General features: G+C 39.3%; 2 protein-coding genes across 5 annotated transcripts; both read left to right on the top strand.

The window, feature by feature from the left end:
* The first annotated feature begins 16,960 nt into the window (after nucleotides 1–16,960).
* Nucleotides 16,961–56,690, top strand: LOC109399858 (RNA-binding protein 24). 4 transcript variants are annotated; one of them, XM_062855906.1, is made up of 4 exons: nucleotides 16,961–18,019; nucleotides 52,843–53,005; nucleotides 53,080–53,170; nucleotides 53,237–56,690. In XM_062855906.1, exons 2-4 carry the CDS (start codon nucleotides 52,931–52,933, stop codon nucleotides 53,407–53,409), a joined length of 339 nt encoding a protein of 112 aa, XP_062711890.1. In that variant the 5' UTR covers nucleotides 16,961–18,019; nucleotides 52,843–52,930; the 3' UTR covers nucleotides 53,410–56,690. The 4 variants fall into 4 exon arrangements, with proteins under 4 accessions (XP_062711890.1, XP_062711889.1, XP_062711891.1 ...); XM_062855905.1 differs by lacking the exon at nucleotides 16,961–18,019 and adding an exon at nucleotides 51,862–52,226; XM_062855907.1 differs by lacking the exon at nucleotides 16,961–18,019 and adding an exon at nucleotides 52,268–52,645.
* An 8,393-nt stretch (nucleotides 56,691–65,083) lies between these two features.
* LOC109403727 (regulator of microtubule dynamics protein 1) lies at nucleotides 65,084–66,221 on the top strand. Its single transcript, XM_019676627.3, has 3 exons — nucleotides 65,084–65,365; nucleotides 65,416–65,966; nucleotides 66,066–66,221. Exons 1-3 carry the CDS (start codon nucleotides 65,273–65,275, stop codon nucleotides 66,121–66,123), a joined length of 702 nt encoding a protein of 233 aa, XP_019532172.3. The 5' UTR covers nucleotides 65,084–65,272; the 3' UTR covers nucleotides 66,124–66,221.
* Nucleotides 66,222–72,089: the final 5,868 nt, after the last annotated feature.

Below are 72,089 nucleotides of genomic sequence, written 5' to 3'. Positions count from 1 at the left end.
TTAGTACCAAAATTAGAAGGTTTTATGAGTGGATGGGAATCTTACCGAGATTTTGTATGATTTGTCGATGAAAGACTCGCTAGGTTAACCCTCTAATACCCAATCCCGCCTTTAGACGGGGTATAGTTTGAGCATTTTTGTAATTTTTGTTTCGTGGAAAATCATTTTTTTTATATTTTTGGCTGATATTTCTGTTTTTGTTCTGTATATCTCAAAATGTTTTTTTGGTGTATTTTAAAGCGTATTTACATTTTTTTTAAATCATTGAAAAATTGATGTTTTAGTCACCTCTTAGAAGTCATTGTTTATTTTGTATTGAATCGCCACAATTAACATATTTTAAATTTTTCCCAAATCATTCTATCCTAGTTCAATAGTTTAAGAGAGTCGAATACATTCTAAAATTATTTTCCTTAAAATTACACGGAAAATAAAATTTTGCGTGAAAAATTTTAAAATAAAAATATTTTATCAATAATCATAAAATCTCAAAATGTTTTTGTCTCAAAAAATCCGTAACCCAAATAGGCTTCCAGGTAAAATATAAAGGTGTGGGGATGTTCAAAAAAAAATAAAAGAAATCAAAAACCGAAATTCATGAAATCGAAAATTTAAAAAAATCATCCTCCAAAACATGTTAAATCGATTTTAGATGACAAAAAATTATATTTAGATCAAAATCAAAAATTTGGGTATTAGAAGGTTAAATGTTTTAAGTTTTCTTATTTTCTGTACACTCTTTACAAATCACAAACTATCCGGTGTATCATACCTCTAGACAAATATTTCAATACGGCAATACGGCTTAGAAAATCGTTCAAAGACAAAACGTCGAATACGACATGTCTCTAAGTAAAGTTATGGATGAAATTGATTGAGACGAACATTATGATGAGAAATTGGTCACTATTTTTTTACTGTGAAACTTCTCTATATCATATCAGTTCTCCATATCTGTTATATTTCATAAAACTCCATCAAACATCCGCCAGTTTCAAAGTTCAAACAGCCACCATGATTAATAAAAAAAATCCCGTAAAACTTATCGATACTTATTATTTTCAAGAACCTAGATTGGATTCAAATCAATCTTTAAAAACCCAGATTAATCCACCTAGTGGTGATAGTGCCTTTCTCGTCGAATATGTACTCATGAACTTTTCATCGACATTAGCCAAAATGTTCCTGAATCTTGAGAGCACTTCATATAGAAAAGCAACAATTTTAACAAAGCCATCATCGATTTTCGAAACTAATTGATGATACATATTCCGATGTTATGCTCAACAGCAAAACAGAGCTGAAAAATATCAGACCTCTCAGTTGACTGCTTGTCCACCTTAACCCTAGTCGTGTATTGGGGTCATTATGACCCCATTCCATCCACTACAGCAGCGGGATGAGCGTCAGCTAATGCATGAAGGAGGTTAACTTTATTCACAATCACAGATCACTTTGGGATCTTCGCCAATGTTTATTTCAGCACACTTTAGGCTATATTTTATTATCATTGGTAACATGATTCATGTAAAATTTGACCATCCTACGAGAAAAATGCTGAAAATGTAAATTTTCCATTCAAATTTCAATCGCAATGAGAAGAGTGAGGGCTCAGAGCAGTAATTTTAGAAGCTTAAGGAGATTGAAGATTGAAAAACTGTATAAGGTGTTGATGCGATTAAATTATATTTTTTCCATAAAACGTTGATCCATCCTACTATACATTTACACCGCAGGAATTTGAAATGGTGCTTTGGTCACGATTTTGTTCTCTTGCATATATGAAGACTTTGACCATTTCTTCACTTATAATCTTACCCAACGTTTACATGCTATCAAAAAAGCCATGAATTTGATTTATCGCTTGGACATTTATTTTGTTCACCCTTATAATTCCGCTATTTGATGTGCAGCTGGCATGGCCTTTGTTAAATTTTACGTTTGACCACTTCCGGTGGGACACCTGGAACCGATTCCGGATGTCTCAAATATGGTCTGAGACTATGTTTTTGTGAACTGTTCATCGAGTTACCTGAAAAACCGAAAATTAATGTGATCTGAGGCTATTTTCTTGCTAACCGTTCGGCAAATTTTTGAAAAAGCCGCGATTTTATGTATCGCATGCATGATTTTGGTTCACTTCTATTAAATCACTTCCGATGGAACACCCGCAACCGATTCCGATATATTATTACAAATTCTAGATGTGGCCTGTGACTATTTTCTTGTTGACCGTTGATCAGATAATCAAAAACTCCGCTATGGTTTAGTTCCCTTCTATATTTAACCACGTCCGACGCGTTACTCGTCTTGTCACTAGTTCTGGAGCACTACCGGTTCTCCCAAATAAGGTCTGAGATTATTTGTTGATTAACCGTTAATCTTGTTACTGAATAAGTCATTGATATGTCGCATGTATTGTTTTTTTTTACATTTGACCATTTCTGGCGGGTCACCCGTAATCGGTTCCGTAACACACTGATATGGCTTGCGTCTATTATCTTGCAACTGTTCATTATTAAAAGTCACCATCCCCTAAATAGCCGTGATTTGAGCTATCGCATGCATAGGTTTGGTGTCACTTCCGGCCCGGAACCGGTTACGGAACACTACCGATAGTATCCTAAATAGTCTGAGCCTATTTGCTTGCTAAAGTTTATTTGGTTATCAAAAAAGCCATGGGTTTGGTTCATTTATATTTAGCCGCTTTCGGAGGGAAACCCGGAACTAGTTTCGACACTACTGACAGCCCATAAGGTGGTCTTAGATTACTTCCTCAACAACCGGTCATCAAGTTATCGAAAAAGCCGTAATTTGATGTGCCGCATGCTAAAGTTTTGTCAACTTTTATATACGGCCACTTCCGGCGGAACACCCGGTACCGGTTCCACAACACTACCGGTTCAGATATGGTCTGAGACTGTTTTCTTGATAACTGCTCATCAGGTTATTGAAAATGCCGCAGTTTGATTTGTCGCAAGCATGGATTTGGTTCACTTTTATATTTGGCCACTTCCGGCGGGACACCCGGTACCGGTTCCGGAATACTACCGGTTCAGATATGGTCTGAGACTTTTTTCTTGCTAACTGCTCAGGAAATCCAAAATGCCGCAGTTTGATGTGTCGCATGTATGTGTTTGTTACATTTTTATGTATGGCCCCTTCCAAGGGTACTGGTCCGGAACACGTAAATGGCCATAAATCCGGAACGGTTGGACCGACCTGAACCATTTTCAATAAGAAACAATGGGACCAGATTCAGCGTCGAATGAACCGTCGGTCATGCCAAAAAGTGATGTGAGTTCTTTGTACACATACACACATACACACACACATACACACACACATACACACACACATACACACACACACATACATACCCACACATAGACATCACCTCAATCCGTCGAGCTGAGCTGAGTTGATTGGTATATGTGACTTGACTATCCAGGCCTTCTATCAAAAAGTCGTTTTTGGAGTAAACATATAATCTTTCCATTACACTTAGTGTACGAGAAAGGCAAAAACATAAAAATATGGGGTTTGCCACTTTTCTACGGTATATTTTTACAATAATAGCGAAACTTGTCATTTTTTGGAAATTTCGTCGGGGTGCCACCAGGATCTTTGACTATATGTAATTTTGGGACACCCTAAGAATTGGAATCTTACCAGAATGTCGGCGAAAGATATGTCGAGGGAAGACTTCTTTGAGATGTTAGCTGTTAGATGATTTTTTTTGCTGTACAACAATTAAAATATATTCAGTGTGCCCAATGCACATCCAGTCTGAAAATCCGAGAAAACTGGAAAAAATCTAGAGGAAAAATCCAGGAAATACACGGGAAATTGTGGAACGCACCGAGAACAGACTGTAGATAAAAAAAAATCACAGAATAAATGGAGCACCAGGCAGACAAACTTTGGAGCAGATTATTTTCAAAATTTTGAATTTTAATTTGAATTTGAATTTGTATTGATATATTTGTATAATACCGTAATATGCGGGGTAGTTGATCAGTGGGTCGAAGTTGATTACTATGGGATCCACGTCCTTTAAACACTGAGGACGCTACAGTTCTGCTTCGATGGAAGAACTTTTGACGTAAATCAATTGTGTGTGAATATGTTTGAAAATTCTCGGAAAGAATTCCTGGAAGATTTGCAAAGAAAGTCCTAGAGAATTCCCGGATGGAAGTCCTGAAAATGTTTGGAGGGAACTCACGGAAGAATTCCAGAAAGATCTTTTGGAGGATTACTTGAAGAAACTCCTGGAAGAATGCCAGTAGTCTTTTTTATCTCTTTATTCGGGGATTTTCTGCCGCAGGCACCCGAGCAGACGGGAATAGCAACAGCATAATAAAATGTGTTATTTTGGAAAAATAACTGAGTAGCGGAAAGAGTTATTTTCATGTTATTTACATAACATATCCTGTTATAAACTTGTCTGTCATAAGCGGCAAAATAACAAATATTATAACAAAAAAATGTTCCTGGAAGCCTGTTTAATAACATGTTTTGTTAGTTTCAATAACAACTTAATAACAGCGAATATTGAAAATATTTTAATAACAAATTTTGATATGAATACGTTATTGATAACAATCTGAAAACAAAATTTGCTTTTTTTCTGTTGCGGATAGGAACTCCTCCAAAGTCCCATATGCATTCAATGGGATACGCAACAATAGGATCTATTGTTAAATGTTTCATTCATAATTGGGACGCTTTTTTTTTTTTATATCTGTATTAACGAGATTTTTAGCCCTAGGCTAGTTCATCTCGGGACCCACGTTTTACTTCCCTTCCGAAGGAAGAACTCACATTTTATGAGTTTGTCGGGAGTGGGATTCGATCCCAGGTCCTCGGCGTGATAGTCAATTGTTCTAACCATCCAACCAGGTCCGCTCCACGGACGCTTTTTTTTTGTCACAAGCGATTTCTTATCGAAAACAGAGAGAAACAATAGTTCTCGTTTATTTTCCAAACAGCTTACGATGAAAAACTACCGTCGTTTTGAAACCCTTTATTAGGTGGTTTATTGTTTATAAGATTAATTTACATTATTACCTCATTGATTGACACATTTATCCTAGTTAATCTAAGTGGGCTCGATGCAGTGAAATCAATAAAAATAAAATGTCTAAAAATAATCAATGGAGTTCTTGATGACTTATTTTTTTACATTTTTGTCGAAAATGTGTTGTTCGTCGTTGAATTCCACCAGTTGATCCAGAATGTTTCATAAAATGGCTAACACTCTATTACACTATCTATTTTCGTATTCATACCTAACTGAAACTGGGACAAAAAAAACAGGTATACTTTTCAAAGTGCTTATAAAACAAAAGGCTCATAAGTTGGCTCTGTAACGTAATGTCAGTAAGAAGATGAACTGATGACAAAATAATATTTTCTCTTACAGTTCCTCACGGAATGCTGTGAACAACGAAAATCTCGAATGGTGTAGTTTTGATTGCAAAGCTAGTTATGTTGTAATATTAATGATCAAATATTTGTACTAGTCTCAATGACACAATAATAACTGAACTTGTGCTACAACAAAACAAGTTATTGAAATGTAATTTAAAGAAAATATACCAAGAGCACGATCATAACAAAATAAGATTGCCCAACAGAACATGATATGGAACGGTGATGACTTAATAAGTTAATAATAACAAACCGAGATATAAAAACAGGTTTTGTGATTCCGTTGTTATTATTTTGATATTTTCCTCTGCTCGGGCAGGTTCATCGCTGAATAATGCCAGTAGTAAATCCTGCATAAATTATAATCACGATGTTAGAGAAAATGTAGTAGAAGCTTGTGATGGAATCCAAGCACGAATTTCTTTTAAAAAAATATTACAAAAGAATCGTGCAGCAAATCTTGAACGAAGCTTAGAAGGATTTCCCACAATAATTCCAGAAGAAACGCCTCTGAGTTATCCGTAAAGCAACCACTGAAGAAGTCTCGGGGAAAAAACGTTTGGTCAAATTTCAGAATTAATCCAAAGCTCTCGAAACCTGTTACCATCTTTTCAATTCAACCTATTTTGCCGGAATTCCAGAAGGAAATTATCACCTGAACGAAAAAGGACCTTTTGAGTTCACCATAAAATCCTGAACTAAGTGGATTGAAGAGTCAAAAATTGTCTGCTGAATAGTCTTGTTTATTTCTCCCTCTATAATTTGAAAAACTTTTAACGGAGTTCGTGGAAGAATTGGAAGATTGTTTGCTTAATTTGGAAGATGTTTTGATATTCTATGCTTCGGTTTGGCTCAGAATACGTACCATCTATTCAGTCTATTCTTCTTCTTCTTTTTTGTGGCTCTACGTTCCCACTGGAACTTCACCTGCATCTATTCAACTTACTGATCGTTGAGCACTTCCACAGTTATTAATTGAAGGGCTTTCTTTGCCTGCCAATGATTGAATTTGTATTTTCTGTGGCAAGTACAATGATACATTATGCCCAGGGAGTCAAGAAAATTCTTCCGACTGGAACGGAAGTCGAACCCGCCGTCTCCGGATTGGCGATCAATAGCCATAACCACTAGGCTGGTGACCCCAATTTCCTATTTTGCCAATATTTTTCACTAGTAACAGAACTGACGGAGTTATAGCAATAAAAAACAACCCGTTCAAAAAACAAACGGGTCTACTTTCATTGGTGTTCAATATCCCATCACTGCATAGACTGTTTCAATGAAACTCCATTCTCTCTTCAGCTATAGAATTCATCGAGTCAGTCATTAACTATTCCCAACAAAAGCACTGTTGTTATTATTTCAGAACCTAGTAACTCACCTCTGGCCACATAAAACCTACCGTTAATAAACTAGATTGATTACAAGTGCACTGCTGGAATGAGATATCACATCGAAAACCAGCTTCCAATCCGTCCCAGAGCCTCTGCTGCCACCGGTAATAGAAACCCAGAAAAGCTAAGAGAAACTTCTAGCCAATTCAACCCTAAATCAGATTGGCAAAGTAATTACCCCAAAATTAAATTTTCTCAATGTGGGTGGATTTTTGGATTTTTTTTAGTTTTTTTGTCGCTTTCTCTTTGATTTTGTTCGTTTTCTTGTTGAGTTTATCCACTTTCTTCACGCGTTTATGAGTTTTGTATTTCATTTGAAGTGTGTCTCTATTTTCCCTCATCTGTTTGGCTTTGGTTTCTTTTTTTTCTATTAATTTCATGTAAACGACACATGGCTTGCAAAACAATTCCTAATTGAACGAAACAACGAAACATCGGATGATTTAATATCTAAAGTAAATCCTGGCATCTACTGTTTGAATCATTGTTTCTCGCCTTCATATTTCGGTTCGGGTGCCCGGGTCATTGTGGCTTACTTTCACAAAATGTGTACGCCACAGAAGGAAACAAAGAAAGAAAGATAACTTTTATTCGAACTGATCGAAGTTTAATTATTTCGGGGGAGGAGTCGAGGTCGTGATGCTTCTCCGTCATTATCACCTTCTTCATTGTAGATGGTTTATATAACTCTACACCGCTTGATTTTTGCGAAAGCTGATCTTGCTGTTATCACTTACCTACCTCTGCACTTAGCGGACAGCCAAAAACAAAATATGGCGCTTTTCTACAGGCTTTCGCTAAAATCTTATAAAAATGTCGTCTTTAAGCATCCGTGCTAGCAAATTGATGCTCGACTTGAAATTAGGAAAATTTCCATAACGAAAAGTTCCAATGGGAATCAAACCCAAACATCGTATGAAGCATGGTCTATTTGAATACCCGCGCATTCACCACTTCGGTTATATGGACCCTTTAACCTTAGTAACTATTTCTGCCCTTAGACAGTGTTTATTGCGGTTTTGTCATAAATTTGGTAAAGCCTTTCAAGTCCAATGAAGCATTATGTATAGTAAACCAGTTTTAACGACGTATGCAACTTCAGCGCAGTTTGAAGGCATATGGAAGTCTATTCAAAAAAACTTATCTGCTTGACGTTTTGACGAACAAAAATATCGTTGTTAGCAAGCTGTTAAGTACGTATTAAAACTTGATGCAAAATCTTCTTTGAAAGTCGGATACATGACACATCACTTTCATAATGTCGCTATAAGTAATCCTCAAATCAAGTAGCGTGTATAATATTTTAAGAAATGGTTTGAACAACCTCATGTAGGATGAGCCCTTCCGGGCTTTACAGGGTGTTATCACAAGTTTATTGAAGACCGGCTTAGCGATCGCTTTTTAGACCACTGCGCTTGAGATAAATTGAAAGTCGAAAGTACAAACTTTATAATTTATGAACGCTTGTTTTCATTAACCCTGTATCCGTTTGTCACGGGTGAGCGAGGGACAACCGAAAACAAAAAACCCCCCGAAAAAAAAACTGTACTAAACAATTCACACATGGGCACTTTCGAGGTTCGTCGATTACATTTCACGCGGTCGTTCGAATCACCCACCAGCACTGACCAAATTGACCACACTTTGCTCTCTCGCTAATTCTGCCTCTGATTACGATGGTTGGGGTTAGTAAGTGGGGAGCGAGCGGCCAACGGGAGACACACATCACCTTTTTGCGGTCTATTTAGTGCGGCCGATGGACGAAGCTCGGCCGCCGATTAGATATGCGGGCGGTCGGTCGGTCGGTCGAGTGCGGTAACGAGTGTAATTTTTAACGGATCTCCGGGGCACTGGAACCGTACCCGCTGCGTTTGTATTCTGCCATAAATACATTTTTTTACTCATTTTGGGCCACAAAAATTGGGCACCGTAATGTGGGGTTGTTTTGGTTAGTTTTATTCTTTCTTCTCTCCTAGTTTTTTTTTTCAGGTAACATTTTGATGACCAACTAGTTTTAAAGAGGCTTTGAAAACCGCTATTAAACCCAATATCTTTTATTTTAGATTTATGATAGTTCTGAGAACCTATTCTAGTCTATTTGACTAAAAAATGTGGCTTGGGTTAAGATCAGTCGTATAAGCTCCTTTTTTCATATTTAACGTAATTTTTCTTTAAAAAAGGTGTAATTATTGGAAATTCTTTTAGTACAGTGACCCCACACCGATGAATCACCTTAACTTTTGTACACTATTTATGAATCACCATGTTGATCAAATGGAGTGATCCATAAACTGTGGTCATTTTTGCCGATTCATAAATTGTGGGGTCACTGTAATTAATGAAAATTTTTATGTGTTCGACACCGCTTCTATTTTTATTCATTTATTTTCTAAGCGGAAACTTCCTCGCATCTTCTCGAGCATAAACCTGATGATCCAGGAGAAACATCGGTCGGTAAATGCATCCCGACCATCTCGTTTCATAGATTCGAGCTAATTTTAGGGCTTCCATTTGTGGCGGTCATCTTCGTACTCTATCAACAGTGTCCTTAAAAAGTTGATGAAACACTGATCCGAGTTACCCCTTCACACGGTACCAATAAATTGTGCACGCGCTCTTGACTTTCAGTTCTGTGTGGATGAACGGCGGCGCATCAGCGGTGGTGCCATGGAGGAACGGTAATCGGACACCACATCCATGATCACATGATTTCGGTGCGGTACTCTAGACAGACGATACTGATGATGATGATGAACAACAACATATGATGACGCTGCTGGGGTATTATTGGAGGTATGATTGTACTGTTGACCACAGAGAACAACAAAGTTTGGCTGGTTGCATTCGCTGATGGCGTATCGCCTAGAAATGTAGCATTTGAAATTGACCTTATGCGGGCCAGTGATTTCAATTAGTTTGGGCAATGGAATTTCAATGAGCTTTCGCGACAATGAAATGCCATCACGTGGGTGCTGCGAGTAAAGCCTCCTCTATTGTGAATAGTGATGTGTTCAATGTCAACTAGTATAAAAGTGCAACTTAGTGCATTACTTGTGGATGCTATATTATCTTCAAGTTCATCATGGAGTTATATTTAATTGATTGAAACCTGCTCTTTCTGAAGTGATCCGTAAGGATTAAAACAGCTCATACAAGTGAAATCTTAGATAGCAAACTTTCACCTCTGTTAGGTGTTATGGTCTATTTAATCGTCGAACGATTTTTGATACACGGAAATAGCTCTCACCCCGAGATTGAATTCTGCCTGAAATCGTAAATAGATTATTGGCTTTCGAAAGTGAAACATGTTCTAACCATGACGCATGGTTTAGTTTTACGGTGATCCTCAGCTGATTTCTAGCAAATATCTTAGGGACTGCTTATTTCGAAGATCCTTATCAGGCTTCCAGTATGATTTGTGTATAGACCATGTATGCATTGTAGCGTTGGGCAATTTTGAATCGATGTTCGCAACATCGATGTTTTTGTTCCGATTAATCGATTTTTTGAATCGATTGTGAAGCCCCACAAAATCGACCGAATTGATTTTTACATTCGATTTTTCTTTCCATTCAAAAATATTAAATTTCTTTTTTTTTCAGAATGCAGTGTAGAATTTTACCATTAAAAATGTACATAAAATCGAGGGACTATATAATCTATGGTCCACTAAATCGAGGTTTACCAGTAAATATCAGGTTCCCTGGGAAATTCCTACCAGGAGTCTAAGTGAATCTTTCTCAGGATTCTGAAGGAATGCTTCTTATGGTCTAGAGAGTCCCTTTCAGGGTCCTAGGGCATCCTTCTCAGGATTGGAGGTCAGTCCATCTCTGAGTTCTGAACTTTTTTTTTTTGAGAATCCCCTCTCAGGATTTTAGATATTTTTTTCTTAATCATGTGGAAAATCCCCTCTTAGGGTCCCTCTCAGGGTTCTGGGGCAATCTATTTCAGGATTCTAACGAGATGTCTTTCTATACTACAGGAGAATTTCTCTCAGGAATCTATGAGAATCTTCCAGGGAGTACTGGGGATATCCGTCTAAGCATTCTGGGAGAATCCCGAAAAAAAAAACTTCTCTCCGGATTCTGAGACAAATCATCACAGATTCTGAGACAATCTATTACAGGATTCAAGGAGAATCCATCTCGGAAACCTGAGGAAATCCCTCAGAATTCTGGAACAATTCCTCTAAAGATTCTGAGAGAATCCAACTCAGAAAACTGGAGTGATCTCTCCCAGGATTTTAGGGAAATCCTTAATAGAATTCAGTTAGAATTCCTATTGGAAGAATCTTTCTTTTTTTTGGGGATATGGTTTGCAGGATGCTGGTATGATAATTTACGGCATTTTGAAGGAATCTCTCACAGGATTTTAGAGGAATCCTCAGTGTTATGGAAGAGCCCTTTTAAAAAGTCTGGCGGAATTTTTCTCAGCTGTATTATATTGGGAATACCTATTAGAATTCTAGTGAATCTCTGGATTCTAAGGGAATTCATTTCAGGATTTTGGGGTATTCTCTACCAGGGTTCCCTATCAAAGATAAAATCCCTTTCAGGATTCCAAGAAATTTCTGGATGATGTGAGTTGATTCCTCTAAGGATTCTGGGAGACCCTCACTTAGGATCCCACTGATGAAATCTTTCTCAGCATTCTCAGGAAGTCCTCTCAGACTTCCTGGAGAATCATACGCAGTATTCTCAGAATTGTGGCGAAAATCCTCTCAAGATTCTGGAATCCCATACAAGATTCAAGAGGCATCCTTCTCAGGATTATGCGTAAGATCCTTTTAAGATTCTGGGGGAATATCACTATATATTCTGCGGGTACACTTCCCAAGATCATCTGAAAAATCGGCTTTCTGGCTCCCTTCCAGGGAGAATCTTTATCAGATTTTCGAGAAAACCCCTCTTAGGTTTCTAACTGCATTTCTCTCAAGAATCTGGAAGAGCCCCTCTTATGATGCCTCTCAGAACTCTGGGAGAATCACTCGTTAAATTCTGAGGAATACCTTTCGGGATTCTGGCAGAATTATTCTCAGTATTCTAAAGGAATCCATTCAGGATATTAAAGAAATTCTGAGAGAATATTTAGAAGGATTGTGGAGGAATTCTTCTCAGGATTCCTGGGGAATCCTATCTCTCAGAATTCTGTAAGAGTATATCACAGGTGTCTTTGGCAATCCCGCCCAGTATTTTGTGGGAACCTTTCTCAGGGTTCTGAAGCAATCCTTCTTAGGGTTCTACGCTACTTTATTCAGGATTCTGGGTCATTTCTTTTAAGTTTCTTGGGGAATTCATCTTAGAATTTCGAAAATCTTTTTTTTTTGTGAGAATCTCTCTCAGTATTCTGGAGGAATTTATTTCAAGAATGTGAAAGAAACGCTCTTGGAATTCCTCTCAGGATTCTGGGATAATCTCTCTTAGGATTCTGGAACATTTTAGGAGAATTCAAAGGGAAAGCTTCTCTTAGAATTTTAGACACATGATTCTGGAAGAAATCATATCGGGGCTCTGAGATAATCCTTTTCATAGATATGGAGATATCTCTCTTAGGATTCTAGGAAAACCCTTAAAAGATTTCAGTGCTTAGTACAAGAGAACTCCTACCAAGATACCGGAAGAGTCTTGCGTTCTTTTCTAGATAATGTCGCTCAGGATTCTGTTGTAATAATTTTCAGCTTTCTGAAGAAATCTCTGTCATAATTCTAGAGGAACTCCTTTCAGAATTCTGGAGGAACACGGTGTCCAAATTTTGATTATTATCGAACTTTCAAGTACCTCGGGTTTTTCTTCATAGAATGTTAGAATAAATGCAAAATTTGGAAATATTCTATCGGGGAAAATTTTAGTTAGCTGAGTTTTTGGATATTTTCCATACTAAAAATCAATAATTACTATTTTAGCCCAAAAAACGTCCCATACAAAATGTATGGAAAAATTTTCGCCGATGAAATATTTTCTAGTTTTCCGATTATGAATATATAGCCCAAATACTGATCATTTTCGAAGAAAATGTTACATGAATGTTCGCTAATAATCGAAATTTTGACACCGTGAGGACTCCTCACTGAGGAGTCTCTTTAAAGATCCTGGGGGAGTTTCTATCAGCCATCTGCGGGAATTTATCTTAGTGCTATATTGGAATACTTCTCAGAGTTCTGGGGAATCTCAGGATCTCAGGATTTTTCTTTCGATTCAAAAATATTAAATTTCTTTTTTTTCAGAATGCATTTACATTTTCGAATCAGAGTCGCGAAATGTTCGATGTGCAATCTTAAATTTTGATATTAAATTTATTAAGACAAATAAAACATATCATGAACTTGAGCTACATACAGTAAACGAATCATTTCAAAGTTTTGTAATATTTTATAATAAATATCGAATCGATGTGAACACATCGATTCAAATTATTCGATTAAATCGGTGAATCGATTCTGCTGATCCGATTCAAATCGATTCACAAAAATCGATTTCACAGCCAGATTTGCCCAATGCTAGTCTAGAAAGTAGAAGAGAATGTGAAGAATGTTGATTGTGGAACTCCTTCAGAAATGTCTGACCACATGGCCAGAACAGATGCTGATTGAATTAAAGAAGAAATTTGATAGCTTCTGAAAAAAATTGACGAAATCACAAGAAAATAAAGCGTCTATAGAATTTAATAATAAGGATGGAAACCTGATAAAACTATGTGTTCTTTGACAAGTTTGCTTGCGGAATTCATGTGAAAAGTTCAGGTATTTCAGCAACAATCGTGAATATATTAATAGTCAATAAATATCTCAAAAGGTTATTCTAAAAATATCCACTTCACGTGATTTCCTTGAAGCTCATGTATGCATGAAATTACGTGAAGTGGATATTTTCTTGTAAAATTCGTTAATAATTTTTTGCCATAATCCATTCGCTTTAGAAGAAATTTCAATCTGAAAGCGTGCTTTTTTTAAATTGCACTTGAAATTCTTTCAAATTTTTTGTTCAAAAGATTCTTCTCTAGGATTTCTACTACAAATTCTAACAGATATTTCTTTCGAATTTGTGCAATCAATCAGAAATCATCTCAAGAGTTTCACTAAGGGTGTCGTCAGAATTTGAACATAAACTACTACAATTGTCTGTTATGAGTTACACACGATATTGTGCATAACTGACACTGAGGAAGATTACAAGTGGTAGTCGAAATACGCGTACCTGTCAAAGGATAAGCAAAATAGAGCAGAATTAAAAGGTACAAAACTGATTACACTCATTCGAAGAGGGTATTCTGCTTAGAGAGTTCGAAAAGTCGGTACGAGATCATGATATTGTACTAAACAGATATTCAATCAGAATTCTTTTAAAAATCTTCTGACATCTGGAAATTTTTCTAAATTTCGACCACAATTTTGCACCTACTCAGATCAGAAATGATTTCATGGACGACAACTTTAGATAAATTCATGAATACAGTCGAAAATCCCTCAGAGATTTATGTAACAGTGCTTCCTGGAAGTCCTTCAAAATTTCTTCCAACAATGCGGAAAGTTAGTTCGTAACTCTGTTAGGAATTACTCATCTTATATTTCGACCAACAACTTTTCTCGTGAATCTGCTAAACCCAAGTGTAGGTGTTTTGCAATGTATTTCTCCGAAACTTGCAAGCAATCAGAATTAATGGAAATAAAAATAGTAAATAAAACTACTAAACCTCAGATATAGACATAGGATTATCAAACACATTTTTCCTTGCAACTTCTTATAAGTAAAGAACAATTGAAACGGCTAGTTTGTCATAGCCCGACGTTTCGATCCCGTGTATTGGACCTTTTACAAGGGATGAGCAGTCAATTGCTCTTAGACTGAGAAAGCCACAAAAGTTCAACAAATTTAAAAAAAAACTATTTGAACCTTGTAGCAACTGTCACAAAGTCATAGAATGATTTTTCAAAGAAAAAGGATAAAGAACTCACTATTTCCATAGATTACTCGTTTTCGACGTTTTGTCCCTTTCTACGTTTAAGCATTCGACCTTTTGGCATTTGACCTTTTGGCATTGGACGTTTCGTCCCTAAACCGTTTCCCATATACTGCCATAACTACAATATGAATCCCTGGCCATTTGGCTATTTGACCGTATGCCGTTTGGCCGAATGTCGTGAACGTCATTTTGCCGAATGCCATCTGGCCTAATGGGTCGTTTGGCTGAATGCAGTTGGGCCGAATTATGATTCAAGGAAAGCAAAGGGACTTTTTAACAGGCTAGCTGCCAACATGATCATCAGAAATATGTCCTTTTTTAATCAGACTAAAAAAGAGGATTGTAGCACAACTGAATGGCAAATTGGCGTAAAAATACTTTTTTTAAGCATATGTTAAGAAAGTCGAGGAAACATCCCAAGCGGACGGGAGTTAAACGCGCCATCTCCAGCATTACAGATCCAAAGCGATATTCACTAGGCTAACTGAAGACCCTAGATTCTAGATTTTGGACTAGATTTTTCTATGTACCTAATCTTTAATAGTTCCTCCAGAAGTTGTTCAATCATTAGTTCCTTCAGGGTTCACCCAAAGAATTATTTTGGTATTCTTCGGGGAAATTCTTCTTGGATTCTTCTGGGAATCCCTCCAGAAATTTCTTCCGGGGTTCCAAATTGGAATTATAGTCCTTGACATAATTCTTGGATTCCACTAGAAACTGCTTCTCCATTCCCTCAAGAATCGTCTTTCGAATTTCTCCAAGATTTCCTACCGGAATTTGTCCAAGAGTTCTGTAAAAAAAAAACAAAATTTCGGTAAAATGTTATCGTTTATCTGTCAAACTCTAACGAAGCTCGGTAAAAGTTGCCAGTTTTACCGAATTTTTCAGGTAAACAGAACATAACGGTTGAGATTTCGGTTAAATATTACCGAAGCCGGTGTTTTTCTCTAAAGTTGTATTCAATAATTCCTTTTGGAAATCATTAAGAAATTTGTTCTGGGTTTACAGGAGTTCTTTCTGAATATCTTTTAGAAGTTCCTTTAGATAAATCTATAGACATTACTTCTAAAACTCCTACAGAGTTGCCTTCCGAAAGTCCTCCTGAGTTCTTTATGGAAAAATCCTCCAGGAGTTACTTGTAGGATTCCTTCTGAAAATTCTTTTGGGAATTCTCTGGGAGTTCTTCCTGGTTTTTCTATTTTTTTTCTTGTAATTCGTGAATTTTAACTACGGCTCTCGAGCTAATTCTTCACACAGCTCATTCAAGGAATCCTCCTGGATTTCCTCGTGGGAATGTTCAAAGACTTCATTTTGAAACTCCTCAGAGACCTAAGAGTTTCTTAACAAGACAGTCTTCCAGAAATTTGGTCAAAGGTACAATTTGTGAGCTTAATATAAAATTGTGATAGTGTCGGATTGCAATTTGTAACCATTTCACTCTAGCTTCACTCTGCTTACCTAGATATTTAGTATTATCTTACTGACCACACGTTAGACACACGGTTACTTTTGGCATAAAGCTTAAGCTTAATAACTGATATATTTAGAACTAGCTGTCCCGGCAGACGTTGTACTGCCATTTTGGTTGTGATTGTTTGACAACCGTTGTGTGCTTATTTTGGCACCGCACTCTAGATTGGTGTTATTTCGTTTTCTTCTCCGCTCATATGAATTTCAGTAATTTCACAATAGCAATTATTGCTCTCCTTTCAAGTTGATTTTCGTAAGTTTTTTTTACATAGTGGTTTCTGCTTTTAGTGGTGTTGCGTGTACGTACACGCTGCATTACACGAACACCATCTGAGTTACTGGTTGAAAATAGTAAACAAAGATCAGCTGTTCCCAGCAAAATCAAATGGGCATATTTTCAACCAGTAGATTTGCATTAGTGTTCGTGACACCGCGCTGCGAAACCACTATATAAACACAGCCATCATGAATACGAATCAAACCATGCAAGAGTCATGCTGATCGGTTCAGCCGTTCGCGAGTTTTGTTGCCTCAAAGGGACTTCAAACTCATTTTTATATATATAGATTGGAAACGACGAAGAAAACTATTGACGTGCAGTTCTTTCGACAAAACCCATTAGAGTGATGCAGGCGTCGGTAGTGCTCAGCTACAATATTAATGCTATTTTTCGGGGGCTTCATGATAGGTTTCATTAATGGTTTCAAAACAAACCATCTTTGCGCGATCATTGACTCCATTTTCTGCTTTTCGAATATATTTACATAGTGTGATTGCACACCGAATGCAGTTTTACGTAATTGGGTACCGAAAGTGAAACGCACAAGCAGAGGCGAGATGAAAATGGAGATGAGGGGTTACTGCTGCAACACCCGCCTATCAATTATCATTTCATCCGAGTGATGAAAGTGTTTTTGGATGAAACTTCTTCCATATATATATATTTTTTGGGAAATGATTGTACATTAATTAGATTTCACTTCAGCACTAGGCAGGCGAGGTCGACGAAACAATGATTCCATATGCCACCACCAACAAAGTTACGTCGAAATCCTATGAAAATGGTGATCATTTCCCCTTCACTTCCTTACTAGTTTGTTGGTTTTATTGATTCTGTTGCTCTCAAAATTCACTCTTTCTATTCATTTGCGAGTCATTTTTTTACATTAGATATAGTCCTGTAGATGGGTTAGAAAACAGTCGTGTGAGACTACATTTAGAATAGATTAGAAAACAATGTTTAGGCAAGAAAGAGGAATTCGTAATCAACCATAAAACCTCAAATTTTCAGTTGTCCACAATAAATTTTATCCGAGATTACATTACTCAATCCGTCGCCATGTTCACATAGTGATTTATAGTTAATTCTTCATACTGTCGTCGCAGACGAAAGTTATTTACATTACGTATCCATTAAATGTATGCCAACCGACCAAAACCAACGACGACGTGATAGAACAGCGCCAACCATCGCCATCCGAAACAGTTGCCTATTTTTAGCTAATAGTTGTTTGTTTCTTATATTTTCTCCTTTAAATTCATCGAACGTCAACAACACCCGGTTGAACTATGCCATACTATTCGCTCGGGGTTTTAGGTGTAAGTGTTGCTCTGTGGTGTCGTATCGGGTAGAGACGACGACCATGGCAAAAGCAGTAGTTCGTCTCGTCAAACGCATCATCGTAAGCAGACGATATGGAAGATGACAGCCACTTTGAACGTTGAACACAAAAAAAAACTGATGAGAAACAAAACTGAACAATGTGAGAGGGAACATACCGGGCTTTTGCCGGAATGTCGTTTGCGCATTTCGTTGTCCAAGTTTTCCTTTTTTTGATATTTTTTTTTTTTGAACCACTAACTTACGATTTACATAGAGACAGTTTAGGTGTATTTTTGTTTTCCCTAGAGCGAGCGTTTTGTTTTTTGAGAAACCTTATTTTAGCCGTGAACAAACCACTACTAAGAGTTGAACAAAAGTGTATAACTGCTTCTAGCGTCCGACCAGATCTTTGGTACTTTGACATATCCATAGAGTGTGTGTGTATTTTCTCTCTGTGTGTGTGAGTTTGGAGTGAGTTTTGAAGCAAAACGGTACAACTTCTGGATTTTATGTTACGTCACATGTTGACAAAGATGTTTTAACAATTTAATTGATTTGTTTTGTTTAATAAGCAAGATCTTGATTTATGTCGTTTTCGATGTTTAGTTTCGTTTAGATGTTCAATTAACACCAACAACTCGCGTTAGTTCATACTAAACTCCAACTGTCAATCAAGCGAATCAAAAAGGTGCTGTTTCTTAATTCTTAATAACAAGAGGCGTGAAATAACCATCGACAGCTCATCATTTTATCCGAAACGTGACTTTTCATCGATGACTCAAGAGGCCGATCGGTTCTCGATGAAGTTCACCTCTTGAAATTCTGCGCCACCATACCACAAGAGCCGAGCTGCAGCTCTTGATCAAGAGGGTCATCTCTACTGAAAAGAATGGCAGCCTTTTTCTTATCTCCCTAGAATACATCAAACTTCGGAATAAAAAAGAATGTTTTATTTGGAAAACTGCTACGATATCATGACATCACCCAAGCAACACTTTTTTAGTTAAATGGACCAGAATAAAGATATTAGGTCTTATGACGTTTCTCAAAACCTTAATAAGACTAATTGATCATCAAAATGTGAGCAGAGATATTGTTTTAAATTAATTCACGGCGCTGATCATTTTTTCAATTGTCAAGCTATACTTCCCACACTTCCCAGATCCATCTGCGTCCACCTAGAATTTGCAGCATAGATTAAATTACTTTTGCAGCCTCCTATTCACATAGTCTTGTGAACCTTTTGTCTGTTAATAGAACATGTGATACTAGGTGGCGAAGTCAAACCCACGAATAGGCGAACAGCAAAGCCCCCTGACAAACATCTTCTAGAGCCACTTGATATCCCCGCGAAGAAAAGACCTGACACGATTTTAAACTGAACAGTCAGCTAGTGGCGCTTCCGGAATGAATAGGAGGACACGTCGTCGTCGGCTGCTGTCCCATTCAAATCCCAACTTCGAAAGCACTTTCGAGTAGGATGTTTTGAGCTGAAAAGGGGAAAAAGGCTGACTTGACAGAAAAGAGCACATCCTTTCATTAGGTAGACACACGGGGATGTCTCTTTCGGCGAAAGTGCGCGGATCATCGCTTTTCTTCAGCGAACAAATGAGTGCAATCGAGTGGCGGCCACTTGATACGAGCTCTTTTATTCTGCGTTGTCACCGAACCGCAACGCCCACTACTGCTGAGCATTTTGATGAGGTATCATCATGGCGGGTCCGTATGAGTGATTACGCGGTTACTGTTGAACGGTGGACGGATACGGTTCCACCCCGTTTACCGAATTTTATCAGAAGCTCGGCTTAATACCGGTACGGTGGTGGTGCGGTGGAGTTGCCTGTAGCTTCTGTTTGTTGATTCAATCAAAACAGTTATACCTACGTCCATTTTTGCAATTCTAATTCGACTGGTGAAACCGTCCGAAAGTCGAGTAACAGGTCCGCCGCGTGCCTCATACGAACACATGGCGGCACGCCGCCGTCCGCTCACTGTCGATGCAACGCCACCAGCGTCGTGTGTTGGTGGCCTTTGCCCATAGGTATGGTAACGGTTATCAATCAGCGGAGGTCATGCGATTTGTTGTTGCTGGAGGGCTGCTGGTCGTGTTAACGGACATCGATGATGTGGTGACTGAAAAACTTGTTGGTACCGTTTACATTTAAACCCTCTTTGTTTTTTTTTATTGGAATAAATTTGATGTATAGTTCCTTTTTTGGTAGAGTGAATTATGTATAGGAGATGGTTGCTGAAATCGGTGCTTCTCACTAACTCAGCATACCGTACCGAGGGTAGGTTCTATTCCTGGTTGATCAGGACATTTTCTTGACATTCTTCATCATGAGCATGAGTATAGATTGCCTTACAACTTATCCGCCCTCGTACACTTCCTTTAACAATGTTGTCCGAAGTGATATCTCTACCGCATATCTCTTGTATACTCGACCTTTGCTCCACGAAGCATTCAAAGTGCACATGCTCCGCGGTCTCGTCGCAATTCGCGCACTCCGGACATACGGGGGAGACTGCATGTCCGAATCTGTGTAAATACCACCTAAAGCACCCATGGCTCGATAGAAATTGTGTCAAGTGAAAGTTCACCTCGCCATGGGGCCTGCTCGTCCATCTACCCTTGCTGGAGGAATCCCATTCCCTTTGCTACTTACACATAGACGATGTTCTGACGATCCATCTCGCGCCTGTTGTGCCGCGTCGCTCGAAGCACTCTTCATCCTCTGCCACCACTACCGGTGGAAGTATTGGCCTCGATACGCATTCATACACCGTGTTCCATAGTACCGCTCCCAGGATGGACCCCTGAGGTACTCCCGCGGTGATGTTGTAGCTCCTTTCTCCTTCCTCGGTGTCATAGATTAGCACCCTATTCTGAAAGTAGCTTCTCAGTATCCAGCATTGACGATCCGGAACTCCAAGGTGGTGTATGGCTCACTCGATGGCGGCCCAGCTGACGCTGTTGAACGCGTTCTTCACGTCCAGTGTGACGACCGCGCAGTAGCGGATTTGCCTTCGCTTTTTTAACGCCTTCTCGGCCGTTTTGGTTACAAACGTACAAAACGACCGTAGATCGACACTTCCGGATGCCAAACTAATTATCCGAGCGCCAAAAGTCATCGGATTTCTCGGTATAGACCGTCAGTCTTGACAGAATGACCCTCTCCAACAATTTTCCGGCGGTGTCCAGTAGACAGATAGGTCTATATGGCGACGGGTCACCAGGTGGCTTTTAGGCAGTCTTTGTCTCCACTTCTCCGGAAATTCGCCTCTGTCCAAGCACATCTGCATAGCCATTCTGAACATGTCCGGGCTAGCTTAGATGTCCGTCTTTATGGCTACTTTCGGAATACCATCCGGACTCGAAGCCTTGATCAACTTAAGCGACTTCGCTATTGCGATAAGTTCGTCATTCGTCACTGGGGCAACCCCGCTATGGCTGGTTTGGCCGTAGGGTACGGGGGCTCATGGTTTTGTGTCGCGGCGCGGGAACAACGTTTCCATGATCTTTTGCAGCATCTCGGGGGAACGCTCAGGGGGGTGCTGACGCACCTTTCGTTTTGGCCATGACTACTCTGTGGCATCACCCCAAGGGGTCGTGTTGACAGAGATTATCGTAGCACGTTCGCTTGGGCGGCCTAATCTCTTTGTTCAGTGCCATAAGTTTAGCCACCCTGTAGGCCTCACTTCACTTCAATCTTCAGTATACCGGTTTGCGGCCATTTTTTGATAGGGATCACTCTGGCATTGCGGCGTCGAATGCACGACTTAGGGTTACGACTAGATCACCGCTGGATAGATCGTCGGTGTTACCCTCCATGAGCAATCGCTCCACAAATGCCGGCTTATCGAAGCGCGAGATCAGCCATCCCCGATGGCGGTCGATGGCCTTCGGATGTGGCCGTCTTCCTCCGTGTTCCTCCCTGTATCGAATCGCCAGATGGTTACTGTGCGTGTATCCATCGTCGAGCCTCCAGTCCGAGTTACGGTTTAGACCCGGGCTCTAGAAGGTCACGTCTATGAAGGACTCTGCACCGTTCCTACTATAGGTTTTTTTTTGTTCGCATCATCCACGTTCAGTCTAGCCATAGCTTCGAGTAGAACCCAGCTTCTCGTGTTAGTTACGTGGCTACCCCACTCAATCCGGGACTCAATCTCATTAGTGTGCTTGATAGCATATTCAGCATAGACGAGAACTGGTCTATCGACCAACTGGGAGTACAACTGCAGTAGTACACCATATCGATCTTCGCTATTGCGAAGCCCTCGTGCGACGTGGAAATTATTTCCTGAACCAGAAAACAACCGGGTGTACAGATCGCCGCTAGCTTTACTCTGTCCACTAACCAGCTCCCGTTATCGGGAGGAATGCGGTATGCGTTCGATAGTAGTGCGACGTCTGTACTTGACTCCGATACTGACTGCCCCAGCAACTGTTGCGCAGCTTCACAGTGGGTCAGTTTCAGCTGTGTAACCTGCATTATCGTCGGTTTGTTCGACCTGCAAGTGTGCCTGGATATTTGAGGCCGCCCGTAGTGTGGCCCTCATTTGCCGTGCAAATCAGGCATTTTTGTGCCGAGTTGCACTCCCTGGCGGCGACGTGGCCTTCTACTCCGCATTTTCTGCAGAACTTGCTCCTGTCGGGGCCTTTATACGCCCACGACTAGTGTCCTTGCTCGATCGAAGCACTTGAAACACGCCATTGGCGGCTCGTATATGCTGGGCAGGCGCACTAACCAGTCTACCTTGATTTTGCCGACTGCAGTCGCCTTGTTCACCTCCCCTACGGGGAGCTTGTTCGTAGCGATATGCGTGCCTGCCGGGCCTTTCCGCAGACGAATCGATGCACTTTGTGCATCTATCTCGCACTACTGCTCGAAGGCGGCTGCGAGCTTCTCTCAGTCGGTGATCTCGTCCAGGTTTTTACACCTCCGCCGTTGCTCTTTGCACTTTTTTGCCGAATACCTCTTGAACTAGTGCCTTGTAGAAGACCGCCTTCTTCTTCAGCACTACCAACATCTCTCCAGTCCTGGTGCGCCGGATACTTTTTACACGATTTTCGCCTAACACGGCTCTCAGCACCTCGGCGTACTGCCTCGGTATTGAAGACCAGCGTGTGGCTCCGTTCGCATTTGACTTCGCTTTTCTCACAATTTTCTTCTTTCTGACCGTAATCCAATGGTTCTCTTTCCCTTGGTCCGGTTGGCCACCGTTCCCCTTAGGGTTGGCCTCTTGGGCCTTGGTTTCCCCGCTCCTTGCGCGTTTCGCAACTAACTTGACAGCTTAGTTACTCGCGCTGGCTGTCCCTTTCTTCCTCCTGGGCTTTTCGCCCGTCTACAGGACGCTTCTTCGGTCGCGTCTCCTCTGCAGGTTTCGACCTTGCAGCTCGAGCCGTAGGGCGTTTTGACCTCTCCACTACGGCTCCGGCGAGCTGCATTGTTTCGTGCTACATCGTCGCGTTGCCAGCAAAGATAAAGAGCTATCCGTTTGGGTGGACCGCTGCTCCTTGCTCGCCATCAGCCGCACTCCGATCTTCGACCAGGAGGTTCTTGCTGATGGTAGTCCGCCCGCTCGTGTAGCCGATCAGCTCGTTGTTCGGAAACTACTAACATTTTTGGTAGCACGCTCCTGCAGCGGTTCAGCACCCGCGTGTGATCTGCGCCAGTCATTTGCGTTTCATCGGCCGGTGCTGCGCCCTCTCGTGCTCCTCCTGTTGAACCTGCTGTCATCTGATCACGGTTTGGCACACCAGCCTCTCGTAGTGGTGATCCCACCAGTCCTCCTTACGCGAACGGGTTCAAAGCCGTTCCCTTTGCCTCAACACTCTCAATCACATTGTTGTTCATGGATTTACTAGTAGTCGTCATTTTTATAGGGTCCTCCTTAGAGCCGCTCACTGCTAATGAAGCAGTCGCCAATAATCCTGGCGGTTATCTATGCAAGCAGGGAGGTCACCCGAGGGTTGGCCAGGCCCTTATGGGGACTGAGCTCAGAGCCAGATCAGCGTTAATCAGAAGTGTTCATCTGAACCTAGTTCCACCCAGTTAGTTGCCTATGCTGGGCACATGTCAGAAACGGACTTTAAGGCCACGCCATGGTTTTATGGGACGGAAGACAGCGCCGTCATTAACCCTTCTTTTTCTTCTTCTTCTTTATGGCTCTACGTCTCCACTGAGACTTGGCCTGCCTCGCTTCAACTTAGTGTTCTTTGAGCATTTCCACAGTTATCAATTGAAGAGCATTCTTTGCCTGCCATTGCATAAATTTTGTATATTGTGAGGCAAGTACAATGATACACTGCCCAGCGAGTCGAGAAAATTTCCCCGACTGGAACGGGAATCGAACCCGCCGTCTCCGGATTGGCGATCCATAGCCTCAACCACTAGGCTAACTGGAGACCCCATTCCCCAGACCCCATTCGTCATTGACCCATTCACCGTTTCAAGTCAGTGTTACCTGACTTTACTAAGAGGATAGAATTCCGTCACTACCAGCTCAGGCATAGTTACCCAAGTGTGTACCATCTCAGTTACCAATTACAAAGCATGACCAGTATACCATAATCAGGAAGTTACAGTTATCTTACTCAGCTTGAGCAATCCGTATGCCCCGGTGCTCGGTTGCCTCCCCGGTCAAAAGTGGTTGGTCCTATTCTGAAAAAGAATCACTTTAAAAAGTTTAATTTTTTCGATAAAGTAGTCATTTATTGTGGTGGAACTCGCATAATTCAAAGGAAATTGTCCACGTTCAGGCGTTTGGTACAATTTCAAAATTTAATTTTGCTTTTCAACAATCGAATTCATTAATCGTAAGAGGTTTGACGCGTTATTTGGCTTTAGAAGTATGAAAATAAGTGTAGAAGGCAATTTTCTATTATTACTGATGTACCATTTCGCCCCAAAGTGGGATTTTATTTTTTCTTTATTTATGGAATTATTGAAGTTTAAATTTATTAAACACGTAGTTTTATGTTCACTCGGTACTTGTTTTGCAGAAATTCTTTTGACAATATTTAAATTGCAACTAACGTTATCCACGTTATCCAAGTGTTTTTAAAGTGATCTATTTGACCCCGGATTTCGATACCTCTTGAGCTAATGTCTTCTTGGCCGCCTCTTTCTTCAGCATTAGCATAATCTCTCCGGCTTACGGAATGCCTCTATGACAGACGCCGCTTACCGCACGGTCACGAAGCAGGACGTTTCAAGAAGTTTCGAAGGCGTTTCAACCCCCTTTGATCTATAGTGTCTTTAATATGTAAGCCCATGATTAATCATAAGACGTTTATCAATGTCTTGTTATTTATAAAAAGAATTACAGCACACAACATTTTGCCGAAGACATCATCCCAAGTAGGAGTCAAATAGACTGGAACAGGTTCTTTGAACCATCATTTATAAACCAAAATAAAAAAAGAGGTTACATGATGGTTCTAAAAACCTATACAAGATTAATTGGCCATCAAAATGTTACTTGAGATCCCTCTATGTAATCAGGATTCTGATGTGCATCAGGAATAAAACGTGCCTACCAACAAGCGCTGCCTAGCTGTGGAAAGCTCATACCCTTCCAATTAACTTTGCCAAAAACCCCATCTTTTCCAAGTGTAAAATGTGTATTGGTTTTCCAGAAACCATTTCTTTTTTATTTCGTTTAATGTATGGATACTTTCTATAATTTTGAATTGAAAATATTCATTGAACAATGACAATAGCATGGAACGAGCTCACTCATTTGTGTGCATCCACATACCTTTTCGTTGCTGGCTGGACACTAATTTAGTGCAGATCCAGCTATCCCGGCAAACTCCATCTTGCCTGCTGCGTTTTTGATGTTCCAAGTCCTCAAGTTCAGCAGAAATTCCTTTGCCATTTGTATAGGAGACAACCCCCCCCCCTTTACCACATATAAACAATATACAACAGAAAAGGAGATGACTTAAATCAAGAGATTGCATCGTGTTTTCTCAAATTAACTCTCAAGGGAATAATATTGCTTTATTAATGAAGATAATATCTCTCTCGTGCTTCATTTTGTAGCCAAACTGTCTCGAAATGGTCTTAATTACCATAAAAAAAAAACAAAAATAAGAGTTTTTTGGTTCTATGGCGGTTTTCAAATGCTTCTCAAACAGAATGGACTTCAGATATCTGCTTTGGCTATGATAAATTAATAACGACTAGAATGCGTTGAATTGAAGACTGCATTTCAAGCTTTTTGGAGGCATTCAAAAAACCTTAAAACACAGCAAAAATGTCTAGAATATTTCTGTACCTGTCAGCGACATGAAGTAATTCACAGAATGGATCAAACCCAAGATCAAACCGAATATAATGTTTCACGAACGAGCACACCGCAGTGTGTTCTACTCCCAATCGTAATGATCATTTCCCGCGAGTCTACTACCTACTACTATCCGATTCCCATTCGACCATGTTGTATTTCATCTACAACCAGTAATTATATGTAGCGCGGCGCTGGGTATGCGTGCTATTGTTGTTTGTTATTTATCATTATTGACTGGAAGAGGTGTACACACCTGACCAGCAAGCATCACCAACACTGGAATCTGGAGTATGGTAGTTGGTTGGAGCACATCGACGTAGCTAGGGATAGGGAAAAAAAAGTGTTTCGATTTAAAATTTATTTTAGCAATATCTGCAATATCATAACAAGTTTGAATGCTTCAGCCTTGATTGAGATTTGAAAATTGCATCGATCGTTTGTTGCATTTGCTCAGATAAATAAAAAGGCTAAATCTGAGACAGACCAATGATGTCAGAATTTTTCACGAGTGATTCCGTAGATGAAAAGTGAGAGGGTGAATTCAGAATTTTCGTTCCGTAGATTCAGAGTGAAAATCCGTTAATTCTCCGTAGCTTCCAATTGCGAATTACTCCAGGAGTTCCTCTGGGAATTTCTCCAGAAGTTCCTCCGGGAATTCTTCCAGCAGCTCCTCCGGGAATTCTTCCAGGAGTTCCTCCGGGAATTCTTCCAGGAGTTCCTCCGGGAATTCTTCCAGGAGTTCCTCCGGGAATTCCTCCAGGAGTTCCTCCGGGAATTCTTCCAGGAGTTCCTCCGGGAATTCTTCCTGGAGTTCCTCCGGGAATTTCTCCAGGAGTTCCTTCGGGAATTCCTCCAGGAGTTCCTCTGGGAATTTCTCCAGGAGTTCCTCCGGGAATTACTCCAGGAGTTCCTCCTGGAATTATTCCATGAGTTTCTTCGGGGAATTACTCCAGGAGTTCCTCCGGGAATTCTTTCAGGAGCTCCTCCGGGTATTTCTCCAGGAGATTCTCCGGGAATTTCTCCAGGAGTTCTTCCGAGAATTTCTCCGGGAGTTGCTCCGGGAATTCCTCCAGAAGTTCTTCCGGGAATCCCTCCAGAATTTTCTCCGAGAATTCCTCTAGAAGTTCCTCCGGGAATTCCTCCAGGAATTCTTCCGGGAATTCCTCCAGGAATTCTTCCGGGAATTCCTCCAGGAATTCTTCCGGAAATTCCTCCACGGGTTTCTCCAGGAATTCTTCCAGAAATTCCTTCGGGAATTACTCCAGAGGTTCTTCCGGGAATTCCTCCAGAAGTTCCTCCGGGAATTCCTCAAGGAGTTCCTCTGGGAATACCTCCAGGAGTTTCCGTAGAAAACAAGGTTTTTCGTAGATTTATTCTACGGATCCTAAGGCCCAATTCCGTGGTTCTACGGAAATTTCCGTAGATCTGACAACGCTGAGGAGAAATGATACTTTGAGCACGTGCCATATGCAGAGTTTACCAGAGGCGAATGAACCAGAAGGTTTAAAACCTCTATAATAAAAAAAAAAATAAATAAATAAGCAGAGTTTAAGTTTCGCTTGCCAGCAAGAACATGCAAAAAGTTAGCACAATTCGTTCTAAGAAAATTTGAGTTGGACTTTACCAACTGCTACAGAAAACATTTGCTCGTAGGTAGATATGGTTGTTGCTTACATGGGGATGGAGATGAGTGAATATGAATCAACCGTTCACAGATGGAAGAGTCCTTGTTTCTAGAAATCCCACTTACCGAACTTCAACAACTTTTTCATCGGCAGTGCATTTCCCAAAAGTATGACTCTGCAATTCTGTACTTTCTGACACTGTCACATGATTTTAAGAAGTCATTTTGGCAATATCTTGTTCGGCCACTTGCTACTCTATTGAACGCAAAAACCCTGTGAACCATACACGGCACCCAATCCCATCGCCCGGTGTCGCCATGAAGTTCATTGATTGCTACCGCACTACTGGTTTGCTCGTTTCATACGATACTATAGGTACAAGCACACAGAGACTAGATGTTGTTGCACTGTATTTGATTACGCGATGGCTCGAAGCGGAATAGACTGACTGGCTGACTGTTCAGCTTCAGCTTTTTCATGCTCCACGAAAGCCAACCCAATGAGTGACGTTCCATCACTCTACTCACTCGATTTGATTAGTTCACAATGGAGTGTAGTGGAATGATTGGGTGGGTGGGTGCCTGGTACCGGTACCTACCGAACCGAACTCAGGGTAAAAGTTCGATTTCTGTTTGAAGAGCTATTGGCCTTTTCGAGCCATCTGCAACCGTTTTGGTTTTGAAGGACACAACTCGTATTAGCTCGTATTGCTGATCTTATCTCTTCGCATCAGGCAATAGCAACATAGCGTTGAGAATGAAAGGTATATTTCATGGGGATTGGGTTGAAGGATGATGACGGACGTCACGCTGGGATTGAATCGCAAGAACTAATATGGTCATTATTTGCTGTATGGAGGTTCGAGTTGACCAGTGTAATATTACGCAATGGAAAAGTTGTTGACCGTGAGCTCAGATGAAAAATTGACAGATTTACATACTAATAAATTACTGATTTTAGTTTTGGTGGTGTTTGTATATTATTCGATATACAGCTGTGTTCATAAAAATAGCAGTGAAAGCCGTTTTCTATACAAAATGGTCAACTTTGTCAAATGGTCAAATTTGAAAGGTAGCTTTACCTAGAAGAAATTCGATCACTTTCCGCTCGCTATTCGATCACTTTCCGCCGGTTAATTTCTTTTAATATTTGCTAAATAAAAAACACCAAAACAAACACCGTTATTATTTTGTTCAATTTCACATAGTGTTTAACTTTTTCTCACGTGCTTCAAAAATTCTCAAAATTTGCTATAACAATATTCACCAAATTTGTAGTTCGCTGTCAAATTTTCAGCTCAATCGCTCGTAGGACAACAAAGTTACAGTATGTCAAATTTGACCATTTTGTATGAAAAACGGCCTTTATTGCTATTTTTTATGAACACTGCTGTATGTAGTATATCAATAGAAATTCCTTTTTTTTAATAATTGTTCGATTCATAATTCATATTTCGACTTTTGAATTTAATTGATTCTGAAACCTAATCATTTCATATCAGTGCGTCAATTTCCATTCCAACATTAAAATGAACTTTATCGAATTCTTTCGATCGCCCGTCAAAATTGCCCTCTTCGAAGCAACAATGTCCTTCATCCTTGATCGCATCACTCACGTTGATTGCCCCTGGCAGCACATATCAAACGATTTATATCGAATTAATATAATCAAAACCTCCGAGGCTATTCCCAGCGGTGCTATCTCGGTTCAAAGTCCCGAAGAATGGAAATTGACGACCGACTGAAGGTGTCAGCAAATGTGCCCCATTACTCCATCATCACTCAGAAAAGTGTCACCACATGTAGCACCGCGCGCGCAAATCGAGAACCCACCAACAACATCCATATTTTATAACTTTATTTATATGTCCCTTGATGGATTCGGTGCCCGCGCGCGGTCGTCAGAATGTGATAACACTCATTACCGATTCTAATGATGGGGAAGCCCCGGCCGAAGCCGGGTCACCTTTCGCTGCGAAAGAATATGACAATTTTTTACCTCACTCGCCCTGCCCCCCAAAACCCCTCAATTATCGCTAATGGTCAACAATTTCCCTGCTCCCGCCGTGAAGCTTGTACTCTGCACTAATGACGTCCACGCTTTCCACATAGCTCCACGTCCCCAATGTAGGTATGAACGTGAAGAAATGGGAAACGATTGGGCAACTCCCGAAATGTCAACCACTCTAAGGTTCATGCTGCAATACGAACCATGCTAAGATACACCTAAGGAAGCTGTTAACCGCTTTCGAACACTTTTTCAGACATTCAGGAAAAGGAGTTTCTGTGAGGCTGTGAGTGAACAACGTCGTTTTCGTCATCTTCGTCGTCGCCTTGGTCGACGTCGTCTAGCACGCTGAGAAGGCAAAAGACGAGCGTTTCTAAAAATACCCAGGGGACGTTCTGAAGTTGAAACGATCTCGTGCGCAGACTGACTTAGACTCATTTCAGTATTTTTAGAATTTGTCCCCGGTGTTTTGTAGGCATAGCAGCTGCCGCTAGGAAGTGTAGTGCAAGAAACTCTAAAATCTTACTCGTTTTCACACACTACCGTTGAAAATGCGAGTCACTTAATCTGCACTACATTTCACTTAGTTTTATTCAATCGAAGTCTCACTTTTACCATGAAGAAACCGTAAATCCACATTGGAGCAAATTCCAGCACGAGCGTGGAAGGATAATTAGTAATCCTGGTTCGAAAACTCCGCTCACGTGTCCACGGGGAAGGTATACCTATTATCAATTATTCATCGTGATTACTGTTGTGATCTACATGTAGAGGCAACAGCAACCAACGAAACGACACATGAACTCGATAATTACCATTCCGATGCCCATTGAATGGGTGTTGGCTTGCTTTTATGGAGTATACACGTGCTCTGTACTGCAGACTGATATCGGATTTCGTATTGAAAGAATCGATCGACTATGGCGAATATTATATTTTCAAGAATTATACACAGATCCAAATATCCTTAGAACAGACACAAAACTCTTAATTTTTTTACTAACATTTTGTCGTAAAAATTCTGAAATTCTGAAACATCCAAATTCCACTCGAATTCAGGTATCTACATGATTGAACTTGCTCTTTACGTGACTGATAACAATTGACAGCTGCACTTACACATAGTACAGTGTCTGAACACAAACATTTTATCGTAAAACATTGGTAAAACAAGTCAAATGTCGAAATCATTGCAGAGAGTTTCAGATGATTTTCGGCGGGTTTTGGAGACGTTACAGATTCGTTTTCGGGGGTTGCGGAAGGTCTCACGTATACATGGGGTCCAAGTGTATCTTAAAGGGGCTTCGGGGACATTTCAGGAAGTCTCAAAGCGTTTTAGGCTGGTTTCAGAGGCGTTGCGAAGGCGTTTCCGGGGGTTAAGGACAAACGTCTAGAAATCCCGTTTGAACAGTGCATCAGAACTTCAGACGCACAAATCTCAAGAAGCAAGCTTCAAACAACAGTGCATTTTATTATTCTGTTCTTGCTCACTTGTAATAAGTTTAAAATAAGAAGATCTGGTGCGCTAGTTTTATTTACGAAGAGATTTGTGTCCTCGAAATCGTGAGTAGGTTCCAAAGTCGGATTCTAACAAGTCTGTTCTTAAGGGGGGTCGTCGAGGGGGTTTCAGGGGGATTTTAGAGGCTTTGCAGGAAGTTTCAGAGGGTTTTAGAGACCCCATAACAATATCTTTTGAAACGCCCCTTATATGACCTTTGATTTAAAGGCGTTCTTGAAACCCCCTTACACGACCCTTACCTGAAATGCCTCGAAACTCCTCTGAAACCTCCGTAACCACATTGAATCACCCTTGAAATCATCATAATCAATTTGAAATGCCTTTGAAGCTTCTTTGGAAACCTTTAACGCACCTGAAAACCCCTTGAAACGCCTCTGAAAAGCTATCAAACGCCCTTAAGGACAAACGTCTTGAAATCCCGATTCAACATAGCATCAAAACTTCAAACGCACAAATCTCAAGAAACAAGCTTCAAACAACAATGCATTTTATTATTCTGTTCTTGCTCACTTGTAATTAGCTTTAAATAAAAAGCTCATGTGCGCTGGTTTTGTTTACGAAGGGATTTGTGCCCTCGAAATCGTGAGTAGGTGCCAAAGTCGGCCATTGTGGCGGCCATTTTGGGATTCTAACAAGTCTGTCCTTAAGACCTAGAAACGCCTTTAACCCTAAAAGGGATACCTTCATGGCCTCAGTTTCGTCACCTCGCTGAGTGTGTTCCATCAAAAACGAGCTCTGAAAGGCGCCTGGGGTCCAATGGACCCCAGGTTTCCCTTTTAAGGTTAAAATGGCCATGACACTCCTGAAACTCTCTGAAATGACTCTGAAATGCCTTGAAACGCCCCTCAAATCCCTTGTAACGGCTTTTAAAGGCTCTCGAAACCCTTTGAATTGTCTTTAAAGTCCCTGGAAGCGTTCCTGAAACCTCCTTAATTCTATGAAAGGCCCCTGAATTCCCCGTAATCCCATTAAAATGCCAATAAAACCTGACAGAATGCCTATAAAAGGCTCCTCAAATCCCTGGAACAACCCTTTGAAACGCCCCTAAAGCCCCTTGAAACCCCCCTTTATGTTGGGCTCTGTGGAAACTTTCTGGAAACCCGCTTAGCCCCACCTCAAATGCCCAGAAGTAAGGCCTGTTCTCGCAAACTAGATTACCGATTACCTCATTTTAAAGCACAAACTTAGTTTATGCACAAATTTCTCATAATTCACCAAATTATGCCTTTTTTAATTTGTGCACATTCCCAACCATGTGCTGAAAAGAGGTTCCAGTGTATCTTCAAACATAAACATCAACAGTCGAATCCTGAAGAAAATTTGAAAGTTCTTCGTTTATGAAATTTTTGAGCACACTTTGTTCAATTCGTCACCAGTAGTGGTGTCATGGTACAATCAGAGCAGGTTACTCAGGTAACTTCCAAATTTCACTGCTCCCTAGGGATATGACTTAACTATTGCGCCCGATTACGAACTAAACCAAAAACCCCTTCTATTCATTTTCAAATATTTCACGAAAATATTCTATAAAGATCACGAAAAAGGCATTCTTGCTGGAGTTCTCTTTGTGAGTTTTAAAAAAAATCTTTTTTAAATAGAATAAAAATCTTGTTTTCAGAAATTCTTCCTGGGATTCTTCCGGAAATTCCTTTGAGGAATGCTACATAAGTTCATGCTTGTATTCCTTCATGATTTGTTTCCAAACAGTTTTGAAGCATTTCTTATTGGGATTTTTCTTGAATTAAACAAAAATCTTCTAGATGTTTCTCCATGGGTTCCTTTGGGAATTCCTCCAAACAATTATTCTACTTCAAAAGATGAAATTCCAGGAATTTTTAACAAAGATTCGGAGATTTTTTCGGAAGTTTCAGAAGTTGTGCTTGAGAAATTCCATTTTTTCCAGGATTTTTCAGAATCATTGCTTGAATTTCTCCAAAAGTTCCTCCAGGTATTGCTCCCCATTTATTCAGAGATTTTCAGAGGCATTAATATAGAAATTTCTCCAAAAGGTTCTCAAGGGGTTCTTCTGAAGATTGCTCCATTGCCCCAACAATTTCTGCTAAAATAACTACAGAATCTATTCATTAGCAATTTGCCATTTTCAAACGACTCATATAGCACATCTGGACAATTTCCACAAAATTGGTCATAACTTAGGAACGGAGAAAAACCACATCTTGAAGATTTCACAGAATATAGTTTATGTGATTTCCTTCCAATAACATTTTTTTGAGAATATTTCCGGACTTCTTAAATAGTTTTTGCGACTTTTACAACTGATTTTCCTTAACTGTGAAAAGTTTTGTGGAAAACAATTTATGTGACCCTGATTTTTTTTTTTTCAATTTAGTTTTCGTTCGAAACCCTACCTGTGAAAAAAAATCATTAAATTTTGAGAACCTTCGTACCAATTTGTACGATAATAAAAGAAAAATCCCTAATGCAGGGATTGTTTTGTGCAAAATCCCTCCAGAAAATGTATTTTTTTTTTTCTGAGAATTCCTTCAGAGGTATCTCCAGGAGTTCTTTCAAAAATTTCTCCAGAAAATTCCCAGGGATCTCTCAAAAACTTATTGGGAGATTCCTTTAAGAATTTCGCCAGTATCTTTGTCAATGATTTCTGTAGATTTTTTCCTAATTTCTCTAAAAGTCTTCCAAGTTTTTTTTAAAGAATTAAGAAGATATCTAAAGGAGTTTCTCCGAGTATTTTTTTTTTCAGGTATTATCCTAGGCATTCAACCAGGAATTGCTCCAGAGACAACTTCAGAAATGACCAGAATCTCCACTTGAAAATATAAAAAAAAAATCCTCTAAGAATTTCCAAAGGTATCTCAAGGAGTTTTAAAGGGATTTCTTGAGACAATCCTGCAAGAAGTTTTAAAGGGATTTCTTGAGACAATCCTGCAGGAATTTGTTTAGAAATTCCAGCAGGGTTTCCTTAAAGAATTTTAAAGATATGTTTGTGAATTTTCGGGGAGAACTTCTGAAAAATCTCAAGAGGAATAGTAGCTAAGCAAGTTTTGCAGGAAGTTTTGAAGAAATTTCAGAATATATTCCTGATAGAACCGCACGACCGATTTTTAAAACAATCCTTGTAGGATATATTATAATAAATGCTGAGGAAAATTCTGAAGGATTTCTTGTTGAAACCCTTGGGAGAATTTTCGAAGAAATCCTTGTAGGATTTTTAAAAAAAAATGTAAAACGATCTCTGAAAAACCTAATTGAAGAACTGTTGAAGAAATAGTTTCTCAAATTTCTGAAGAAATCCTCAAAATTCTGTATTTCAGTAATTTCAGAAAATAATCTCAGCTTGATTTTTTTTTAAATCCACAGATAAATTTCTGAATGTGCCTTCAATACAAGTCATGTTTAAATATTGGGAAGTAATTTTATACGAATCATTGGAGGATTACTTGAAAAAATCCCAAACTTCCAATTCTCAAAGGAATCCTAAGAGCAATTTTTGAAGAACTTACTGAAGAAATGACAAAAGAAACTTCTCGGGAAACCCTTGGTGAAATTCCTAGAATAGTTTATTGAGGCATATTCAGGAAAATTCCTTAAGAAATATTTTGATAAAATTCTTGGAGGATTTTCTGAAAATATTCGTGGAGTAATCTGTGGATGAATTTCTGAAAAAAAAAAAACTAGTGGAAATACCTGGCGAAACGCCTAGATGAGCGTCTGTAAATATCCATTGAAATTCTTGAGATATTTCCAAAACGAATTTCTTTAGAATATCCTAGCAAAAATTTCTGAATAAATTTTGTTAAAGAATCCGTGGAGAAATTCTCAGAGTTATCTTCAGAGGAAATGCCGGATAAGTTTCTGAAGATATACATGAGAGAGTATTAGAATGAAATCCTCAAAGAATCTCTTTATCAACCTATAGGAATCTCTGGAGGCATTCCTGCCTGAATCACTGCGACTAATAGTGCAAGAATATGTGGAGGAAATCCTGCAGGATTTTCAGGATTAATTTCTAAAAATATCCTGTACATATTATGGCGGAAATTTTCAAAGGAATCCCTAGATCAATTTCTGTCCAAATCTCTAGTGAACTTCCTTTGGAAATACCGGTATAAATTTCTGCAGGTATGGTTGAAAAATTTTCTGAAGAATCCGCTGAGATTATTTACGAAAGAATCTTTGAAAAAATCCTAAAGAATTCCTGTGCAATATTCTGTATTCCCTGTAGAAATTTCATAAGAATTTTTTTCTACGAATCTCTTGAAAAATTTCTTAAGTAATTGATCTCCATGTGTGCCACTAGAAACACCCATACAGGAACATCTTTAGATATTCCCTGACAATTGTTCAACATAACATTCGTCTGTAAATTTCTTGAAATTTTAGTAATTCAGTACAAGTTTCACAAGCATTTGGGTGAACATTTTTCATAAGTATGTTTCGACAGCTTCGCTTTCTAGAAAATCTTCATAAAAAAATACGGAACAATTCAATTGTAATTTTTCCTGCAGGGATTCTGTTGAGAAAATTTTTTCTATCGTACTTTTTGCAGCAGAATTTTCGAATGATTATTAAAAACATTAAAAGTATTAAAAACATTTTTGAAAAAAAAAGTGTATGCAGGGTGTCTACTATTTGGAAAAACTTCTCATGAAATATTTTGAATACTCAGGAAAATTTCGTATGAATTAAAAGTAGCGAACTGTACTACTTGTAGATTTACGCAGAAGTAGAGTCAACAGTTTACTGCATTGTTGGTATGAATGATTGAAATGTAGTGTTAATATGTCCATCTAGAAATTCACTATAAGGATTGTGCTAGAAATTTCATCAGAGTTTATTCTGGAACTTATTTAGAAATATTTCTTGGAATGCCTCCCAGGATTTCTCACAAAACTCCTTCAAGAATTTTCCCACGCCATTTTATTGGTATCCCTTTTTGTATTCCTCCCGGAGATTTTTCCGGATTCGTAATCCGGTATTCCTACCAGCATTTTTCCAAAAAGTCTTTCCGGAATTCTTCCTTGAGAATATTCTAGAATTCCTGAATTCTGAACTATCTCCTGGAGTTTTTCACGAGCAACCCTCAAATTTCCTTCCAGAAGAGGTTGTCCCGGAATGGCGCCGCCAGTTCCTCGTGGGATTTTTCACGGAGTTCCTCCTGAGTCTTTCTCAAAGACGTTTTAGTGGGATTTATACCAGAATTAATCCGTGATCTCCACAAAGTTTCTCTCAGGATATATCACAGATGTTGTCGCGGAATTTATCCTATTTTCGGGATCCGTTTTGATTAATTTCCGCGATTCCTTCCGGTGTTCGTCTTGTAAATTCACCGGGAGATCTTCCCGGGATTTCACCCTAAGTAGCTACATGAGTTATTACTGTGACTTCTACTAGAGCTCTCCCAAAAGTTTTTTTTAGTATTTTTTTTTCACGAATCTACAGTTCCTTCCAGGATTTCTGCTGAAATTCTTCCTGTAATTTCTTCGAGATAGTTTCCTTGAACTTTCTTCTAGACTTCTAGAGTTTCCCCCTGTATTTCAACAGGAGTTTCAGCCAGGATATTTTCTAAAGATTCTCGGCAGGATTTCTGTTCAAGTTTCGCCCGGGAATTCTCTCGAACTTTCACTTGGGACTTCTCTCAAAATATTCCTGCCGGTGTTGGTCCTAAAAAGTCTCATGATTTTTTCTGAATTTAACCTGGACTTTCTTCTAAGATTTTTCCGGAGTTTTCTTTTGTGATTTCTGCAGGAGCTTTTGCTGATATTTTTCGTGAAATTATTCCCGAGGTTTCTTTAGGAGCTTTTCCAGCGGTCTCTCGCAGTGATCCGTTATTTTTTCATCCATTTTCTCTGGATTACTTCTAGAGCTATTTTCGGAAAACCTATCAAAAATTGCCCAGAGATTCTAGATGTTTTTTTGAGAATTTCTTCAATAGTTTCTCCCAGAATTGTTACAGGAGTTTTTCACAGAGTTTTTCCCAGAATATCTATGGGATAACTTACCTAATTTCCTGGCAAGAAATTTTCGGATAAAGTTCCGAATCCACTGAAATCTATTGGAGAAATCTCGATAGGAACTTCGAACGAATACCTAAGAAATTCTAGGACATCTTAGAAAAAAATTCTAAAAGTAATCTTGGTAGGCAATATTAAGGAAATTGCCGGAAGAAATATCGGGAGAAACCAAGGGCGCGATCCCACGGGGAAATCCAAGTAAAATAGAAGAAAACTCTAGAAGAACTTCTGCAAGAATCTCGCACAGAAACTATTGGAAAGCTATCCCGGAAGGAAAACTACCAAGCAACATTTCTGAAGGACCATTGGGTAAATTTTGAAAGGAGCTCCAGGATTACTCTAGTGATAAACTATGGAAGCATATCAGGAAATTCTCTGGAAAAATTCTCGCACTTAGTATCATACGGGCGTATCTACAATGATCGGTTTTTTCTTTAATTAATAAGTTGGCCGGTAAATAATTTTAGATTGTTTTTGTTATTTGGAAGCTAGTCCAAGTCGTCATTTACCGATATACACCGAGAGATCATCCAAATGTTGGTCGTATTTCCCGGAATAATCCGAAGAGAAAATCGATGAAGAGAAATCGATCATTGTAGATACGCCTGTATGATGCTAAACGCGAGAATTCCCCCGAGGGATTTAAATCAGGAATTGAAACGAGGAATACCCGATGGCATTCAAGGAAAGATCATAAACAGAATTTCGAGAGAAACTCCAAATGGGATTTAGTCAGTGTTGGGAATACTCACTTGCAAGAGTGATACTCACTTGCGTCTATCTCAGTCCAGAAGCATGCTATCAAAAATTGATGTTTGAAGGGCTTTTAGATTGTTGTTTAATCTAAAAGTTTGCCGAATAAAGTAAAGGTCGCAAACGCATACCAAAGTTCGTGTAATTTATACTCATCCAGGGTTGTTACAAGAAGCCTGGAAAAAAATCCGCACCAAATCCGCGCGAGCAAAATTTGAATCCGCGCCAAATCCGCGCGATTGTGAAAATGAATTCGCGCCAAATCCGCGTAAGTTTCATTTTTCTATATTACGTATGTACAGTTTCTTACCGATTTTGGCAACATGAGGTGAAATTTATGTTGCCAAATTGGGGTGTTGCCAAAATCGGTAATTTTTTTGTGTGGATTTTTTTCATCTTTTATACGTCAATTTGGCTTATATTTTAAGTATGGACTATTCACAAGTTATAAAAACGATCCCTATGTTCATAAATTACGTCATGATTTGTAAAATTGTTGATTTCGGAAAATTTAATGAATTTTGATTTTTTGAAGAAGAGTAAGGCTAAAATGTAAATACATTTACGAATACAAGCGATTTTTCGGTAAAAAATTGTTGCCAAAATCGGGAAGGAAATGTTGCCAAAAACGGGTGTTACCAAAATCGGGAGTAGACAAAAACGGGTGTTGCCAAAACCGGTAAGAAACTGTGTTGAAAATTAAATTTGAACTCTCTACAATAGTGCATGAAGTAAGGGTGCTTGAAATTGAATGATTAAAGAAATAGCTAGCAAAGAAAACATTGGAGAATTAAAAAAAACTACTAAAATTTATTCATAAAGATATCCCTAAAAACTCTTAAAAATACCTGAATGAAACGGGAAGAATTTCTGAAGTTTTTAAATACAATGCCTGATACAAACCTTTTCGAACAATTCTTAAGATAATGAGCATGAATTCTAGTAGGATATTGTGGGGGTAGTTCTTAGAACTTAACTTTGCGATTTTTTAAGTAATGTCTGAAGAATCTCAGTGAGACATTCTAGAAAAACAAACTTTAGATAAGTATTCAAAGTAGAATACTTTAAGACCCATCCATGAACTATGTAGACTCTAAGGAGTAGGGAGTGGCCTGGTCAAAGTCTACGCTTTATACTAATGTCGAAAATTTTGTATGGACAAAGTCTATAACGGTGGGTGGGGCGAGGATGGCTCTGAAATGCCCAAAAATTAGTTAACGTAGTTTATGGACAGCGCCTCTAGAAAATACTGAAGAAATGCCAAGAGGAAGAGATAGATGCCTGTGAAAAACAGAAAATACCTTCCTCCGCAGTTATACTACTAAAAAACCCCTACAGCAACTCTGTGGAGGTTCCTGAAAGAAATGTTGCAATTTTTTAAAGATTTACTCACTGGTTCAATTATTTTTTTAGAATTTTTACAATGTTTCTAGTTTTTTGTCCATGAATTTCTTTAAAGATTCGCCAGGGGTTTTCTTCAATTTTTTCGCTATAATTCTCACACGGATTTACATGTAATTTCTTTCATGGTGCCTCAACAGATTTTCCTAAAATGATTTAAGGATTTCTACTAGAAATTCTTCTAGAACTATGTGTTGGACCTCTGTGAAAATTCCATTGTTAAATCTATTCGTGCTGGAACTCTTTTAGTGGCTTCTGATGGATGGATTACTCCAATCTCAGAAACAAATTTGAATGTTTTTATTTGTATTCAAAGGATCAATCGTACCATATCCATAATGCGTAACTCAGCGCATTTATCCCCTCTGCTCCAATGCCGAGCGCGCTTGTTATGCACTACAGCAAGCGTGCACAACTTGGGAGATAAATATGTTGTTGTACTCGCATGATCATCTTGGAGAAATTGTTGCAGAATTTCTCCAGAGAAATATTTTGTGGAGATTCATCTAATTTTATAAGAGATTCCAGTAATTCAGAAATGCTTCAGATGACAATTCAATTCAAATTCTCATAGTTTTGTCAGATAAACTCGTTCGAGAATTCTCTATAGTAATTTCTTCCGATATTACTACAGGATTTTTTTTTATAGAAAATTTTCAAGCATTTCGAAACAATTCATTTGTGATTTTTTAAGGTGAAAGCATTAATCAAAAAAAAAGATGAAAGTTCATTCACAAAGATCTTAAGTATACACAGATCGAAGAAAGAGTGTAAAATTCTGTGACATATAATGCACATGATAGGAGCGTGGGATATCACAGAAGTTTACATGACATATCATGTAAAAGTCATAAAACATCAGGTAAACTTACATTATATGTCATGTAATTCAGCATGACTCTGAGTATTTACATGACATGTAACACAAATTTACATGATATATCATGTAAACCACCATAACATTAAGTTTACATGACTAAAATGAAATTTACATGACGTGCAAATATCATTATTTTTATCTGTGTAGTATCAGAAGAAATCCTTAGATAAATTCTTGGGATGCACTTTGAAGAAGACCCTTGATGATTTCCTGGATTTTGTTATGAAATTTCTCGCAAGTATTCGGAGTAGAGCTCAAAGTTTAGTTCATTCCTGTAAATCTAATACATAGATATTATACGTTATGTCAAATGATCATTTATAAAGGTGAGAGAATGCTATCTATGCAAAAAATTGAAGACGGAATAGCAAAACCAATTCCGCGTCAAATCCGCGCGAGGGCCCAATTCTAGTGGCAAATCCGCGCCAAATCCGCGAAAATCGCGAAATCCGCGACATTCGCAAAATCCGCGCTGTTGTAACAACCCTGCTCATCTTGTGCTCACAGCTCGCTCACAACTTTGGTATACGTTTGCGACCTTTACTTTATTCGGCAAACTTTTAGATTAAACAACAATCTAAAAGCCCTTCAAACATCAATTTTTGATAGCATGCTTCTGGATTGATATAGAAGCAAGTGAGTATAATTTTTCACTAGTGAGTATTCCCAACACTGGATTCAGTATCAAATTCTGGGTACACTTGAAGTTTGTGAGAAGTTTCAAAATTCCGTCCTGTAAAAACCTGGAAAACTCAGCGAATTTTGTTTTGTCTTACGGGTAGACACCCTATTATGCAAGACTACGTCAGGAAACAGAAGGGTCGCCGAAGTCCAGAAAACTAGACAGGACTTTTGACCACGAGTTTAGCAAAAAGTAAAATTTACACTTCTATAATTATGCTTTGAATGGGGCCGGATCACAACGTCCGAGGCCATACAGTCCCGGACATTAAGTCGCGTTTTTTTGCGAAATAGCGTCCAAAAGTTTGGATGCGTCATAATATCCTATGTGCCTTCTTTCCTTGGACTTCGTGGCGTATCTGCAAGTTCGGACGTTATGCCCCGAAAAAATGCGCCATAAAGTCCTGGGACTTTATGGCCTCGGACGTTATGATACTGCGCCGCTTTGAATAGGATTAATATGGAACAACTAACAGTCAGCACTATTTAGATCTGTCACAAACAACCGCTACATTCGTCATGGTCTGTCATGCCGGCCGTGCCAAAGCACTCAACTCACTGATGATGTGATTCATCAATGCCGGCAGGAGGGCTTTCTACACGCGGACATGAAATTTAGGTGACAAACGTCAAGCTCATCAATATTAATCGCCTGGCAACGGTCCAATTCGAGTTTGGGTAGGTTCATGGACCGGTGCGGTACGGTGATTTGATTCCGTGCCATCTTGGTCCAAGTCCGCGGCGACGACGCGACGCTTCGACATGTCACATCTGTTGATACAGGACGGTTGGCTGTAGCATAACGTATGATTCCTGCCTGGCATGAATGCCTGAATGCAATATCGTTATTCGTTATGTCTGCCAGCGCATGGGTTATAATTATTAATTGCGTGCATGTAGGTGCCAAAGAAGCGAATAATTTCGAATCAATTCGTATGGAGTGCAATTTGAGGGGCTAATATCCTGTGCACAAGCACATGGTACGATTGGATCTAGGTTAGACACAGAAAAATCACATGTTGCATCGCCGTCGTGTGTTCTCCTAGTCTTTCTACATCGCACGGCGACGTCAGCGACAACGAATGACGTGGGTGCGCGCCAAACAACCACTCTTGTCTTGTCTTGCGGTACGACTTACGACGACAAACGAAAACTGAATTTACCAAGAGAAACATTTTTCGCACTTCTTGACTCGGTGGATCCCAAGGTGGAGACCATCCGTAACTCAGGGAGAGGGTCGTCACCGGGGAAAACCAGCGCAAGTGAAGGTCCCCCGCCGTTCCCCTAAGTGGGAGGCACAGGAGGGGGAACAAAATGGCGACGCTTGTCGTAACTGCTGAGCGGTGGTGGTGATAATTGACGACAACAACTGGATTAACTACGGACGGACGGCGAGGCGAGGCGAGACCGCCAGAGATTGGCCCCACTGCTGTCGTTGTTTTGCGGTTTGACGACGACGACGACGTTCGTTGTTTGATGCTTCTCTCGAGTGTTCGCTCGCGCTGCGGCGCGCGGCTGAGACAACTAAACGTGGAGGCGGTCGAAGGTTGACTCCCCTGCTTTTGCATTCATTCTCCCTCCTCTAGAGGTAGTTGTCGCGAGTGGCAATCTCAGCAGAGACTCACTCAACGACAATAAGGGCTCTGTCTGGTCTGAGGGTTACTACACAGCTCAAATCTCGACGATTTGCTGCTCTGGCTTTATTTTCGGTGCGCGGCTTACTTGGATTGGTCACCACCACCACGACGACGGCGACGACGGAAAAGTTAATGACTGTTGTTCAGAAACAGCGTTGGCTGTGACTTGGTCGGGTCCAGTCAGTCGTAGTAGGCGCACTTGAAATCATCGAACGATAGTCGTCAAGAAGGAGGCGGTGCTTTTAAGTGCGATTTTGCTACGACAGGGGTTTATGTGGTGTGCGAAAGAGATGGTATAGGAACGCTGTAATAGAGTGGCCCAAAACAATTAAAAAACCTAGCACTCAAACCTACATGTTGTACCTGAGATGCAAATTTTCCTCTAATAATGCCTGTTTAGAATATTTTTAAACTCGTTCAAATGATGATCATTCGAAATAGTTTTTGTTTTATGTTTAAGCTAAGTTCAATATTTGGAAGCCGTAGTGATAAATGAAATACTCAGCAGTTTTTCTTCCCTTTTTTATTCACATCAACGCTTGTCAACGACTTACCTTACCGTCAGACTAAGACCTGAGAGTCCTCTGCTGTACGTAGGAGTCGTCTCCGTTGGACTCAGACCATGGCTGTGCATCTCCAGTTCCGCACTTTGCGAAAGGCCCGCAATACGTCCTCCACTTGATCGACCCACCTAGCTCGCTGCGCACCACGTCTTGTACCGGTCGGATGACTCTCGAGAACCATTTTAATCGGGTTGCTATCCGACATCCTGATGACGTGACCCGCCAACCGTAGCCTTCCGTTTTTCGCGGTGTGGACGATGGTTGATTCTCTCAGCAGCTGATGCAGCTCGTGGTTCATTCGCCTTCTCCAAGTCCCGTCTTCCATCTGCACTCCGCCGTAGATGGTACGCAACGCCTTCCGTTCGAAAACTCCAAGGGCGCGTTGGCCCTCTGCTCGTAGGGTCCATGTTTCGTGCCCATAGAGGACGACCGGTCTAATCAGCGTTTTGTAGATGGTTAACTTCGTGTTACGGCGAACTTTATTCGATCGTAGAGTTCTGCGGAGTCCAAAGTAAGAACAATTTCCTGTCACAATGCGCCTCTGAATTTCTCTGCTGGTGTCGTTGTCGGCGGTCACCAGTGAGCCCAAGTACACGAATTTTTCAACCGCCTCGATTTCATCACCGTCGATATAAATTCGGGGTGGCGGGCGCGGTGATTCCTCTCTGGAGCTCTCCTTTGCCATCATGTACTTTGTCTTCGACACATTAATGACTAATCCGATTCGCCTGGCTTTATTCTTTAGTCGGATGTACGATTCCGCCATCATCTCAAATTTACGAGCTGAAACAGCTGAACGGATTTCGTGAAAATCGTTCCACTCGTGTTTATCCCCGCTCTTCTAATTACACCCTCTAACGCAATGTTGAACAGCAAGCACGAAAGACCATCACCTTGCCGTAACCCGCTGCGAGATTCGAAGGGACTCGAGAGTGTCCCTGATACTCGAACTACGCACATCACTCGATCCATCGTCGCCTTGATCAATCGTATCAGTTTATCCCTTGTTCGCCGCTAAATTCTTCCCTGTAAGATGTTTAGAACCCAGGTTTTAACATTAGTAGCAATACCATTCCAATAATGGAACATGTGTTCAGTAATAAGGATTCTAGTATGTTCCTTGCGTACTACCACTTTCCAGTCTTCGAAAAGTTAGTACATACATGGATCCCTAACATAATTTAATTTCCTTTGCATTGAGTTTAGCCTCAGATGTTGAAGTTTTTAGCTATATGCAAAGTAAAGTTGGTAAACTTAATTTTTTTCAAAAACTGCAAGTCACCAAAACTGGGGTCTCCAGTTAGCCTAGTGGCGGGTTCGATTCCCGTTCCGGTCGGGAAAATTTTCTCGACACTTTGGGCATAGTGTATCATTGTGCTTGCCTCACAATATACAAATTCATGCAATGGCAGACAAAGAAAGCCCTTCAATTAATAACTGTGGAAGTGCTCAAAGAACACTAAGTTGCAGCGAGGTAGGCCAAGCCCCAGTGAGGACTTAAAGCCATGAAGAAGAAGAAGAAGAAGAAGTCACCAAAACACCAGTAGCAAGGACTAAATACTATAATTTCTTGAATTATCAGAACACATATCCTATTTTTTTTTAGAGATACTTTACCCAGAAGGGGCATTCGTCTCTGCTGAATTCCTAAATTGAAAAATAGGACGACACTAGATTTCGGTTTGATAGATCTTTCACCGCAACGCAACCCAAAAAGGTGATATACCCACGCTACGGGCTCCGTTAAAGATCGAGCATATTTTAAACCCCCTCAACCATTCATCCCTCAGCACGAGTCACCGGATTGGGGTTACCTTTTTAGTGGACTTTTACCCCCGGAACAGGTGTTCCGTAGTGCTATTCTAAGCCGGCAGCTACACGGGCATAATGCAACGTTACTCAATATAACCGATATGGTTACTGTTACGGGTGTAGACCTGAAACTCTGAACTCCAAGGTAGCTTGACTGACCTGGAATATTCCAATACAGTCACTTAATGGCATTACAGACTTTAAGATCCCACTTTACCGCACAATGCAATTATTCATGGCGAAAGCACTTAAATTTATTCTTGTAGATTGTAAGGAATTCACTGACAGTTTGGAACACCTAGAACATCCCAGAATATGAAGCACCTTTTGATATTCTTGACGAAGGTTGAATGCATACATACACTGTGGTGCACAATTGATCGGACAAACGCCGATTTTCATACAAAATGGCCAAGTTTGTGATGCTGTAACTATGGTTTGTTTTGATGGATTGAGCTCAATTTTTGACACGGAACTACAAATATGCTGAATTTTGTGTATACAAAGTATAAAATGTTTTCGTTCACAGGTCTGGGCGTGGCAAGGCGTTGAAAATATTGCAAAAGTGATCGGACAGCGGTCCCCCTTTGATTTACACGCGTGCCGCTGTCCGATCACTTTTGCAATTTTTTTAACGCCTTGCCACGCCCAGACCTGTGAACGAAAACAGTTTATACTTTGTATACACAAAATTCAGCATATTTGTAGTTCCGTGTCAAAAATTGAGCTCAATCCATCAAAGCAAACCATAGTAACAGCATCTCAAACTTGGCCATTTTGTATGAAAATCTCCGATCAATTATGCACCAAATTTAGCTTCTTGAGAACAACTGATACGTCAATTGTTTCGTTTCTCCAAGCTTTATGGTGTTTAGGATGTTCTAGGTTGTCAATAAAATCTCAAACATAACCATTCCTATTTTTCCTTAAAAGAGAACTTTGCCAAAGACAGTGTTCTGTTTTAATATATTTGTGAATTTATGCAGCCGTTTCTATTTGTGGTGGGGTCATACCATGGGACATATATGACCCCTCCGGCTACAAAGGTTAAGTCGGCACAAATCAAAGTGCTGCACCTGAAGAAGAGCCTCGATAACACGCTTCACGCCTTTGGTTTTGCATACCATACACGGAGAAACTAAAAAACTCAAAATTAAGTACTTTTAAACTCAATTTTGAGATCTTTTTCATCTCCCTTTTCATGCGCTCTTTCTATTGTTGTCAGAGAGTGAAGAGAGAAACAGCCCAACTTTTGCAGCTCCGTGCGTCAAGCCAACACTGAGTTTCTAACATAGTACTCAAATTTGAGTGAATACAACCTAATCAAAATCTCGGTTGAGTGAAAAAAAACTTAAAATTAGGTATTTTTTTACATGGAAGCAAACGGGAACAACCCAAAAAAAACATCGATTCCATCAACTCAAAATTGGCTTGACGTACGCAACCCCGAAGTTGAGTGGAAAGAACTCACTTTTGGGTAGTTTCGTCTCTCCGTGTAGGCGTTCTCTGATGTTGCCATCTTACGCAAGTTCAAACAGGTAAATAATGATGAAGAGAGAGGGCAAATGTTTTCCTGACAGCTTTATTACAACTACATCTACAAAAAAGCACGCATACATCTGAACGTGATTACTTCTATGTTACTCACTGCTGGATGACTGTCATCTGGCTGACAGGGCAAGGATGAAGGTCGATTTGTTAAGTAGTATGGCGTAACCAGGGATGCCATATATACAGATTTTTCTGTATTATACAGACTTTTGAGCATCCGCAGAGATTTCGTTTATTATGAAATACTGATTTTTGAGCAAGAGGGGCCATTTTATTTTTGTATGAGATACAGATTTTTCACCAAAATTTTGTATGGGATACAGATTTTTGGAAATAGTTATACAGATTTTTCAAAAAATCATCTGGCATCCTTGGGCGTAACAAACACAAACAAAGCACGCCATATGAATATGAATGTAAGAATGTAGAACAAAAATTCGTCTAGGCGATGCTTCGTGTTGGTTCAAGCCAAAGGGACGATCGCTGCTGTTGGATGTAGTCGAATCAGTCTCAAACAGGGATGGAAAATGTCACGGAATTACATGTAAAAAATGTCATGAAATTGTTCTATTTACACCATTTCCATTGTAAATTTCTGTTCTAAGGTATCGCCAATCCATAACTTATCATGGAGACTTAATGATGTCGTCGATTATCATTTCTTACAAGGTGCAGTGAAATTAACAAATAATAAAATAACATTTTTATGACATTTCCCATCCCTGGTCCCGAACGAGAGTTAGCTTGAGTTGCTTTGCCGTGAGTTGATTAGAATCTTTAGAATCATTAGATTATTTTCATTAGTGCGACAAAGAGTTGGAATCTCTTTCAACTTCGTGGTCGCGAATTTTCTCCCTGAGAGGGAAAAGAACGGCAACGAATGGGAATCAAAACAAATCACCGGAAACTTACAAAATTCGTGTAAGAGAGAGAAAGAAAGAATTAACGAGAACAAACTAAACGTTCATTCGTGACGTCACCTTGCAAAACGTAACTCCGCTCAGAAAAGTTTCTTGGTATTAAAGCGTCTCGAGTCTACCAAAGTGGCGAATCCTTGTCGTTTTGACAGGTCTCCTGCTCGATTGGAACTATGGCAGTGCTTCCCAAACTGTGCGCCGCGGCGCCCTGGTGCGCCGCAGACCTTTTCCAGGTGCGCCGCAGGATTCTGGCTTTTGTGACGAAAAAAAACAAAAACAAACTCTTTATTTATATTGTGGAACGCCTTAATTTTTTTTATTAGTAAACCTAGTGTCGCTCACATTGTTTTTAAACTTTCCTGACTCTTCGATTATTCCATATGATTTCTGGTATCCTTTTTAAACATATCGATTGAAACCACATTTTAAAGTTTCAAGTTTTTGAAATTGTTTTGGAATTCTTAAGCTTCAGCTTAGCTTTTGATTTTACTATAACTTGTCCAAAGTTTTTAATTTCAAGAACATTATTTACGTTCTTTTCAATATAATTACAAGGTCTTCGGAACAGCTTAGCGGCATGCAGGTTTGCCGATCTGGTAGTATGAAGAGCTAGCTTTGACCTTTTTGAAACGGATCGTTTTATCAGTACTGCCGCAACCTCGCTGAACTCGAATAAGTTTGTTATGCTCGGTTTCATCAATGGGGTTATATATGGCCAATCCAGGCCCAAAGGGTTAAGTTGAAATTTATGAAAATAAGTTCAATCAAAGCCCACCTGGCAGGTCTTTACAATCTCTTCATGTGTCCCAGTTTGCCGAAATTTTCCAAAATAAATAAAAGTGTTGCTTTGCAATTTCCGCAAAAAGCTGAAGCTTTGGTCAAGTTCTGTGTAGTCATTTCGATTTAATAAGAATTCCTTAATTATTGCAAACGCTTTAGAATTTTAAGCTGAATTGCTGAAATTTAGCAGCTTGTTTTACCTTTTCATCTGAATTTTCTTCTTATTTTTAAAATTTCTATGATGAAATCAACTTGAATTTTGAAATCTTTCAAATATTTAAACTATCGTTGCGAGATAAATTTAAAAAAATAGTTAGTTTTCCAAATATTGATTTCTGAAAACATGATATTAGAGAAGTGTTTCACGAAGTTGCCCAAAATTGCCCATTTTTGGAAATGTCAAAGGGCGCCGCTATAGCAAAATGTTTGGGAACCTCTGAACTATGGGGATGACAGAAAATCGACTGTTCCAATTTTGGCGTTTCTCCTCTTTGTTTTATCCAGGTTAGTTACTTGGTATGTACGTCGGTAGGGCTTCGATTGATTCATCTAACTCGCTTAGCGTGTATGTCGCCACAATGATTTTGTCCACGATGTTACATAAGGTGATTTTCCTGCTGTCTACGATATACTTGGGTGCGCCTTTCTTGGGAATCAGTATCTACACTCCCGATTAAAAGTTTGGGGTCACCCCCCCCCCCCCCCCCCAAAAACATGTCATTGTTTTAGGTTCATATCTTCGCCAATTTGCGTCCGATTTCAAAACCCTAGGTTTCATTCAAAAGATAATAAGTCAAAGAAACTTTGAACCTGATTTAAAAGAAACTTAAAAAAAAATGTATGTAAACTTAACTTAAAGTTGCCAAATTTTCTAAAAAAATAATATAAACTTACGACAGTGTCGCTGGAAATTGGGTCGACCAATTTTTAAGATGAGAGCGGTAATATAATCCATTTTCTATTAGCTTTCAACTGATTTTTACAGAACTTCGCTAAAAAATCTATCAAAAAGGTTATCAAGTAAATTAACTCTTCATATCATCGACCAAAAGTTTGGAGTAACCCCTCAATATGATGTATCAGTCAAAAGTTTGGGGCAAGGTTTGGGGTCACTTTCGTAAAACATGGAAAAGTGATTTGGTGATATCTTCGTCAACAAAATTACATGTTTTTGAGGGGGTGACCCCAAACTTTTGATCGGGAGTGTACATTGTCTCAGTAATTTCCTCTGGGGCCTTATTTTAATTCATGCGGAACATGCCCCAGAAGCTTTGCGTTGATGCCATCAAGTCCAGGATACGTTCCATTTCTTAAATTGTAAACGATGCATTTTATCTCCGAGAGTGTTGTGGAACTACATTATCCTCTGATAGCAACTTCAAAGTTGATTTTCCACCACCAAATCTGATAGGTTTTCTAACCATTTGTGCTGGCTTATAATCATATCACTACCTTTGCGAGCCGCTATTCTTTTGTGCTGCTTAAAAAATGTATATGCTTTCTTACTCTCAAATGAGGCTCTGCTTGGTGAATGTCGGTGAAAAACATCTTCCACGAACGCCAAACATTTCGACACTGATTTTTCATTTGGGCCTAACTGACATTTTTGAGTTCTCTTCATCGATCCTCTCTTTGTATTATCACAGAATGTGTATTGAGTTTTCCCAAGATTTTTTGGTTGAAATGCGAAGAAGGCGACTACATGTTGCTATAGAAACAAAAAGAATAATGATTTTGTTTGTTTTGATCAAGTTATTAGTGAAAGAGAGAGTCGACGAAGAGAAATCGATCAAGTCAGTTAGGCTCTTATGAAAAATCATTATCGATTTATACTTTTTTCGCTTGTTCAAAATCTCTTTGGGCAGCATTAGCTGCGTCGGCTAACACCGTCCTCAGCTTCTGACAGTTTGGACTGGGATCTCCTTCTTTCATACGGCGGTTTATACAATACTTATAATTATTCTTGTGTTTCTCGCTAGAAAGCAACGTTCCGTTAGACCATGGTTGTAGAACTAACTTTGATCTCGCGAATGTGTTCCATATTGATAGATCAAACTGGGTCACTAGCTGTAGCATAAAGAGTCCGTTTTCATTACATGTGCTATGTAATAGTTGCTTGGATCGTTATTCGTCTGTTATATCATTGAAGTCTCCAATTATTATGAACTCGTCCTATGGAGGGATCTTGGATATGATAGTAGAAATTTGAGCGAAGGTATCTGTTTCTTTTCCATCGGATGATACATGGACGACAATGACGACGATGCCAATTTTACTATTTTGCACCCAGGCTGTGCATAAATCTTCTGAATATATGTTCGGAAATATCTTAAAGATAATAAATAATTGCCATTTTTATTCATAATGTTAGCGGATTTCTAGGGAGATTCTTTTTGGAGGATTCTTCTAGAGATTTCCGGGCAAGCTTTTTGATATGCTTCCTGCAAACTTTAGGCGAACTCTATTCATAATATTGGAAGGATTCATCTCTAGACGCTTTGAAAATTCAACGATCAAATCTTGGGCGTAGGGACCGTGCACAAAAACCACGTCACGCTTTTATGGGACAGGGGGGTTTTCAGAACGTGACGACCCATACAAATAATGAAGAGGTCTCTTACAAGAAGTGTGTTATATGAAGGAGAAGAGGTTGAAAAAAGTCATTTTTTTCGTGACGTAATTTGTGAATCACCACTTACGACTGCTGGATTCCAGCACGACCTCCTCTCGCTTCACTCATTGAACTCTTTATAAGGTACCAGTAGAATTGAGACGTGATTCCGGTTTAAATCTTGAGGAGAATGTTAGACATTCGTGGCAATATCCTCGAACTTTTGTCGCCTCGTAAGGCATTCGTCGCCATGATTAGTTTTTTTTCTGAATAAGAATAAGAATATATTGCTATCCAAATAATATCAATGCATGCTGTGTTTCTTGTAAGCTCAATTTCTTCACCGTGGTCTCACTGGTAAGCCAGACTTAGCATATAGTTAAGGGCGAACGGGACGGTCGGGGAAATATCTGCCATTGCTCTGTTGCTACTAAGATGGTAATCTCAGATTCTACTTCATATTATGTAACAAAAACTTATCATTGTGTATGCTCACTTGCAGTGCATATGCTGATTGATTTTCAGCCTCTTCTGTGCGATAGAAATAGAGATTACCATCTTCAAAATTGCGAGGCAAATTGTTAAAAAGAGAGGGAAGATAGGGAAAATAACACGGCGTCCCGTATCACCTTAAACCTGGTTCAACGCTTAAGCCAGGGTGACGTAAGTGGGTTTCTTCCACGAACCATATCGGATTCATTTTCTTGCCAGGTTTTTACCTCTGACCGATAAAATGTGCGTGCGCCGGCGCATGCCTCTACTCATAGCATCCTTAGGGGAAATCAGTAACAAATAAGTAACAAATTTCAAAACAAAACGCGTAGCTAATTCTATTGCTTCAAACACGTGAGTTCGTGGGTTCAAGTAATATCTTAGTGACTGGAAGGAGGGCGGCACTCAAAGTCAAAGGTACTCTAGTTATGTTGACTCACCACAAATTGTGGTGGGATTTTAATGTCACAAAAACGTTACCATTGCATTTAAAAAAATCCACTTTTTCTATCTCGAACAACAACCTCTACGCTTACGGTTCCCACTTTATTGACACGAATCCCCCAAACGTTTCAGCCTCGGTTGACGCCCGGCGTCACACCCGCACACGCACCATCCGCGCCCCGCGCGATTGATTGACAGTTGGAAGTCGGAGCGCAGTCGGGAACAAACGTCACGACACGTAAACACACACTCCACTCACGCGAGTATACTCCGCCCGAGAGCCTGAAGAAGCTTCTTGACTCATGAATAATGATCCGCTAAATCTCCTCTGGCTGGCAGTACTAGAGATTCGTGTTTTTAGTTTGGGATGAATCAAACGAAGATAAAAACAAAACAGATGTTGAGTGTGCGTGTTTGTTATTGTTTTGTAATCTTACCATTTATTTTGTTGTTCAACCTCTCTTGTGTTTTTCCCGATTTCCCATATATTTTTTTTTATTTTCTTTGTTGCTATTGCTGTTGTTTGTTTTGTTAATCGACTTTTTAGTTCTTGTACCTTTTAGTTACTTTTATTTTTCGGTTTTCTCTTTTTCTTGCGTTTATTTTCTCTGCGGGTCGTGTTATTTTTCGGTGTACTTACTTTTGGTCTGATGAAATAGAACAACCTAGACTACTTTTTGGCGTGTCACATCAAAGTGTTAGAGAGTTTCCCACACCTAAAATACAATCAGTATAAATATGAACACTCACTGTACTCCGGCTCAGGGCTCGATCGCACGCGGAAGAGTGGCGGCTAGAGCTGCGAGCCGATCGTCGAGCAGAAAAGTTAGAGTTTTTAGTTTCTTACTGTTTTTCTTTTCGTTTGGGCGTTCTTTTCTTCTTTTTGATTTCCATAACTTAATCCAAAGTTTGCCGTTTTGGATGTGCGAGTTTAGTGCTCTTCTTTGATTGTAGTTTTCGCATCTGGTGAGATGAGTGTTGTCTGAACTAATGAGTGTTTTCTTTTTCCTAACTTTCAACAGAGTGCAGCAGTCGTACTTTTACGGAACGCCCTATCTGGGAACGACGGCCGGAACAACAGGAGCAGCCGCCGCGGCCGCCTCTGGATTGATGCCAATTCCTGCCACTCAGCTGTCACATGCCGCTGCGATCGCGGCCGCCACTAGTCAATTCTACGAATATCAGGTACGCATTGACGTTTCCACTGCGATGGAATATCCTCTCCAAGGTTGCTAATCGTTGTTTTTTGTTCGTTTTAGAATGCTGTTGCAGCTGCCGCCGCCGCGCCCTACCCTGGCCAGTACAGTGGGTTTGAAGCGTACCCGTACGCCACCGCTGCCGGTGCTACAGGTAGGCTATTCAATGGTCAATCTACTAACAATGGTAAGCCTAACCCTAATGTCATTCCGCCTGCAGGGGCTGCTGCAGCGGCCGCTCAGTACATGGCAGCACCGTATACGTACGCAACACTACCCCAGGGAGCTGCAGCCGCCGCGGCTGCGGCTGGTGGGTTTCCCGGACTGTCGCCATACCAGAACGCAGCTGGTGCTGCGGCCGCTTCCGCACTACAAGAGGCAAGACTTCAATAATATTTACCGAAATCGTCCTCTACCTTGTCACTACTGGCACTGCTAGGCGGCGGAGTTGACAAGATCTGAGAAAAGCGCCGGTGGTGCACCCTGGTGGACGAAACAAACTGGGAACACTGTTGCGACATGTTATCATCACAACAACAATGACAGATAGACAGACACAGAGAGCGGCAGCAGCTAGATTAGCTAGGCAGTTCTTTTTTACACATAGATATTATCTAGTACTTATGCAAATAGTAGGTCTTAAGTAATCAATTATTTACTTATCGAAAGATTATTATTATTACTGATATTAAAATCATAAATTAACCTATTTATTATAAATTAGTTCGTACGGTCAAAACTTATTATTTACTAAGTAATGAAGAACAACAAAGCTCAACACTAAGACATATGAACCGTAACATTTAAACAAAATCCTTCGATTATTAATTATTATTATTATTATTATCACTAATCATCATAAGGAAAAACTTAGTTGTAAATTATTCTATTATACATGGAAAAGTAATGCAACTATCATTGCAATAAACATATTTTAAACATTTCCTTTTTTTATCAACCAATAAGCGAACCAATACAGAAGCAATACATTTCACGCTACAACCCAAAAAGGAACCAAATTTATTAAGAAGAAGAGTAAAAGGCACACCTTTACTTAAACTCTAAACGAGTAATCTCAAAGAAAGCTAATATATTTTAACGTAAAGAACAATAAGAAAACATATTACATCTAACCATAAATCCTTCATATTAGAAAAATTATTTCAATTTGAAACTCGACAAACACACCAAGTTGGATGATGTGAAGCTCTGATAACATATTACTTTATTGCCGATTAAACCTTAGTGATATTTATCAATTATAAAGTCTACTATTAACATACTAAAAGAACTATTTATACACTGAAAAAGAGACAACTTAAATTTCAGAAGAAAATTGCGACGAAATGTTCTGTTAAGTGTTGGAAGCTCGAAACAAAATTCTCCTCGAAAAAAAAAACACAACTTATACCAAACCGTATTTAAACTTTTGACAAGTTCATTTGCTACAATACAAAACTCAATTCCTATCAACCAAACCATAACCCACATGTTCTTTTTGTTGAATAATTGCTAGCAAAAAAAACGAAAAAGGAACCTATTGGGGCAAAGAAGGGAAGAACAAGATGAATCGAAATCTAGTCAAATGTTTTGTGTGTGGATTATTTATTTTGTTAAATAGGTTGTATTTAGTAAAGGAAGACCCCCTCAGTCAAGCTCCTCAACCCTGAACTTGCCCGCACTACTCTTCCCCAGACCGTGTTTTAGTCAATTTGATTTCAATTGGTTCTGTTTTCTGAGTTTTAACAAAAACCACACTACTGATGAACCGCCGACAGTCGACATATGTAGGAGATGTCGACGACGCGAAAAAATGAGACTTTTACAGAGCTGTCAAAGCACGCAGATGAGAGCCGAATAGCAGAAGAATCCTAACCTCAAAACATATAATAGTGAAAGAAAAGAAACTAAACGATAACCATAGCTTAGAGCCATACCAAAAAACAGTAACAATCGAAAACGCAGCAAGCGGTGAATCGACGCTGGAAGTTTGCAAAGGAATCATGTAAGGAATCTTATCAAAAATCGTGCCTTTTCGTGCTGAAGAGAAACAGAAACAGAAAAAAGGAAAACGTGAATACAATGCACATTGGGAAAACTTATACCAAAAGTGGGGAAAAAATAATAAATTTCTGGTTACGAGGCTCTGGAAGAAGGCTACTTTTTTTAGGAAAATCGAGGCGAAAAAGACTTAAGAAAGAAAATGTCGAATGGGGTATTAATTTACCATCAGAGCCTCGTGATAGAAAATATTTTAATTTTTCCCATTCTTGGAAACAAAATTCCTATGTGCAATGGCACTACCTAACAGCAACCCCCCGTAAACTTTGAATCTTTCCCGTATTGTGTAGCATTTTATCAACAAAAACAAATGTAAGAGAAAACGAATGAAGCGCACCACCTACAATTTTGACAATATAGAGTTTAATAATCGAACTAAACAACCAGAGAAGCGTAAGGAATCATAGAAATCGTTTTTAATCAACCCCCACGAAATCAGAAGACAGTAGAAACAACCGCGTATTTTAACGAAAACTTTTAGTCCGGTTTCGTAACCTGTACTGGCACACACAAAGGTCTCTTAAAGCCGCGTGCATAGACTTGCAACACTTGACCAGCGAAGAATCCCATCAATTCAGCGTGTTAGCACCGCAGGAATCGTAAACGTTAACATCTTTTTATATGATAGAACTGACATAATAAAAAAAAACCCCCACACAATCTGTACAACTTTTCTTTTTCTATTCCTTCTTTTTACCAACTATCCACCGACACAAACGTTTCCACGCGCGCGAACGAGCAAAAGAAGCTTCAAATCGCAGCTGCAGGCCGTATGAATCGCGTTTTGCGAAGAAAAGGCAGATCACCCTGAAGCTTGAATTTCGAAACGGAGAATAGCAATCCTAATTCTAGTAGAGATTAAGTTTAAACAAAAATGATGGAAAAACGTAAACACCCATTGAACATGAAGGAATCTCATTATATTGCAATTGCTAAATTTAAACAAGGAAAAATACTATTTCAACAAATTGAACAAACGAGCCGCATTTTGCGGTGACTATTTTTAAAGACCCCATGTATAAAGCTATGGATAACAAAAAAAAAAAAAAAACGAATAATTGTTTAAGGGAGGAAAGTATTTTATACTTGAAACAATAAAAAATACAAAAAAAATAAAGGAGGGAAATATTTCGACAGTGGAATAAGCATATTAAGCAGAACAACGGAAGAGAAATATCAATTACTTTAGTACTATAAAAAAACATACAAACACAATTATCACATTTCAACAATAACAAACAAACAAAATTGAACATAAACTCAAATTACCAAGTGGAACCAAAAAAAAACAAACAAAAACATATAAACAGTCTAACACAGACCTACAAACACCCACGCAAACTCACTTTGACACAATGAAAGGAAATTAGCATGCAGTGTGTTTCGTACGCCCAGTACGAACCGACAAACAGCTTGCTATTGTTCCGATCAATGCGTTACGCAACGGAAAACGTAAACGGTTAGTAACTACGTACGTGAAAGAACGGAACAAAAAAACAAGAGTGACAAAACAAGAACACACGAAGGAGTAACGTGGAAAAATATGGAAATAATTATTATACAAGATTAGAAGGTATATATTTAAAATAAAAAAGAAACCTATACGAAAATAACGGAATGTTTGCGATGTATGTTTTTCCGAAACTCCATAATGGCACTGTCCGTAAACTACTTAGACTAGCAATCTCAGACACTCCCTTCCCCCTCGTAGACTTTTTCCACACAAAATTTTGTTGCTACGTAGTTTATAGACAGTCCCTGGTGACCGTACACTTCGTAGTTGCTACTCCGTAATTGACCAGAGCTAGTGGAGTTACACAGAGAACCGATGGATGGGACTTGGGATTAGTAATGGGTTAATAACAGCACCGGCCACGTCCTGACGGTCAATCATTAGACACTGCTATAAGGGTTATATAGTCCATTTAGAGCTTTCAGCGCCAACAAGCTCTGTAAGAGGTAGGTCGTGTCAACTGCAAACACTAAACTGGTCATATTGGCATTATAAAGCTAATAATTATGCTTTTATTTCGATTATCATCTGGAATCGCGATTCCTTTATTTATGTTTCTTCATCTGTTTAAGGACATTTCGGCTCAATTTCTTCTCCCTTTGTATACTACCGATTTGCCTTCTCGGACGAAGCGACGTTCGCGACCTGTAGGATTCCAGGAGCTTCCTATTCAATTTCGTATGAAATCGTCTGCTCTGATCGATTCTACTGAATAGACCCCAATAATGCTAAAAAAAGGTTAGGAAGCGAAATTCATGGCGCATTAAATTACTGTCCGAAGTTAGAACTTTGTAAAACTTCATTATTAGTACTTAGTCTAGAACATAATATCAAAAGTTATGTATATCGTGTAGCTTATCAATATTTTAACGTCGTACTTCGTATGGCAAACTTTTCCTAGATGGCAGATCGAAGCTCTGTCAAAGCAAATTAGCTTTGTTAACCATCACGCTAACGCCGCTCAGCACTAAAGTGCATAATTTCCAGACTACACCAAAAATGTGTAACCCTTGCGCATTCACAAAATCAGCTCCTGTGTTCACAAAATCGTTAAATTCGCAAAAAAAAAATTGTACGGCAATCTAGCTAGGTTTACTAATGACCTTGGGAAACAAAAAAAATTATCGACATTTCGCATCTAGACGCGTGTACGAGCTGTTTTTGAGAATGTGTAACTGTTACAAATTTTTGTGTGGTCTGGAAATTATGCACTTATGAGTAGGGCTTACACATTTTAGTGTTGAGCGGTTTTACTGTGATGTTCTATATTCGACTATAAAACCGACTTAATATCGTTTTTACAGCCTAATGGTTACTTGATAGGCTGCAGGAGGTTTCAGAGGGTGTTACTCTTAAGCAGTGAAGAGAATTGTCAGACAAAAGAGGCACAAAACAAGCAACAAAGAAGACGCGACGATTACTCTTTATCCCTACTGACATGATCTCGAAAATGTTTGTTGCAGACAAAACGGAAGCTGAATTTGTTGCGTACTTTTCAACTCGTGAATAATCAATTATTACTAACGCAAAGTCGAAACTGTTTGATGATAGATCTTCAGCAGAGTAGCTGTGTCGGTAAGTCGGTAAGTTACCGTTCGAGAATCGCAATGCAATGCTTCAAAATCTCTAAACTTTTTTCACAAGCGTCGGATCACTTTGCGGTCTTCGGCAAAGTTGTTCGGCATATCCTAGGCTATACTTTGACGTTATTAGTTACATTGTATTAGACAAAAGAATTCAACTTATGAGTAAAATACAAAAAAGTACGTTTTTCCATACTAACTTCCATACAAAATTCAATCTCAATGCGGAATACGGAGACGCAACCCATCGCTCCCAAATTTTGCACAGTTGTTTTGGACGCTAATACAGATTGAAAAAGCTTTGTTGCGGGTTGACACGATCAAATTTAAAGTTTCTCCATACAACGTTGACCCACTCTAGTGAATATATAACGAAGCCACACCTCGAATTTTCGAAAGCACAAATCTGAAGAACCGAATGTCGGTTTAAACTGAAAAGTTGATCGATTGGTTACCCCTTGGTGGTGACCAATCGATCAACTTTTCAGCGCAAACCGACATTCGGTTCTTCAGATTTGTGCTCTTGAAAATTCGAGTTGTGGCTTCGTCATATGTTCACCTTAGAGTCCATCACCTTGTCGTAGTCCCCTGCAACAACCAACATTTTAAAAGGGCCCAAGAGGTCTTGTGTCTTTTTTTCGAAAACGCTCCGTAGGGCCTAACTTCAGCAGCCCGCCCAAGCAAATGTACACCGTTATCCGAAAGATCGATGTTTGCTCTATCAGCTGATAACGATCTTAGTGTGTGTGAATAAGCTGATGGGGGCTCAGGATCGACATGTGAAGTCATTGTTTACCAATGCTTGTATGCCCTTTTCAAATGTTGCTCCAGCATTGTCATTGAAACACTGAAAAAAATCTACATTTCAGTTTTATTTAACTTTTGATCTCTACATCCTTTTGTGGTGTAAGAAATATAAACAAAAAATCAATGTTCGCTTTTCACTGTTCATTCTCACTTTGGATCATACCTTGTTGACAACTTCTTTGTTCGCTTAGGCCAGACAATTGTAGATTTATCCAAAGCACCGGGGACTTTTTACTTTTGCTTGGAGCTGCATACCAGATACTACCTCATCCGAAACCTCTGGTAATTCACGAATGGAATGCTACTTCTTCGAATTACCGAAGGCACGACTACTTGTCAGCCCTTCCCCATTCGTAACGATGTCATCGCTCCCAGTTTTCCGTAAAACCTTGAAATTCTCGAGCTTGAAGCTTACTTCCAGCTTTCCTGATTCATAATTCTTCAACATACCCATATACATATACAGAACTCCACCACTCCTACCCTCGACTGCGTCCTGGGTATTGCGCGCAGGCCTTCGTACAGCTTCCTTCCGTACGGTATCATCGCTATCAGCTATGGCGATGTCCTACGATTTTGGGTGGCTTGCACCGCACGGGTTCCTGAACCACCTACGTGTCCCGTCCTGCCAATATGATGACGGATCGACCTTCGACGACCTAGGTCGGGCATTTTGTCGTTAAAAACGGCGGGATTATGTTATACCGGAAGGGTATTACTAACAGGTTTACATACGAGAAGTGATGATAGAATAACCTGTGGACCACTTCACACTCGCTCTGTTCACTTCTACAAACTTCTCAAAACTTCAACTTCTTTCCGCAAACATTTCCAGCTACTTCAAACTTTAAACTTTGGCTTGCTACTGTCTGGGCATGTGAACAATCATCGAGTCGCCAATCGCCTTAAGGTTCATGACCTCGGTCATTGCCCTCCCACTTCTGTCCGCAATCTTCCGGATAACAATTCCAAGGTGCATTTCCGGTCATAGAATGCGGCGTCGAGTTATACATACATATGTGTATTCGTAATCTCTGATCGCCTTCCACAAGTCCTCTTTGGTAGCCTTGGAAATTCTAAAGACACGGAAAATGTGCCGCAAAATTCCGTTTTCGGTCGCGTATTGTTTCGATGACTGCTGACAATGTTTCATCCAAAGATGTTTCTGTTTGAATCTCATGAAGAGTGATGGTATTTGGAACTTCTTCGATGGAACACACAGTGCTCTGATGTAGTTCCATCAAAGGGTGTTTCTGCAGCCGGATAAACGAGAACAAATACCCGAGATGGTGGTAAATATGCTCTGAGATATGCTGAACCGTGAAATCATAAGGCTGAAGCCACAAGGCCCAACCTTCTGCCCTAATGCATTAGGCCGTGTTGGTTTTTGCAAAATTGGCCCAAATAAAACCCTGCAAAATGAAAAAAAAATCTCAAAAATCGGGAAGCTAGTCCGCTTTTGACTTGATGTTTTATATGGGAATTTTAATTTTCCAGTATAAGGAAATCCAACTTTCTGAACTCTTGAAAAAAAGGTTACCTACTTTTGAGCAGCACTAAAACTCCTCTCCCCCTCTAGCTGCACTTCAACTAAGAGCGTTACTAAATTTCGAAACAATGGACATTCTATATGAATGATTTCTAACTTCTTTAATTGTCATCACTGAATGTTTTGCGTGTGGAAGAGGGTTGCGAAAGCCGTCTACGACGTCACCACCCGCCGCTGGAAGGAGGCGTATGTAGGGGAATCCAGGGCATAATGAACACCCGGGGTAAAATGAAAAGCTCTGTTTTTGTCGAAACCGTTGAATTTTACGTTAAACTTGTGATGCAGAAGTGTGAAGGAACAAGTCATTGTTCTATTTGTCAAAGGTGCCATATTTATGTCCCTTCAAAATAACTAAAATATCACTCAAATTAAAATTTATGTTTCATATGGTGGATGTCATACCATTTTTAATCAGCAGCAAATAAGGTATTGCGAGCGTTTGAATGTCTTTCTTTATCATAAAAAATAGCCAAGCATTACATTATCTATACATATACTGGGGTTTTGCAATCAATAAAATATTTTATTTTTGATCTGAATTAACTCAAAATAGCAATTTTGATGCTGTAGTCAACTCGGGGCCAAACTATCTCTGGCAATAACGAATGAATGTACGCACATTGCAAACTCTTAGGCGTTTTGAAGTGTTTGAAAAAAATCAATCCGATTATTTTAGCATAAAGTTCATTTAATGAACTATAATAATATGTAAATTTATCTAATATGGAGTATTAAATTTGGTATTGGTATTGATATGCGTAGACGAACTACTTAACTGGTCAATGTAATCAAAGGTATAGCATTAAATATGTCCCCGATGGGTATCCATTTCGCCCCGTACTTTTCCTGCCAGCCCTGAAAGAGACATGGTTTACAATTAATTATTTCTTCGAAATTAGGATATTCAACCTGCTGTAAATGATTGAAACACGTACGTAACAAGCTAAAGTTGTAAGCCAACTGATAACATGTTGATTTTTGTTTGTGTTTTGCAGGCCTAACGGACTCATTTTCTTAGGGTGTCCATTATGCCCTTAATCCCTCTACCTTATATAAATAAAACAATTTGGATCGTAAATATTCTTTCAGTATCACTTCGTACAAGCTTGGTATCTTCGGAAAAGTTGTTGGCTTATTTAGTAATGGAGTCGTCTTATAATGTTAACTTTAATGCACATATGCATGTATATTAGAATAACATCAAATTGGCTCTTATCATAAAATGAGGTTGATAAAGTATGCTGTGTAACCATTTTGGCAACACGCTTTTTAAGCGTAGACATTTTTCTCTCCACAAAAGACGAAAGAAAACAGATTCCGTTCAGGAAGCGTTTGAACAGTCTCCTGCTTATTGCTCTCTCGCTCTCACTCTCACTTCTTCTTCTTCTTCTTTCTGGTTCTACGTCCTCACTGGGACTTGGCCTGCCTCGCTTCAACTTAGTTTTCTTTGAGCATTTCCACAGTTATTAATTGAAGGGCTTCCTTTGCCTGCCATTACATGAATTTGTATATTGTGAGGCAAGTACAATGATATACTATGCCCAGGGAGTCGAAAAAATTTTCCCGACTGGAACGGGAATCGAACTCGCCGTCTCCGGATTGGCGATCCATAGCCTTAACCACTAGGCTAAATGGAGACCCCTCACTCTCACAGAAAATGCGAATTGAAATAGGCAACACAAAAGTCACGGGCTCTTGGCAAGGGGAGTACATCGTCTCATGGTAAAATTAGAGGTAGTTAGTGTAGGTTCCCCAATTTCAACGCCCCCTTCACTGGTACATTTGCATGGGTGAATTCGTGGAAGAATCTCTGAAGAAATGGATTGAACAAACTTCTGGAAGAATCCATGGAACAACTTTTAAAGAAATACTTTTAAGAATACTGAAAAAGTTTCTAAAGACATTTCCGCAAGCATTTCTGGAATTTCTGGAAAAAAAAACAGGAATATTTGAAGATACCATCTATGGACTCAATGACGGCGCTACTTCAACAACGAAATCAAGCAAGTCGACAGAAATTTGACCTGGCCCCAGGTCAAGACAATGGCTGGTAATTACCCAGGATGTAGACCTTTCAATTCGGCCCTCTGAAATTCCAGAAGGAATACCTGAAGAAGCACCTGGAAACTTCTGGTAGAATACCTACAACAGAATTTAAATACGATTGGATACAGAGGTACGATTGAAAAAAAAAAACCAGGAAGAATTTCTGAATAAATACAAATAGGAATATCCGGCGGAGTTTCAGTTGAAATATGTGCGAATTTCGGCAGGAATCTCCAAAAGAATGTCTTCCAACCTTTCCGTAAGAACCCTTATAAGAATCTCTGAAAGAATCTGTAGAAAAAATTATGAAGAAACCCTTTGTAGGAATTTGTAAGACTTTCTTAAGAAATCCTTGAAACAACTTCAGGAAGAGAAATGTATTGAAGGAATATCTGAAGGAACAGGAAGAAATTTTGAGAATTTCCATAATAATCACCTGTAGAATTTTTAAAGCCATCCTTGGAGAAAATTCTTTAAAAAATTTAGAAGGAGTTCTGAATTTCTGATTCTTAATATAACTGTGAATCATTTTCTAAAAAAAAGATTCAAAAGTTAAAAGCCATGGGAGATTTTTTGAGAGAATCCCTCAAAAAAATTGTGATAAAATCCCTAGGGAAGTTTCTATAGGAATCCCTGCAGAAAATGTTCGAATGGATCTCACATATTTGATATAGAGTCGCTGCCGGAGGAATTTCTAATGAAATCCCAGAAAGATTTTTTAACAGAAATACAGATGGATAAAAATCCCTGAAACAATTTCTAAAGCAAACCCCGGAGAAAGTTTTGGGATAAATCCTTGGAATATCGTTTGAGAGAATGCTTAAAGGAATTTGCGATGGATATTTTTGGAAAAAAATCTAGAAAAGCCTCGAAAACATATTAACCCCATGTTGAAGGATTTTCCAAAGAAATCTCTGGAGGAATTTCTGCAAAAGCTCATACACAGCTCTTCGTGAAACTTCCGGAGGACTATCGAGTGGAATTTCAGGAGAAATCGCAAGTTGCTGTGAAATTCTTGGATGAACTTCCGAAGTAACTCCAGCACAATTTTTTGAAGGAATTTTTCAGAAACATTTTCTGAAAAAAAAAACTCTGGAATAGTTTCTGAAGGCATCGCTGAAAATTTTATTAAAGGAATCTCTGGAGAAATTTCTGAATAAATGTCTAAAGAAATTTCTGAAGGAATCTCTGAACGAATTTTTGAAAGAATCCCTGGAGAAATTTCTGCTCAAGTTCGTGAATAAGTTTTTGGAGAAAAAAAAATAGGAAAAGCATGATGCTTTGAAAGAAATTTTTGGTGAAATTTGTAGAATAGGTGGAATTTCTTAACAAATCCCTGAAGGAAATTTCTGAATGAATCCATGGAAGATTTTTTGAAATAATCCATGAGGGAATTTGGTAAAACCATTTATGCCAGATTTCGTAAAAGAACTATTTTTGACACTTCTAGAGAAGCACATGGAAGATTTTATGAAATAATCTGCAACATGATTATTTGATATCGTCGTAAGTTGAATATTCTGGGTTCACTTACTTTTATTTAGCGCTGAATTGCAACAAAAGGCTACCGAACAGAAAGCGGTATAAACCTGAACTACTCGTACAGAAAGATCCTTCAGCAAATACAGCACAACCAGTAACCACGCTTTATCAAAACCAAATGTTGTCACGAATCACTAAATTTCCGAAGGAACCCCTGGAGGAATTTCTAAACTTTTTGTATTTTTGGAACATTTATGCCAATTAAGTTTTTGTGTATGTACGCTGCTCAAAATATTGGCTTTAGAACCATAAATATTTATGGAGACAAAGGATTTCGATCGTAACAAGCTAGAGAGCTTTAGTCGTTATTTAGCGAGAATTACTAATATATGCCAAAAACTCCGAGCCTTTTAACGAAAACTCAATTATCATGCAGTTTTCATATGGTTTGGTACATTTTGGTAAACAATTTAAATAGAGTTTAAATTAAAAACTTTTGCTTCGACTCTATAGACATTCAGAAAATTGAAATCGAGGTACGCCTGTAATTTCCTAGAAGTTTATTGAAGTGATAAGAATTGCAACAAACAAAAAATGCTCGAAACGCTCTCTGGTGATTCTTAAGATTCTTTTGGAATTTTTCATTCCTACTTTGTTTATTTTTTCTTACGAATCTTATGCTTAAGATTATTTCTAGTACTACACACATGGTCGCGCTTGTGCTGATCAGTACAGCCTATGCATTTCGTACAAATTTTGAGCTCTTCACGCCGCATTCAACATCGCCATCAAAGGTATAAAACCATTCACCTGCACCGGACCTGCGAAGGAATGCCAAAAACGTGCGCATAGTAAACTCCAACCTAGATTATGCCACCTGTGTGTGCCGTCAAAATAGATGTCACCACTCTCACCACGTAAAACGAACGTGCATTGGAATGATAACACACACGGACGGTGACTTACCCCAAACTTACCGTATAGGTACGCCTCAACTCAACAAGCAGCGTGCTTATTCACCCGAATGCATCCGCCGCCTCTCGAAGTTCATTCAGTCGGCAGGTCGGCTAAGCCAGCATGATGTTAGACGCTTTCATTTTCATTGTCACTCGACAGAGATAAGACACCAACGCGGATCGCGCGAACTGATATTTGAGTTCTTGTGTGATTTGATTATAATCATAGCGAGGTAATCGACCGTCTATCAATCAATCGATGGCTGATTTGGACGAGATCATTTACAAAGCTGATCAATTTATAGTCAATTGTGAATTTGAAGAAGCTTGTCATCTGCTACGCGAATACAGGGTAAGTAGTGACCTAGTTTATCATTAGTGCATAACTATTCAAACTTGTAGGATCCTCCTCGTTATGAAATACTGTGGCGTCTTGCAAATTCCCTATACTATCTCTGTCGAGATTGGTATCGAACGGATAAAAAGCGTGCAGAGAACTTGATCCCCGAAGGCTTCGAAGTATCGTCCAAGTTGCTGGAAATATCTCCGGAAAAATCACCTTCCCATAAGTACTACGCCATATTCCTGGGAGAAAAAGCAGGACTCTCCGGACCCAGACAGCAGATCCTGTCGCTGAACAATGTCCTGTCTCACATCAAGACCGCCATTCAGCTAGATCCCTTGGATCCGTTCGTGTGGTACCTGGAAGGAGCTTTCTACGAAAAACTGCTTCGTCTGCAATGGTTCGAAAAGCAGCTAGTTTACACTCTAAACAAACACCTGGTGAAGCCCACGCCCGATGACGCGCTTCGGTGTCTGCTCAAAGCGGAAGATATTAGGGCCAACTTTTTCTACTACAATCAATATCTGATCGGGAAGATCTACTTCGATCAGAAGGAGTACGATAAGGCCAGGCCGTTCCTTTTGAAACTGGCCAATCTTCGAATACTCAGGTAAGCAGGTTCACAGAACCGGTTTCAAACGAGTGAATCTTGGATAAGACATATTTCCATTACATACGATGCGTATTGTTTTGTGTTTTGTCCCTGCAGAACCGAAGACGACAGGCGTGCCAAGGAAGAAGCGGAAAAGATGTTGGCCAAAATATAATCTGAACGTTTGTAGGTTACTGTTATTAGATTTATATAAGTTGTACAGCATAATTTTTAACTCTTATATAATAACCGGAATAAATTAAAACAACGATACACTTTGTAGAAAATATTTAATACGTTATGCAATGTTTGAAGCATGTGTGAAATGCACAGAATTTACGATCAGTGCCAGTAATTTAGCTTTTGTTAAAAATAAAAAGGTAAGTATAAATATGTGAAAAGTATGGATAAATAGCAATGAATGCTAGATTTTTATCCTATTTTCTACATAGCCGGAGCAATGCCAACGCAATGCGGTTTATTATAATTCCGTTTTTTACATATTCTTGAAACAAATGAAAAAAATGTATAAACAGTTTCTTGAAGGTTATCTTACGTACCGTCGTTCGGAGTGACATTGGGCCTAGAGGGTAACATTGGTCCATCGATGCTACGGATTCAATAAAGTCAGAGAATTTGACGGTGGATGCAAAGTATGCAAAAATGATGTATTCTAGTAGTTTAGAACACAACATGCATTCCCGTCTTATTTTAAATGTGCGAAATAGTGGCCCAATGTCACCCCGCTTTGGCCCAATGACACTCCGCAAGGGGTGTAAGTAACAAAACCCCTTTTTCGAGTAAATGAGGTTTTAAGTTTTTCATCAATTTTTCATGTCATACAAAATGTATGGAGTTTCAAAATCGACCCCAATTTTTACGTTTTATTGTAATTTTTCTAATGATCGTAAAAATAATCTAAAAAATGTTCCTGAAAGCTTAAAATCTGAAGAATTTTGATATGCTCAGCTCAAAATCGACAAAATGGCCACTTACACTCCTTTGATTCTGGGCCCCTCTTGTAAATAGATGAATCTGTGCACCAAAGACATTGGAGCTTAGCTCATTGAATACACTGCTTGCCAAAATTTTACATAAGGTCGTGTTTTTTTTTTAAATTTATTTAGCGTTAACCCTCGAGCAGTCGTGCCTTCAAGCTACCTCAACGACATTACGCTCACGCTGTGTACCACAATCGTACTTTTTCCATGGTGCGTGTACTCAGTACACGACGCGACTGTTCCCGGGTTATTTATTTATTTCGCCTTCGACTAAGTCGCACAGACTACAACTTAAGTATTAAAACAAGAACAAATACATTTTGTTTTACAATAGTTTTACACAAATCAGATTAACGAGAAAACACTAACTGAAGCTACTATTACGAAATTATTCTGGAAGCTAAGTTGTCCGGTTTGGTCTCCACACTGAATTATAGCGGTCACGAAACTCTCGGCAACGTATACCGGTTGGCCAGTTCGTCCCAGTTAACGCATTACTCCGATATTGTGCATCAACGACGACTTTGAATGATACATAATCCAACGTTGAAATGTCTTTCCACGGAGACACTAAGCATTTCACGTTCAAAACCCGTTCAGCTCCTAGTGCTTCACACACCATAGATCCTATTTCATTTTCCGTGACATCATTCGCTATATTAGAAATATACAGCTGCAGGCTTCCATTGTTCGTGAGACCATAAGGTTGTTTGTTGGCAGGGTTTAGTACGATGTTCTTCGTTGAGCTTAACGGTGAAGATGTGGACGGTGAAACATTCATGGCGTTAGACAACTCTCCACACATTTCAAATGATGGCAAATGTGAAGTCAGCTGCGTTACAATTTTGTCGATGCGCTCCACCTTCGCCTTCAAATGACTAACTTCATCTTCCGTTGCCATTTTTTTCGGTTAGTGTCGGAAGCAGATTTTCCAAATCGATCATATTCGATAGCATGTTTGCACGGGTCGCACATCCAAAATATGTTGATATGTAAGCAAGCACATCCTTCGTCGTACGTTAAACCCACGCATCTAGCGTGAAAAATGTATTTATCCTTGCAAATACCATAGCAGCTCACTACAATATCCTCGGGACGAATCTCAATTTTGCAAGTGTAGCAATGATCCATCATTAGCGGTTTGGGAAACTCTGTCTAGGCGATTGTCAGTCCGTCACTTCAGAGATAGATGGCTCACAAGCAAGTTTATAGCACGCTTGACTAAACAATCGAGGATGGCGGGATCGACAATTGAACACGTCGTTGTGTATCGTTGAATGTTGATAATAGCATGAAAACAAAATTGAATGCACTGCAGTTTCGTAGTCGATTCAGGCTGCTTTCTACTTCTTCAGATAAAAGGCCACACTGCATTAGCAAAATGATGACGAAAGATGCGGTACAACAGACACGACACGGCAAAAATTAAAACAGAAACTACAGCATTTCCCAGAACAAACAAAAAGTATGCACGCACACAGACGATGTTATGGGATGAGGAAAAAATCTTCTAGCGTTTGGGATCCTAGAAATGTGAAAGAATTTTTGAAAAATATTTTGGAACGGGACTTCACAGTTTATGACCGAAGTTTGTATGGAGAACTTGGGGTGTTCAATTGATATGCGCATTAGTACGTACCGTGCATATATTTAAGCATTTTCGGTATTTAAGTTTGATTCTAACCCCTAAATATAAGCATTGCACGTTCTAATACACATTTCAACTGAACACCCCAAGTTCTCCATACAAACTTCGGTCATAAACTGTGAAGCTCTAGGAGGATGGCTTTCCAGTCTTGACAAAAATAAAAATACTGCTATTTTATATTCTCCGTTCCAATATTTTTCAAAAATTCTTCCGCTACGAAACTTTTATGGTCCCAAACCCCTGTTCTTTTTTTTTTCTTAACCCAAAACGAGAACTAGTGTTGAACGGTGATATTAACAGAGACTGTGAGATACTGTCATTAAAACATTAATGTTATTAATATTCGCATCACATAGTTCTGACTTCTGACATATGCATTCACAGATGTTTACCGAATTTATCAGGATGTGGACACTCATGAAAACATTTGAGATATTGTAGGTCTTCAAAGAAATCAGGAGATTTACTATGCTTAGCTTAGTCTAGAATATCAAATAAACCAGTACTTAGGCTCCCAAATGCATCCTATACGAAAACAAAGCGATTACGCCAGCGATTGATTCTGTTTTTATATCTTTTCATACGTGCTCAATTCTAATAAAAAAAATGCAAGCATAAGAAACAAAACAAACAGCGCTTCAATCCTTTGTTTTGAATATACGCAGAAAAAAGCATGGTAAAATCAAAAATATTCCAGGTAAACTCAAATAAATTGTCAATTTGTTCTGGCAACAAAAATAAAACTGTTTGGAACAAATCGAACGTCACATTTGAAGCAAATTCAATCTATTTTTGAAACAAACATGTATCTTCTGACAGGTTATGTTAGAAACAAATGTAAAAGTTTTTGTTTTTTGTGGCAGGTCGGCCCTACGGAAATATTTGTTTTCCAATTAAATTTACAAAATCATTTCCTTCTCTAGGAAAATCCACTTCCCGCGTGGCACTTTCAATGCCAACATCATGTAGATAACATACGCTCCCGAAATCAATAGGATTTCGTGGAAACTTCTGGTGAAACTTGCCTTTTTTGCAAGAGGAAATGTTGTTTGGTGATGCAGCTGGAACTTGAGTGTTCTCGACGGCGGAACGGGGGCCTCTTCAATGGGTATTGTAGAAATCAATATGTAATTGAGTTTATCAGTTTACCGAATAAACATGAATATTTTTGTTGCAAATGAACGAAATTTGACTCCGTGACTAAAAACTGCCAAAACATGCCTTATAAACTTGTTTCTTCATGCAAAATTGGAGTTTTTGAAGATTATTTGCTATTTTTTACTCCAAACCAGATACCAAGGATATGAAACACATTGGAGGATTTTTTTTTCATTTTTTTTCCTCGCATTTAGAACATGAAAATATTTTTTGATTCAGAACACTTCAAAAATTGAAGCTTAAGGCATCCATATGATTATTTAGAATAAATTTTTCACCTTAAGCCCGAGACTAAGCATGAAAAAAATTAAAATTTTGCCAAAATTCTGATTTTTCTATTAAAATACATGTTTTTGAACGGTTTTTGGTATTCATTCATTTTGAAACGATTTTCTAAAGGTACAGTTTAGTAACAGCATTCTTAGGCAACAAAAATATCTACAAAAGCGAGCTAAAAAAATTTAAATTGGACAAACGGTTAAAAAGTTATCGGACTGTGAAGTATTTTTTTGTATAAAGAAGCAAAAAAAAAATAATTATATCTTAAAAAACCCATATTTTGGGTAACTCTACGAGTTTATTCGAAATTAAATTTGTGAGACTCATAAAAAGATTGAAAATCGGTTGAAAATTGAAAAAGTTATGGCACTTAAAGTAAAAACACCTTTTTATTACTCGAAAATTAAACTTTGAAAACTCAACTCTAAATCTCAATATTATTGGCTCAAACTTATAGGTTTCTCTTTTTGTGTCATTTGTATCCAGAAAAGCTTACGAATTCCAAGTTTCAACAACTTTTGAAAAATAAGCAGCAGCCTACTGAGCACTCATGGTGGTGCAGAGTGCCGAATCCAGTACGATTGCCCATCAACACCATTGCCTTGGCCTATGGTCAGGTCGAGTTTTTATATTTCCTTGTTGACGCTGCACCACAATGAACCTCTGGGCCTGTCTCCGCTGCGATGCCCTGCTAGGTTCCAATCTAACTCTTGCTTGCAGATTTTGTTCCCACACCTGCGTAGCCGACCCACCTCCATTTTCGCTCCCGAGTTCTTGTAGTCATCGGCTTTTGATGACACCAACAATGAAATTTCTTGTTGGAGATCCAATTGTGGAGATCCACGGTTACTGCACGAATAATTCGTGACGAATTATATACCCCAGTCATCATTTGATAAAGGCCTGCAGCCGTTGCAGGTTTCACTGGCGTATAGCAGGAAATATGTCACGTTTGAAATAAAAAATCCGGATTTGGATGCGTTGACTAATCTATTTTTCCATACATTTCTCAAACTCGAAAAAGAAGTTCTCGCCATCTTGATCAGTACACCTATGCAGATGATGGAGTTACTATCGGTTGCCAATTGGCTACCAAGATATTGAAAGCTTTATACATTCTCCATTGCTTGTCCTACTGTATTTATTTTAAAGTTGGAAGGGTTATTGTTACATCTTTTTGTATGTAATTAAGGATAAAACTTCCCTACTGATTTATATAGGTATTCATTTAATTTCAATACATTAGCAAAGCATCATCCGCATCGGAGCGGCTCGAGTTAAATTTCAGTAATGTACGAACAATTTCGCTTAGAATTGCTCAATTGTCAATGTCAATTTGTAAATTTGCTAAAACGACAATGCACGCAAAATACTTAAGTTTTTTTTTAATTCAATGCCAACGGAAAGCACTAGTACTACTATAAGTGACTAACCCCTCGTTGTCAGTAACTATACCTATGTACCTACGAAAATCGCATATGCACGACTAACAATCCTAAATTGGATTGCATCGAGACAAGGCGTCGCTATCGTCGACGTCTACGTCGTCACTGATTTCAACGTGGTTCGCCACATCGATCTCATGCTTTGCTGCTCGCATGTGTACTTATGGAGGGCTTAGATAGGCTTAGATGGGCCACTACAGAGATAGCAGCGTACTTGATTATTTGAAATTCTTATGTGAAACAACTAAACTTATTATCTGTGTTGACACTTAGGGCCTGTCCATAAACTACGTAGACTCGGAGGGGGACGGGGGGTCTGGCCAAAGTCTGCGGTCCATACAAGTTTCGAAAATTTTGTATGGACCAAAGTCTACGAGGGGGAGGGGGGTTCTGAGATTGCCAAAATTGAGTATACGTAGTTTATGGACAGCGCCTTAGTACCACAAGAACGTGGATTTGTCGAACTGAAGTTGAAGTCCAAGAGCCACATAGTCATAAATTGGTAAACGGATAGGAAGATGATTAAATCATCTTCCTATCCGTTTACCAATTTATGACTATGTGGCGAAAATTTTTCGTCATATTTTGAATATTCTGAGATAGTTGCACG

The sequence above is a fragment of the Aedes albopictus genome, chromosome 3 (assembly GCF_035046485.1).
Source record: "Aedes albopictus strain Foshan chromosome 3, AalbF5, whole genome shotgun sequence".
NCBI lineage: Eukaryota > Metazoa > Arthropoda > Insecta > Diptera > Culicidae > Aedes > Aedes albopictus.
Note: the sequence above shows the minus strand (reverse complement) of the source record. Positions and strands in the feature narration are given on the sequence as shown.

Excerpts from the sequence above, each read along its gene's own strand:
- LOC109399858 (XM_062855904.1), top strand. The coding sequence starts at position 52,811 with ATGAGTGTTTTCTTTTTCCTAACTTTCAACAGAGTGCAGCAGTCGTAC. Across the intron at positions 53,006-53,079 it reads GTCAATTCTACGAATATCAG|AATGCTGTTGCAGCTGCCGC; the intron begins GTACGCATTGAC and ends TGTTCGTTTTAG. Across the intron at positions 53,171-53,236 it reads CACCGCTGCCGGTGCTACAG|GGGCTGCTGCAGCGGCCGCT; the intron begins GTAGGCTATTCA and ends TTCCGCCTGCAG.
- LOC109403727 (XM_019676627.3), top strand. The coding sequence starts at position 65,273 with ATGGCTGATTTGGACGAGATCATTTACAAAGCTGATCAATTTATAGTC. Across the intron at positions 65,366-65,415 it reads ATCTGCTACGCGAATACAGG|GATCCTCCTCGTTATGAAAT; the intron begins GTAAGTAGTGAC and ends TCAAACTTGTAG. Across the intron at positions 65,967-66,065 it reads GCCAATCTTCGAATACTCAG|AACCGAAGACGACAGGCGTG; the intron begins GTAAGCAGGTTC and ends TTGTCCCTGCAG.